The sequence below is a fragment of the Anabrus simplex genome, chromosome 3 (genome assembly GCF_040414725.1).
Source record: "Anabrus simplex isolate iqAnaSimp1 chromosome 3, ASM4041472v1, whole genome shotgun sequence".
NCBI classification, from domain to species: Eukaryota; Metazoa; Arthropoda; class Insecta; order Orthoptera; family Tettigoniidae; genus Anabrus; species Anabrus simplex.
In genome coordinates this window covers 458,418,844-458,490,533 of record NC_090267.1, presented here as the reverse complement: position 1 = coordinate 458,490,533, position 71,690 = coordinate 458,418,844, and the positions used below count along the sequence as shown (strand labels likewise).

Genomic DNA, 71,690 nt, shown 5'->3' with positions numbered 1-71,690 from the left:
ATCCCTTTACGTACTTTTCCCCATATGTCTTTTAAGCTCTTACTCCTGACTTTACTCATAAGTTTTTTACCTTCTTGTCTATCTCTCTCCTCTTGACCTTTCTTTTTCGCTACACCACTGCACCCTGCACTCACCTCTTCTTGCTGCTCACCCCCACTCTCCCCCTCACTATTTTGGACTTCTGAATCCATCTCCCTTTGTCCTTTCTTACTCACTGCACCACTACACTCTCCTCTCCCAGTTTCTTGCGGTCCACTCTCACCGTCCACTTCTCTATCTTGGTCTTCTGTCTCCCGGATGCACTGCCCATTCTCTTCCGAGATGCCCTGCTCTCCTGCCACGTCCCTCCTCCTCTTCTTTTCTTCTTTCTTCTTCCCATCTTGTCTTGACCTCTCACCACTCTCAGCCCTCTCGTTTTCGTCCATTTCCTTTAGCTTAGAAACTGAATGAACTCTGACCCATCGCCCGTTCGTCACCTCCAACCTCAGACCTCTTATTCGGGCCTTTAGCCCCTGGTTCCTCGCTCTCCAAAGGTGCCTATTCAAGATCTTCGCGTTTTCACTTCCTTCTCTTCCCATGTCTCCTTTCACCCCTCTTTTCCGCCCTTGTAAATTCTTGCTGTTTCTTAACACAGAATCTGCCATTAGGGTTGAGAACAATGTAACCCTAATTGGCCTCCGACCTTTGATTCTACCAACTCTCTCTACATCATCAATGTCTACCTCACTAAAGTTTACCTTCATAACATCCCGTATAGCTTCCACCACCTTAAATATCAGCTCAATCTTGCTCTCTCTCGCCCCTTCCTCAATTCCATATAAAAATATGGCTTTTTTCAATCTCTCCTGCCTGTACCCCTCCGCTTCTTTCTTCATCTTCATCACCTCGTCTTTCAGATGCTTCACTTCCCCTCTCAATAACTCAATTTCTTTCTCGTTATTGACCACTCTCCTGCTCGATTCCTCTGTCTTCGTTTCAAGCCATTTCTTCATGTTCCCTATCTCCCTTCTCTGCTCCTCCATCATGTCCTTTATTTCCTGCACCTTATCCCATTGACACTTTTCCTGCATCACTTCACTTACAACCACCCTGAGTGCGGCCAAATCCTCTGTGCTATATTTTCCACTGGTATTTGGGCCTGGGTTTACTTCCACCCCCCCAATAACCAGTAACACTGCTATCACTGTCACCACCAGCACCGCTTCACTCATTTTCAATCCGTCCGTCACCAATCCATTCCTGACCTCCTTCTTCTGCCTTGCCTGCCATTTCCCAATAGCGGCCCGGTACTGTTCAATGCCAACCATGTTAACAGCACGCACTTCGCTACGCAACCTCTCTCCTCGACTGCTCGAGCTAGACTGTGTATTGACTCTGTACCTCGACGTGTTTCTGCGTGCATCGCCGATCGCGGTGGTCCTACATCCTACTGAGTCGATGCCGTGCGCATTGTGTAACCTGCATATCGGTTTGAAATAAACATCAATTATTCGTCCGTGCCGTCTCTGTTTTTTCCCCAACTTTCATCCCTTTCGAACCACTCCTTCTTGGTGTTGCATTTGCTCTGTCAGTCAGTGTATTTCCAGTGACCTTACAACAGCCAAGCATTTATCAGATGATGGAGTCAACGTCACGACGCTGAGTAATGCAGCCATTAAAACTGCCAGTAATTTTTCAAAGATTTCAAGAATGATCTTAATTTCATTTCAAAAAGTTTCCCCAGGTGAGGCTCGAACTCACAACCCCGGCATTACTCAGTTACTGTCGTATAAGTACCGTGCGCTAACCAATTGCGCCACTGGGGAATACGGGCATTCTGCCACTAGTCCGTATGTCATAAATCTACTGTTATCGTGTTATCGTCAACTGTCGATAGCCATGTTACTGCAGGTCACATTGAGGGGAGCCTGTTTCTTCTGTTTCTTGTAAGCTCACTCGGCTAATTCATAGAATCTGAGATGGAAAACAGTAGAATTAGAACACCGTCCCATCACTTTGTATTGAACCAGGCTGTGGAATCTTGTAAATCTTACCTCGTATGACATGTGGAAGAGAAAGAGATGTTCGGTGCCTCTGCTGGGGACGCCACTCCTAGCATTAAACAGTTACCTACTTTTATGGTAAAATTTCCTGTGGTGCACATCGTTAACGGGACAACCACGTAGAATGAGCAAATATACTTTCCCAGTTCTAGCCGTTTCCCATTCTTCCGTCCCAGAAAACCTTCGATGTGTTAGACGCAGGGTCAGTCAAGTTGCATGAGCCCGTGCACTGCACGGCGCGAGGTGCAAGAGACGACTTCACTAGGTTGGCCAGAGTGCAAACCCCCATTCCTCTTTCTCTACACCTGTCTCACCAGTTCGGCCTGTCTCCGGCTTCTTCACCTTCCCCACTGATTTTTCCCTCATTGGGAAATGGTTATGTGGGGTGAGTTGAGACACTCAGTAGTATGGAAAATGTTGCCGGTGTTAAAATTCGTCTTTCAATATGGTTTGAGCGGACAATATATCTTCTCTAGCTTTTCTTCCTTTTTGTTTGCAATTATACCAATAATATCTGGAAGAAGAGATCGGCTGATAGCAGTTCTGAGAGCGTTCTTTATATTACAATCAGAAATACTCGCACGCAATCTAATTTTCGTACAAGTCGAAACAGAAGAAAATGAAGAAAACTTTGACTTATGCATGTGGAACCAAACAAAGAAATAAACTTGTCTGATTCTCTATGCAGCTTAGGAACATCTTCCTTCGACAAATTTTCGTAGAATTCGAGCAAAGCCTTTGTATTGGAAAATAGATCTTTTTGATGATCACGTAATTATTGTCCCACAGATTAAGCATTTGTCTTTATCGTCACGACTGAGAAGAAATTGGAAACTTCCCACCTCGATTGAAACAGGCTTTCGGAAGTTTTTGCTTCCTTTGAAACAGGTTGCTCCATGATTATGTTGTTGTCTTATTGTTATCTATTTCACTGATAAACAAGCCGTCTACCACCGAACGCTTCGTCGCTCTCAACACGCCACACCATCCGAGTCAAGCTGAGTTGAGCCGAGCCGGACCGATAGATTTTGGGAGTTATTTATTTCTTTATTTCTTTATTTCTTTATTTATTTATTTATTTATTTATTTATTTATTTATTTATTTATTTATTTATTTATTTATTTATTTATCAATTTTTTTGGCGTATGATGAAAAATGTCAACCTATAAACTATTTTCACAACCAGTGAAAGTTGAGTACAAAGTAATTACAAATTATATCTATACATTCAAAGAAAGCAATTTACAAATTTTGAAAGAGCAAGAAGAAAACACAATATATTTACATCACTGTCCACCTATCAACTCTGACAGTTCGTATATACACATTGAGTGCGGGTGATGTACGTCTCACTAAATGTGAATGTCCAAACCCGCCACCCACTTCACTGCTTCGGGTGTTGCTGAGTTGAGGTCTTCCATGGTGCCACTGAGAGCACGGAGTGGACATTCCTGCACTACATGTTTCATTGCTTGTCGAACCTCCCCACAGTCACAGTATGGAGAAACTCACCAGCCCCAGGTGTGTAAAGTAAATGCTGTTTGACCTACTCCACATCTCATGCGATTTGCTCTACTCCAAGTGCAGCGTGGCAGATCTAAGCCTTCCAGTTTTGTGGAAGGTTTATCAATATCCACTATTGCCCGATGTGGGGATAAAGACCACTCTGTTAACCATTTAGAGGTGGGGTTGAAGTCTCTGGATGTTATCTTCACGGCAGTTTTCCAAGCAGGCTGGCGAGATTTAAGGCGTGTACATTTCTGTCTGATATCCTCAATAACAAGTAGATGTTCATTCTTCAGCATTCTGGTCCATAGCTGAAAAAGGGCCTTCAGTCTCCTGATATGTGGAGGTAGTATATTGCTGAGAACCGGTAACCATTGGATCGGTGTAGCACGAAGTGTAGCAGTTATGATCCGCATGGCTTGACGAAATTGTGAATCTACTAGCTGTGTGTGAGCACTGTTAAGCCAGACACCAGAGCAGTATTTTGCTGAAGAAAAGACCAAGGCCAGAGACGGTGTCCTAATGTGTTTCCATCCGCTCCCCAAGAAGTTCCAGCCAGTCGTTGGAGAATGTTATTACGACTTTTTAGTTTGTTGGCGGTTTTCTGCAGGTGATTTTTGTACGGAAGAGACCTGTCCAGTGTTACTCCTAAGTAACTGGGATTGGCACAATATTGTAGTTCAACCTTGAAGAATACCTTTGGATGGTAGTTTGCTTCTGCGTTGTTCAGATGGAATGTAGATGTCACTGTTTTCTGTGGGTTAGGATGAAGATATCATCTTTGGAAGTAGTCATCAAACAATTCAATGCCTCGGTTTAGAACTTTTTCAGCTTCTGCGAAGTTGGGTCGTTGAATTGTAAGGCAAATATCGTCCGCATACATGAACTTTCGGGACACTGTTTCAGGCAGGTCGTGGATGTATAAGTTGAAGAGTGTAGGAGATAGAACCGACCCTTGAGGCAGAACATTATTGACTTTGTGGAAAATGTTTCTGTTGTGTTCTGAGTGAACTTGAAATAGTCGGTTGCTTAACATTCTGTCAATTAGTGTAGTAATTTTTAAGCAAGGAACAGCTTTAATCAGTTTTAGCATAAGACCTTCCCTCCAGACTGTGTCATATGCAGCTGTAAGATCCAAGAATGCAGAGACGCTTTTTAATTCCTCTCAAAACCAACCTCCAGATATGTGGTCAAGGAGAGTACTTGGTCGCTGCAGGCACGGCCGTGTCGAAATCCTGCTTGCTCAACTGGAAGGAATGCTTCGATGGCTGGTGCTATTCGGTTTAGCATCAGTCTTTCTAATAACTTGTAGGTGACGCAGAGTAGAGCTATAGGTCGATAACTTTGTGGGAGAGTTGGATCCTTTCCTAGTTTCAGAAGGGCAATAATTTTTGACTTCTTGAAGATTGGGGGAAGTCTTGCCGACTGAAGTATGGAGCTGAAGAACGCAGCGAGCCATCTTCTTGTAGCTGGACCACAGCTTTTTAGTAGTTCTGGGTAGATTCCATCTAGTCCTGCAGCTTTGCCATTTCGGAGTGATTTTAATCCTTCGTCAACCTCTTGTGATGTGAAAGGTTGTGAATAGGTCGCGTTCGGTTATGTTTCTCGTTTTGCCTGTTTAAACTCAGTTTTGATCCATTTCGTGGTCAGTTTATGCTATGTTGTTTTAAAGGTGGAAACGAGGTGATTTGCTATTGCTTCTACCTTGATTGGGGAATGTTGCTTTGGTGGTATGGACGTGGAATCTAATTTCCGAATAAGTACCATGCTTTCCTGCTAGAATGGGTGAAATTTGTGTCTTTTACAGTCCTTACCCATTTCTCTTTTCTAGCAAGATCAAGTAATTGTAGTAAATCTGTTGCTTTCTCGTAACTGCTATTTTCTTCGAATTCCTTACTCTGTCTGTTGGACTCTTCATTCCATATTTTGGGAGTTTGAGAGGCCCTGTAGTTAGAGCAACGTTAAATCAACACGTAGTTGGAAGTAGCAGAGCGGTGGCCATCGTGACCCTAGATTGCGGGTGGAAAACCGGCAGAGGGAGTTAGACTTTTGAAAGCCGGATAAAATTCAATTTGACACTCCATGCCATTCGCTATCGGTACATAAATGATCTCTGACAACACATTTACTGTTTTATTTATTTATTTATTTATTTATTTATTTACATAAGGCGACACTCCGGAGAAAAAAAAAACGATATTTTGGTTCTTTTGGTGACATTTTTCTTCTGACGGAATTTGAAAGGGTTGAGTCCCTTTTTCTTTGTCACGAAGTTATTCCGTTGAATTCAAACAATTTATCACTGTGGTTAGTGTGATTAGCTGCCACCCCCCGTGGCCTGGGTTTGATTCCCGACTCTGCCACGAAATTTGAAAGGTGGTACGAGGGCTGGACGGGGTACACTCAGCCTCGGGAGGTCAACTGAGTAGAGGTGGGTTCGATTCCCACCTCAACCAACCTAGAAGTGGTTTTCCATGGCTTCCCACTTCTCCTCCAGGAATGCCGGGATGGTACTTAATTTAAGGTCACGGCCGCTTTCTACCCTCTTCCTTGTCTACCCGTTCCAATCTTCCCATCCCCCTGCAAGGCCCCCTGTTCCGCACAGCAGGCGAGGTACTGGCCATCCTCCCCAGTTGTATCCCCCGACCCAATGTCTCACACTCCAGGACACTGCCAATGAGGCGATAGAGGTGGAATCCCTCGATGAGTCACAGGGAAAACGCCAACCCTGGAGGATACACAGATTAACATAGAAAGAAAGAACAACATGAAAGGATCCCAATCGACACAACATTGTACAAGTTGCAAAATACTGATAAATTGTACATATGATAGATAGGCCCTAATATAACAAAAACATAATAACGATTATTTTGTACAGCACCGGGTTAAACCATGGTTCTTTCTTTCTTTCTTTCTTTTTCTTTCTTTCTTTCTTAATCAATTTACCCTCCAGGGTTGCTTTTACCCTCGAACTCGGTGAGGGATCCCACCTCTACCACCTCAAGATCAGTGTCCTGGAGCATGAAACTTTGGGTCGGGGATAAAACTGGCAGGAGGACCAGTACCTCACCCAGGTGGCCGAAACTGTAATGTTGAGCAGGGGCCTTGTGGAACGATGGGAAGGGAAAGACAAGGCAGAGCGCAGGAAGCGGCCGCGGCCTTACGTTTGGTATCATCCCGGTTTTTGCCTGGAGGAGAAGTGGGATGACAAAGAGAACCACTTCGAGGATGGCTGAGGTGGGAATCGAAACCCTCTGCTCGATTGACGTCCCGTGGATGAGCGGATGCCGTTCCAGTCCTCGTGCCACTTCTCGAATTTCGTGGCAGAGGCGGGAATCTAACCCGAGCCTCCGGGGGTGCCAGCTAATCAAATTAAATACTACGCCACTCAGATGGACACAGATATAAGTTAAAGGAATAAATGACCTTTGACCCTGCTGATTCGAGACTTTGTAAAAGTTAATATATGTCTGTCAGGCCTCAATTATATAGGATTTAGTAGTCCTCAAATGGGTTTCAAGCAGCTTCCTCGTTGTATTTAAGAGATCATTATAGACATGCGCACTGGTGGGAAGATAACATAATATGAAAGCCTGTTTCTCTATTATTTCCAGTGACCTTACAACAGCCATGCATTTATCTGATGATGGAGTCAACGTCACAACGCTGAGGAATGTAGCCTTTGAAACTGCCAGTAATTTTTCAAAGATTTCAAGAATGATCTTAATTTCATTTCAAAAATTTCCCCAGGTGAGGCTCGAACTCACAACCCCGGCATCGCTCAGTTACTGTCGTATAAGTACCGTGCGCTAACCAATTGCGCCACTGGGGAATACGGACATTGTACCGCTACTCCGCATGTCCTAAATCTACTGTTATCGTGTTATCGTTGACTGTCAATAGCCATGTTACTGCAGGTCACATTGAGGGGAGCCTGTTTCTTCTGTTTGGGTAAGCTCACTCGCCTAATTCATAGAATCTGAGATGTAAAACAGTAGAATTAGAGCACCGTCCCATCACTTTGTATTGAAGCAGGCTGTGGGATCTTGTAAATCTTATCTCTTATGGCATGTGGAAGGGAAAGAGATTTTCGTTGCCTCTGCTGGGGACCCCACCCCGAAGTAGACTTTCTTCTTCTTTCTTAATCTGTTTGCCCTCCAGGGTTGGTTTTTTCCCTCGGACTCAGCGAGGGATCCCACCTCTACCGCCTCAAGGGCAGTGTCCTGGAGCTTCAGACTTTAGGTAGGGGCATACAACTGGGGAGGATGACGAGTACCTCGTCCAGGTGGCCTCACGTGCTATGCTGAACAGGGGCCTTTTGGGAGATGGGAAGATTGGAAGTGTTAGACAAGGAAGAGGGAAGGAAGCGGCCATGGCCTTAAGTTAGGTACCATCCTGGCATTTACCTGGAGGAGAAGTGGGAAACCAAGGAAAACCACTTCCAGGATGGCTGAGGTGGGAATCGGAACCACCTCTACTCAGTTGACCTCCCGAGGCTGAGTGGACCCCGTTCCAGCCCTCGTACCACTTTTCAAATTTCGTGGTAGAGCCGGGATTCTAACCCGGGCCTCCGGGGTGGCCGCCAATCACACTAACCACTACACCACAGTGGCGGAAACCCCAAAGTAGACATGTTTAAAAAATAATGTAGCAGTTCATTTGTCACAGTTACATTCCTGTCTCTGTTACAAATGTAACGAGGACAAGAAATAACAGGTTACCGAGTAACGACAACAGAATAACATACTAGTGGAAACAGTAACTGGGAAGTGGGAGCTTACAGACACACACTTTCAGCAGTGTAGTGATGCGTGTGCACATGCGAGTGAATTAATGGGAATTCGCAACACAGCTGTAAGGAGACCAGCCTGTCACCAATGAAAGGTGAGTGACGTTGGGCCTTATTTTTAACGGTTACTTTTCACAGTTACTTTATTGTAACAGTGACAGATATAGCAGTTACACAAAAATAACCGTTTGTCACACCTCTACCCCGAAGTCTCAAACAGTTACTCTACTTTTATGGTATATATAATATCGTGTGGCTATTTCTAGCCGAGTGCAGCCCTTGTAAGACAGACCCTCCGATGAGGGTGGGCGGCATCTGCCAAGTGTAGGTAACTGCGTGTTATTGTGGTGGAGGATAGTGTTATATGTGGTGTGTGAGTTGCAGGGTTGTTGGAGACAGCACAAACACCCAGCCCCAGGGCCATTGGAATTAACCAATGAAGGTTAAAATCTCCGACCCGGCCGGGAATCGAACCCGAGACCCTCTGACCCGAAGGCCAGTACGCCGACGAGTCGGACACTTTTATGGTAAAACTTCCTGTAGTGCACATCGTTCACGGGATAATCATACAGCATGAGCAAAGTTACTTTCCCAGTTCTAGACGTTTCCCATTCTTCAGTCGCAGAAAACTTACGATCTGTTAGAGCAACGTTAAACCGATACGTAGTTGGGCGTAGTGGCCTCCGTGTCCCTAGATTGCGAGTGGCAACGCGGCAGAGGGAGTCAGACTTTTGAAGGCCGGATAAAATTCAGTTTGACACTCCATGTCATTCGCTATCGGTATGTAAAAATACTCTGACAACACATTTCTTCTTTCTTTCTTAATCTGTTTAGTCTCCAGGGTTAGTTTTTCTCTCGAACTCAGCGAGGGATCCCACCTCTACCACCTCAAGGGCAGTGTCCTGGAGCGTGAGACATTGGGTCGGGGATAAAACTGCGGAAAATGACCAGTACCTCGCCCAGGCGGCCTCACTGTAACCGCTCAATATCCACTATTCTCAATAATCTAAAACTAGCTGATATTCCCCAACCAATCGTCATCAACCCAGTAACCAACTCAAAGTACCAAAGTCCTACCACCTCTGTCAAAACTCAAACTAACACCACTTACTCCAGAGAAAAATCAATCCAGATCGTATCACCCAAACTACTGAGCAAAGAAGTCCAAACTATCTCCACTGAACTACCATCCCTATCCTCCACCACTCCTGATCCTCTCCCCTCCACCTCTTCTGCTTCAATGCCTGGTATGTCTACAGCTAACACCTCAAACCATCCTGTGCTGACCAAGGATAATCTCAAATCCAAAAGCAAACACAGTAAACTCAAACCTGCGCCTATGACCCCCCCCCCCCCCTCTCAGGTCAGCACCACAGCGTCGAACCCACGCACCGTTGAGCCCATCACTAGTGATTCAGTGTTACAACTGTCTTAAATTAAATCACATTGCTGCCACCTGCAAGGATGCTGCTCGATGTAACAGATGTGGAGATCCACACCGCCTCGCCGACTGTAAGGTTCCCAGAGAACAGCCCAAGTGCGCTAACTGCAACGCTAGCCACGCTGCCTCGTTCCCCGACTGTCCTTACATCAAGAAAGCAATCAAAACCCACTACAAGCACTTCAAGCACATCAAATCCGATAAACCACCACCTCCACTCACAAACCGTAAACTACCCCCTCCCCCTGGACTAAACCTGCCCTCCAGCCCGCTCCAGAACATAAATCTAGACACCTCCACCCTCCTGCAATGAATACTACAATTAATTGCTCTTCAAGCAACCCCTGTAACTCGTACCATGCCTGCCAAGCAATTAATTATAAACTAACCCCCACCATGCATGTCTCCAAGCTATCTCCCGGCCAACCCCTAAACCAAGTAAATCAACCCCGCCATGAACCCCTCTTGCCGGCTCCTCCCTTACTTACACCCCAACTCCGCTAGCATACTTCTACATAATATTCTGACAGTTAAGCAACATTGGGAGTGGTCATCCACTGAATGGGTGACCACCATCCCCCACTCTACATCCACTGGCCGTGTGCCACTATGAATCACTATCCACTCCCTCCTATGGGAAATGATGAAACCCCTGGACACTATATAGATCAGATTCTCATTCTAGGAAACCACCATCCCCACAATAGTTCTGTTCCTACCCACAAAATGTCGAAAGCAGCACTCAAGACCTTCGGGGCGAAGGGCTAAAATGGCACAAACGGATCCGGGCTCCGCCCGCGAATCCCTTGTGACGCGTGGTCTGCCTGTGCTGCTATGTTGAGCTGGGGCCTTGCGGGGGAGGGGAAGATTAGGAGCGATGTACAATGAAGAGGGAAGGAAGCGGCATTTGCCTGGAGGAGAAGTGGGAAACCACGGAAAACCACTTCCAGGATGGCTAAGTTGAGAATCGAACCCACCTCTACTCAGTTGACTTCCCGAGGCTGTGTGGACCCCGTTCCAGACCTCGTACCACTTTTCAAATTTCGTGGCAGAAACGAGAATCGAACCCGGGCCTCCGGGGGGTGGCAGCTAATCACACTAAACACTACACCACAGAGGCGCACACAACACATTTACTGTTTTATTTATTTATTAGTTATTTAAGGCGACACTCCGGAGAAAAAAATCGATATTTTGGTCCTGTTGGTGAAGTTTATTTTCTGACTGAAATTGAAAAGACTGAGTTACTTTTTCTTTGTCACGAAGTTATTCCGCTGAATTCAAACAATTTATCACTGTAATAATGCTTTGTTTGCCAATTGTAATTTTACATTTAAATCCCACGTTTCTCCCATAATATTCTGCCAAATGTAACAAAATTTGTATGGCATATGTATCACAGCCATATTAAGAAACCTGCGTATGGAATGTTTTACTGCAGAATTTTTTCAACTAATAGGGACTTTTAAGCCCAAAATATTAGAACTTAAAAATTACACGTCAGCCTCTGTGGTGTACTGATTAGTGTGATTAGCTGCCATCCCCGGAGGTCCGGGTTCGGTTCCCGGCTCCGCCACGAAATTTAAAAAGTGGTACGAGGGCTGGAACGGGGTCCACTCAGCCTCGGGAGGTCAACTGAGTAGAGGTGGGTTCGATTCCCACCTCAGCCAATCTGGAAGTCGTTTTCCGTGCTTTCCCTCCAGGCAAATGCCGGGATGGTACCTAACTTAAGGCCACGGCCGCTTCCTTCCCTCTTCCTTGCCTATCCCTTCCAATCTCCCCATCCCCCCGCAAGGCCCCTGTTTAGTATAGCAGGTGAGGTCGCCATGGCTAGGTACTGGTCATCCTCCCCAGTTGTATCCCCCAACACAGAATCTGCACCTCCAGGACACTGCCCTTGAGGCGTTAGAGGTGGGATCCCTTGCTGAGTCCGAGGGAAAAAGCCGACCCTGGAGGGTAAACAGTTAAAGCGAAAGAGGAATAAAAAATTACACAAATCAGCTGCTATCCCCAGAGGCCGGGTTCGATTCCCGGCTCCGCCTCGAAATTCGAAAAGTGGTACGAGGGCTGGAGCGGGGTCTACTCAGCCTCGGAAAGTCAGCTGAGTAGAGGTAGGTTCGATTCCCACCTCGGCCATCCTCGGCCGCTTCCCACCTTCTTCCTTGTCTATCCCTTCCAATCTTCCAATCCATCCCCCACCAAGGCACCTGTTCAGCATAGCAGGTGAGGCAGCCTGGGCGAGGTACTGGTCATTCTCCCTGCTTGTATCCCGCGACCCAATGTCTCACGCTCAGGCGGTAGAGGTGGGATCCCTCGCTGAGTCAGAGGGAAAAACCAACCCTGGAAGGTAAGCAGATTAAGAAGAAGAAAAAGAAGAAAACATTACACACATTTTAGTACTGTACCCGTCCAAATGATTCCTTATAAGTATAAATTGGTTTGTCTTATTTCGCATAAATTTAACTTACGTATGGACCAGGTATCAGCTGATAGACAGGCCGTCCCGTTGCGAGCCAAATATCGGAACTGGGTCAAGCGGTCAAGGATACCTGAGTTACGTCACACCGGAGACTCGTAATGCAGCGGAAAGTTGGAGAAGGGGCGAGATAATTCTGGAATAATCTGTATCCTTACAAGAGAGGACGAATCACCTTCTAGTATTTTTCCAACCAATAGAAATCTTAATCCGTAGATTACGTCACCTTTTTACTGGTTCGTTGGTCAAGAGATCGAACAAAAGATTTCCTTGTGGATTTCAGTGGAGAACGTCGAAGGGAGAAGTCGAGTAGAATTCTTACATTATATTACCTCTACTGTCGCAGGTCTTCTTATTGCAGGCATTGAGCCACTATTTCTGACGGCGATAGCAAAAGCTGAACTCACTTTTTTGAAGAATAACAAAGTATCACCAATGCCCATTCGGAATACCATTTTAGAGCAACCTTATCATTTTCTACAGTCTGATCATCCAAGTCTCTTCAAAAACTTCATTTATTAAAAGTGTTCAATTAACCATGCCTGCTTTATTTGCACAGATGGATCTCGCATACCAAGTACAGATGAACAGGACAAAGTTGGATGTGCTTTCGTTGTTCATGAAAACGATTCTGAGGTGTTCTCATCCCAGTACAAACTCTCTTCCATTTGCTCTATTTTCCAGGCTGAACTGTGGGGGATCCAAATTGTGATCGAATGGTGCAAATCTAACAACAAGAAATCTCGGTTATTAAGTGATTCGCAAGCTGCGTTGAATGCGATAAATAACAAATATAATATAAATCCAATAGCTGTAGCTATTAGAACCACAGTTCAACAAAGTCCACACATCTGTTTTGACTGGATTCACGGTCATTGTGGAATATCTGGAAACGAGAAAGCTATGTTCTGGCAAAAGCAGCGGCTACAACTAATTAGGAAATTACTTATGACAAGACGTCACCTAGCTACGCTAAAAACATCATAAAGAAGCACGTAATCCATCAATGGAACAACAGTTGGACTTCTTCCACTAGAAGCCAAGTCACCAAAGAAATATTCTTTCCTGAGGTTTTCAACCGCCTGCAAAATAACGTGTTGGTGCCAAGCTTTGAAATAACTCAATATTTGGCTGGTCATGGCAAATTTGGTTATTATTTTCATCGATTTGGAATCATTCGTCCTGATGGCTACATGGGTGTCTGTGGATCCTCACAAACAGTGGACCACCTACTGTTTGAATGTGCTGCATTTGAAGGAAGAAGGCATGACTTGAACTCTCATTTAAATTATTGCGACATTGCATTATCAAAACCCCTGTATCATTTGTTTAAGAATCCATGCTGTTACTAATATTTTATTAACTTCATCCACTTCATTTTCCGCCGATTAGATACATGAATTCATTTCCATTGCAAAATCGAATATGCATTTCAACTATAACCCTAGTATACTATGTAAAATAGGGTTCCAAACTGCTTTGGATATTCAATAATAATACATTATGTAGTACAGGTCAGTCAGCGAAACATCGAAGACATAAGTCGAGACGAACATTATATTATTCACTGGACGAACGTCGAAAGAAGTTGAGTTGAGTTAGAAGAGTGAGAGAACACAGTATTCTTGCTGGATCCCGACTGCTGCGTATTCTAGTACGTTCTGAAGAAATGTCAAGATATGAACGTGATCGAAGTGATAGGTCTGGAAACTTCGAATGTCCTCTACCTCATTTTGTGAACTTCACTTGAGATATTCTTAATAAGTTTGTATTTGGTTTTTGAATTCGAGAATTATTCCATGATTTCAGAGGAACTATTTCATTACGGAGATATTTTGAATAGTTTAAGCCGTGGAGAAGAGAATATTTCATTCGTTCGTTCGTTCTCTCTTTACCCTCCAGGGTCGGTTTTTCCCTCGGACTCAGCGAGGAATCCCACCTCTACCGCCTCAAGGGCAGTCTTATGGAGCTTCAGACTCTGGGTCGGGGTATACAACTGAGGAGGATGACCAGTACCTCGCCCAGGCGGCCTCACTTGCTATACTGAACAGGGGCCTTGCGTAGGATGGGTAGGAAGCGGCCGTGGCCTTTAGTTAGGTACCATCCATCCCGGCATTAGCCTGGAGGAGAGGTGGGAAACCACGGAAAATCTCGTACCACTATTCAAATTTCGTGGCAGAGCCGGGAATCGAACCCGGGCCTCCGGGAGTGGCAGCTAATCACACTACACAACGGTGGCGGACAGAGAATATTTCTTCGAGTGAAAGTGTAACAACGTATGATAGAGATTACAACAGGGTGTGAGCGAGTAACATTTCGAGTAATTAACGAAGTGTTGAGCCACTGTGGAACACCTAACCTATGGATTAACAAGAAGTAGATACAACACATGTCTGCCTCTACCGCCTCAAGGGCAGTGTCCTGGAGCTTCAGACTCTTGGTCGGGGAATACAACTGGGGAGTATGACCAGTACCTCGCCCAGGCGGCCTCACCTGCTATGCTGAACAGGGGCCATGTGGAGGGATGGGAAGATTGGAAGGGATAGACAAGGAAGAGGGAAGGAAGCGGCCGTGGCCTTACGTTAGGTACCATCCCGGCATTCACCTGGAGGAGAAGTGGGAAACCACGGAAAACCACTTCCAGGATGGCTGAGCCTTCCGAGGCTGAGTGGACCCCGTTCCAGCCCTCGTACTACTTTTCAAATTTCGTGGCAGCCGGGAATCGAACCCGGGCCTCCGGGGGTGGCAGCTAATCACGCTAACCACTACACCACAGAGGCGGACACCATGTGTACTCATTTAACAATACTCTTTCTTTCGGTAGATTCTTCGTAAGATTGAATTTTTTGAGTAATTATTTTCTGCTATTAGTTTGAGCTGTATTTCTTTCTGAAGTCCGCAATAGTTCGGTTTTAAGAATTCATCATTATCATCATCATCATCTGTTTACCCTCGGACACAGCGAGGGATCACACCTCTACCGCCTCAAGGGCAGTGTCCTGGAGTTTCAGACTCTTGGTCGGGGATACAACTGGGGAGAATGAACAGTACCTCGCCCACGCGGCCTCACCTGCTATGCTGAACAGGGGCCTTGTGGAGGGATGGGAAGATTGGAAGGGATAGACAAGGAAGAGGGAAGGAAGCGGCCGTGGCCGTAAGTTAGGTATCATCCCGGCATTCGCCTGGAGGAGAAGTGGGAAACAACGGAAAACCACTTCCAGGATGGCTGAGGTGGGAATCGAACCCACCTCTACTCAGTTGACCTCCCGAGGCTGAGTGGACCCCGTTCCAGCCCTCATACCACTTTTCAAATCTCGTGGCAGAGCCGGGAATCGAACCCGGGCCTCCGGGGGTGGCAGCTAATCACGCTAACCACTACACCACAGAGGCGGACCGGTTTTAAGAATTCTCAAACGAAATGTGATGTATTCATAATAATTCCTTGCACAAGGGCGCCTTCAAATCAGCTGCGTTGTCCGAAAGGTTAAGCAGTTGGACTTGAAATCCAATGGGTTCTACCCGCACAGGATTAAGAATTGTCTGCAGCGGTTTTATTTCTTGAAAAAATCTCAAACTTTATGCTACGTTTTCAATATACTGTAATAACTCACACACAGTGGTCCTCAAGCACCTGCGGTGTCGGACAGCTTAAGATTTTTTGACTAGAAGTTCAATGGGTTGTACCCGTAGAGGTTCGAATCCTGTCCGCAGCGGATGGTTTTTAGGACTTCTCAAACATCGTGCTAGGCATGGATGATAAATCCTTACATGTTGTCGTTTCGAAGCAGCTGCGGTGTCCGAGTGGTTAAGGAGTTGGACTCGAAATCCAATGGGTACTACCCGCACAGGTTCGAATCCTGTTCGCAGCAGATGATTTTTAGGACTTCTCAAACGACGTGCTAGGCATGGATAATAAATCCTTACATGTTGCCGCTTCGAAGCAGCTGCGGTGTCCGAGTGGTTAAGGAGTTGGACTCGAAATCCAATGGGTACAACCCGCACAGGTTCGAATCCTGTCCGCAGCGGTTGGTTTTTAGGACTTCTCAAACGACGTGCTAGGCATGGATAATACATCCTTACATGTTGCTTTTTTTTGCAAGCAGCTGCAGTGTCCGAGCGGTTAAGCAGTTGGACTCGAAGTCTAAGGTGTACTACTCGCACAGGTTCGAATCCTATCCGCAGCGGATGGTTTTTAGGACTTCTCAAACGACGTGCTAGGCATGGATAATAAATCCTTACATGTTGCCGCTTCGAAGCAGCTGCGGTGTCCGAGTGGTTAAGGAGTCGGGCTCGAAATCCAATGGGTACAACCCGCACAGGTTCGAATCCTGTCAGCAGCGGTTGATTTTTAGGACTTCTCAAACGACGTGCTAGGCATGGATAATACATCCTTACATGTTGCCGTTTCGAAGCAGCTGCGGTGTCCGAGTGGTTAAGGAGTTGGACTCGAAATCCAATGGGTACAACCCGCACAGGTTCGAATCCTGTCCGCAGCGGTTGGTTTTTAGGACTTCTCAAACGACGTGCTAGGCATGGATAATACATCCTTACATGTTGCTTTTTTTTGCAAGCAGCTGCAGTGTCCGAGCGGTTAAGCAGTTGGACTCGAAATCCAATGGGTACAACCCGCACAGGTTCGAATCCTATCCGCAGCGGATGGTTTTTAGGACTTCTCAAACGACGTGCTAGGCATGGATAATAAATCCTTACATGTTGCCGTTTCGAAGCAGCTGCGGTGTCCGAGTGGTTAAGGAGTTGGACTCGAAATCCAATTGGTACAACCCGCACAGGTTCGAATCCCCCTCGTGTGTGCTTCTACAATTGTAGGGGGCTAACCTTGGTTACCCTCTTCAATTGAAGATCCTCTTCGCGGTGAGGGGGACTAGTAGCTCCTTTCTTGCGATGCCGAATGGAGCCCTATTGGGTAACCGTTCGGCATACAAGGAGGAGGAAGCTAAAGCACCGCCCAACCCTAAGGTGTAACGCGACCCGTGCCGATGGGGTGCATGGCACATGGGAGATGTGTCTTGAACGGAGCCTTCGAGATACTTGGCGCCTTCTCGAAGTAAGTAGCCTTACCCAGGTATGCGGGGCTCTGCCTGGGCGGACATATATTTCCCTAGCTACTCGTGGGACCTACATGAGTTCCGTAGCCACCCATAAACCGGAGAGCTCTTCTGGGGCCTCCGAGAGAAATACCAGCACAACAACAACCGAAGGGGACTCTTCGGAGATACCCTCGGACAGTTCGACTTCAACAGTTAGAGGGCTCACTCAAGAGGTGGGCAATCTGCAGGTGAAGAAGAGTAAGAAACAGCGCTCTGGCGCTGAAAAGAGGAGATACAAGAAGGCCTTAAAGGCCCGGGAGCAGGCCAAAGAAGGCCTAACTCCTGGGGCTGAGGGGACTTCTACTACCACAACAGCGACAACAGTGGAGGGATCCAATGGGCACAAGAGGCGGGACCCTGAAAAGGGCTCTGCTTCTAGGGCACAGAGGACCCCACCCACTAAGATGCCAGGGGGGAAACGACTTCTGTCGGGGGCAACCCCAGAAGAAGATCGGCAGACCCGCAAGAGACCCAAAGTGGAGTACGCCAGGATAGCTAAAGCTGGGATCAGGATGGCCATAGTACCTGTGGGATATCCTGACCAGCAGCTATCCGAGAAACAGGTGGAAGCTGTGGAAGAGGCTATCACCAATCTGATAGACGAGCTTCCGGAGCAGGGGCCCATTAAGCCTCAGTTCCTGGACTGCTATCTGTCAAGGGGTGTGGCCGTCATCATAGCGGAGAACAATGAAACTGTAGCATGGCTTTCTAGCCTTGTTACAGGTGTACAACCGTGGGAAGGAGCCAGGCTCACAATTGTGGGCATGGACAAACTCCTTTCCTACAAGAGAGTCATGGTCTGGATACCAGGACAACCAAAGGACAATAACGTCCTTTTGGGAAGAATGGCACGCCAGAACCATGGCTTAAATCCCGCCAGCTGGAGGGTCTACGACCGCAAGGAGGAGAAGAGAGGCGTCCGCCTTGTGGTCAGCATGGACTCCAGGGATGTGGAGAAAGTGGTGGGGAAGAAGATCTTCTGCGGGGTGCATGTGGCTACCTTCACATTAGTGGAGGGCAAGCGTGACAAGCAGAGGACCAACCCCACCACAGATAAAACCGAGACCAGCAGGGGGGAAGAGCTGGAGCCCGGACAGGAACCGGGGCCAGCCAAGCCCCAGGATCCATCGCGGGAGACGGAGCTGCAAGTTCCGGAGACCGCATAAGGTAAAGTATTCTATGAAAGTAAAGAATGATTACTTTCATACAAGCAAATATACAACATTGTATAGCGGCCTCTAGGGTACTTAATAGAAGTATCCAGAAAGGCGGGTTTTCGGTCGCCCTGATACAAGAACCCTGGCTTAGACAGGGACATATCATGGGACTAAATTGTGCAGGTTTCACTCTATTCAGTGGAATAGCAGAGGAGAAGCCTAGAGCATGTATATTAGTTAAGGATCATAACGCTTGGGCTATACCGGGTTTCATTACTAGAGACCTAGTAGCAGTCCTAATGAGATATGAAGAGGGCGGACAGCCAAGAGACTTGGTTGTCTGTTCTGCATATTTCCCAGGAGACTCTGAATCTCCACCCCCACCGGAGGAGTTCAAGAGACTGGTGATATACTGTAGGAAACAAGGATTAAACCTCGTAGTGATGTGATGCCAATGCTCATCATAGCATTTGGGGAAGTAAAAATACAAACCGAAGGGGAGAGCACCTCATAGAATTTCTATGTACAGCTGATCTTGAGATCATGAATATTGGTGATACCCCTACCTTCATTAATAATAGGAGCGAAGGGATCATAGATCTTACCCTGGGTTCCATGGGAATCATGCAGGAATTTAAAGACTGGAAGGTCTCTTTGGAGCCTTCCTTGTCAGATCATAGACACATTGTGTTTTATATAGAGGGCTCCATAGAGATCCCGTCTTACAGAAACCCTAGACGAACCGATTGGATATCTTTTAGGGAGGACGTGAGGAGGGGACTGGAGGGAGGACCCTCAAATATAATTAAAAACAAAGAGGAGCTGGAGCTCAGTGTGAGTTTTCTCACACGGACACTGGTTACCTCTTATGAATTAAACTGCCCTATTGTTAAGGCAAAACGAGTAACAGGAAGCTTCAAGTGGAATAGTTATCTTGAACACCTGAGGAGAAATACACGAAGGCTCTGGAATAAATACAGGGAACTTCAGGATCAAGAAAGCCTAGATTCTTACAAAGAATCACAAAGAAGGTACAAGTCAAAAGTCAAGAAGGCTTCTAGGAAATCTTGGAGACAATTTTGTGACTCCATTGAAAGTCAACATGAAGCGGCAAGGCTTCATAAAATTTTAACCTTGGATAGAAGGGCAAGGCTGGGCTCACTCGAGACTCCTTCTGGTGGATACACATCCACAGAGGGGGAGACCCTGAGCTTACTGCTTGATGCCCACTTTCCAGGTTCGGTAATCACGAATAGTGAGGTAGAATCGAGCGGATCCTTCAGACCCGATAAAAGTGGCTGGAGGGAAGCCGCAGAGATTGTTACCCCAAGAAGGGTTAAGTGGGCATTAGAATCCTTTGCCCCTTACAAAAGCCCAGGTGTGGATGGGATCTTCCCGGCGCTTCTTCAGGAGGCGGGGGGGGGGGGGGGTTCCTTATACCATACCTGGTCAGAATCTTTAGAGCCTGTCTCACTATGGGGTACGTGTACTCCTTGTGGCGTCAGGCGAAGGTGGTATTTATACCTAAACCCGGAAGGTCTTCATATACTAGACCTAAGGATTATAGACCCATTAGTCTAACGTCTTTTCTACTTAAGACCTTGGAAAGACTGGTGGATAGACATATCAGGGAGAAAGTATTAAGAGACTTTCCCCTGCATTCTCATCAACATGCATATCAACCAGGGAAGTCGGTTGAGACGGCACTACACCAGCTGGTTTCTAGGCTGGAGAGTGCCTTGGATCAGCAACAACTTGCTGAGCAGTATGCTCATAAAATGGATTATGGCCTCACTGCAGGGCCGTCAAGTTCTGTTTACTCTCAACGCTGTAATGTTGAGAGCTAATATAGACAGGGGGTGTCCACAGGGAGGAGTATTATCACCAACATTATGGTGTCTGGTAGTGGACGAACTACTTACCAGGTTAAATGTTGGAGGAATATACGCCCAAGGCTATGCAGACGACATAAGCCTGATGGCGGTAGGAAATTTCCCCAGTACGGTTTCCGAACTCGTACAGAGCTCTCTACGTAGGGTGGAAAGATGGTGTCACGAGACAGACTTGTCGGTTAATCCCGATAAGACGGAGCTCGTGGTATTTACCAGGAGGAGGAGGCTAGACGGACTGTCAGAGCCTTTCCTATTCGGAAAAAAAATTAGTTAAGACAACCTCGGTTAAGTACCTAGGGGTAATCCTTGAGGCAAGACTGAGTTGGAAGAAACATATAGATCATAAGGTGGATAAGGCTCGCAAGATTATGTGGGCCTGTCGCAGGGCCGTCGGGAAGACTTGGGGCCTAAGACCTAGGGTGGTCCAGTGGCTCTATATCTCCATTGTACGTCCCACGATCACCTATGCATCTATAGTCTGGTGGCCAGGCTCAGAGAGTAAAACTGTGAGCACCAAGTTAAACAGTGTCCAAAGACTTGCTTGTCTAGGAATAACAGGGGCACTGGATACTACACCATTATGTGCAATGGAGGCCATCCTAGTTTTTCCCCCCTTACATTTATATGTTAAGGTAATAGCGGGAATGAGTGCCTATCGCCTTTGGTCACTCGGAGGATGGTCCTTCAAAAACCCGAATAGAGGTCATGCCTCTATTCTTACAAGGCTTCACCAGACTTGCCCTATGGCAATGATGATCGGGGATCTGATGAAGCCTAGCTTTAATTTGAATTATAGATTCACAGTGGTGATACCCACAAGGGATGAGTGGGCCGCGGACGCTGGGGCCCGTCTTAAGTCTGGGGGCTGTACATGGTACACAGATGGCTCGCGGACGGAGGCGGGCACAGGCGCCGGGGTCTGGGGGCCTAAGACAAGGCTCTCCCTTCCTATGGGTAAATATGCTACTGTTTTCCAGGCTGAAGTATACGCAATACTAGCCTGTGCTTTAAATATATGGAAAATGCCTGGACACAGAAGACACATCACTATATGTAGTGATAGCCAGGCAGCGTTAAAAGCACTATGGCGCGGCTGTGAGCTTGCATCCGGGAGATAGTAGGTTCGAATCCCACTATCGGCAGCCCTGAAAATGGTTTTCCGTGGTTTCCCATTTTCACACCAGGCAAATGCTGGGGCTGTACCTTAATTAAGGCCACGGCCGCTTCCTTCCAACTCCTAGGCCTTTCCCATCCCATCGTCGCCATAAGACCTATCTGTGTCGGTGCGACGTAAAGCCCCTAGCAAAAAAAAAAAGCACTATGTGCAGTTAAAACAACATCAAAACTGGTATGGGAATGCCAAAGGATGTTAGATCAGCTGTGTGAGCTTAGCTCAGTTACCTTATTATGGGTTCCTGGGCACACAGGAATCAGTGGAAATGAAGAAGCTGACAAACTAGCGAAACAGGGCTCAATGGGTTCCTTTACAGGACCAGAGCCCTTCCTGGGAGTGTCACTCCGAAGTGTGAGACTGGCAATATCCCAATGGATAAACCAGTCTCACCTAGATATTTGGAAGAGGTTAACCATAGCAAGACAGGCACGTGAACTTATCAAAGGGCCTAGTCAAAGCTATAAAAAGGTCCTAACGAATTTGAATAGGACCAGAATGAGAATGGTAGTTGGATTGTTAACAGGCCACAATACCTTACAGAGACACCTACACATCATGAAAATCACCCACGATCCGATGTGTAGAAGATGCGGTAAGGAGGAGGAGACCTCCGCGCATGTGTTATGTCAGTGCGAGGCTTTTGCAAGCACTAGACATCGATACCTGGGCTCACACTTCGTGAGCCTGGAGGACATCAGGAACGCCAAAATCCGGACACTGGTATCCTTTATAGGAGCACTAGGGCTGGACTAGGCAAACCCGTTCAAGGGGCACAAAGGGTCTTCATAGACCTACGTGTGGAGCTCTGCGAAAACAGGGCTCACCCATTTCTTATCTATCTATCTATCTACAGGTTCGAATCCTGTCCGCAGCGGATGGTTTTTAGGACTTCTCAAACGACGTGCTAGGCATGGATAATACATCCTTACATGTTGCCGTTTCGAAGCAGCTGCGGTGTCCGAGTGGTTAAGGAGTTGGACTCGAAATCCAATGAGTACAACCCGCACAGGTTCGAATCCTGTCCGCAGCGGTTGGTTTTTAGGACTTCTCAAACGACGTGCTAGGCATGGATAATACATCCTTACATGTTGCTTTTTTTGCAAGCAGCTGCAGTGTCCGAGCGGTTAAGCAGTTGGACTCGAAATCCAATGGGTACAACCCGCACAGGTTCGAATCCTATCCGCAGCGGATGGTTTTTAGGACTTCTCAAACGACGTGCTAGGCATGGATAATAAATCCTTACATGTTGCCGTTTCGAAACAGCTGCGGTGTCCGAGTGGTTAAGGAGTTGGACTCGAAATCCAATTGGTACAACCCGCACAGGTTCGAATCCTGTCCGCAGCGAATGGTTTTTAGCACTTCTCAAACGACGTGCTAGGCATGGATAATACATCCTTACATGTTGCCGTTTCGAAGCAGCTGCGGTGTCCGAGTGGTTAAGGAGTTGGACTCGAAATCCAATGGGTACAACCCGCACAGGTTCGAATCCTGTCCGCAGCGGTTGGTTTTTAGGACTTCTCAAACGACGTGCTAGGCATGGATAATACATCCTTACATGCTGCTTTTTTTTACAAGCAGCTGCAGTGTCCGAGCGGTTAAGCAATAGACTCGAATTCGAAATACCTGCACAGGTTCGAATCCTGTCCGCAGCAGATGGTTTTTTAAGAATTCTTAAACTCAATATGCTAGGTATGCATAATAATTCTCTACAAAGACAAGTTCTACCACTGCTGCGGTGTTCGATTGGCTAGGGAGTTTAACTTGAAATCCAATTTGTTCAACCCGCTTAGGTTCGAGTCCTGTCTGCAGCGTTTGGTTTTTAAGAATTCTTAAACACTCTCTGCTTGGTATGCATAATAATAATTCCTTATACAGAGACGCGTTCAAGCAGCTACGCTGTCCGAGCGGTTAAGGAATTGGAACTGAAATCCAAAGGGATATACACGCACAGGTTCCAATCCCGTCGGCAGTGCTTCGTTCTAGAGAATTCTCAAACGAAATTCGAGGTATTCATAATTATTTCTTATACAAGGTGGCCTTCAAAACAGCTGCGTTGTCCGAAAGGTTACGTAGCTGAACTTCAAATCCAACGGGCTGTACTCTCACAGGTTCGAGTCCTGTCCGCAGCGGTTGGTTGAATTTAAAAGTTATCAAACTTTATGCTGTGCATTCAAAATATTACCTTACACACAGTGGGTTTCAACCAGCTGCGGTGTCCGAGTGGTTAAGTAGTTGGAATTGAAATCCAATGGGTGCAACCCGTTCACATTCGAGTCGTGTTCGGAGCGGTTGGTTTTTAAGCATTCTCAATCTATGTGCTAGGTATTCATAATAATTCCTTACAGAGTGATGTTCAAGCAGCTGCGGTTGCGGAGTTGCACAGGTTGCAGTCCTGCCCGCGGCGGTTCTTTTCCGAGAATTCTCAACCGATATGTGAGGTATTCGTAAGAATTCCTTGCAGAGGACGGTTTTCAAATCAGCTGTGGTGTCCGAGTGGGTAATGAGTTGAACTTGAAATCTAATGGTTTTTCCCCGCCAGAAGTTCAAATCCTATCCGCTGCGGTTTGTTGCTGAAGAATTCTTATTCCTTAAGCTAGGTAAGGTAAATCCGGGACAGATGCCGCTCCGGTAGAGATGTCGCATACACTGTAGCTAAAGGTTCCCATCCTTACAGCTAGATGGCAATATGTATGATTTTTCAGTTTCTAAGGAAGAACTACTGTCTGCGAGTGTGACGAAATTTGCTCGTATATTATGCCAATTATAGCCGATATCTTGAGGCGAGTACATGTTTCCTCCTGACAAAGTTTTTCCGTGTGTTAATTTATTATATATTAAGTTGGTTTCAAATGCTTAAATCAGACGTTTTTAGTACAGTAGAAGTCAGAAGCATAACTGTAGTTGAGAGTAAGCTAATTTTGGGCCATGATAGCCTTGAGGTATGACAACAGGAGGGTGCGGCGTCTCTCCCTGATAGTTGGGAGAGTTGCCGCACAACAATCCGGCTGAGATGCCTCATTGTTATCAGAATCGACAAGCGATCTGGAAACATTCAATACCATTCAGAGTGTACTGGTATTTTATTCGAATATTTTATCGTCCCACGATTCGTAATATACATAATCTATTTTTATTGCTTTCATTGGTAACATTATTTTATTATATAAAATAAATAGGAAAATTTAAGAGAGGCTGTTAAAAGACTGGAAGCGAAGGAAATACTGATCAGGGAGGCAGAATGATACTACAGAATTCCGGAACGAACACTGAAACTTAGAATGCAGTCAGGAAATCTGGAGAAAAGCTCTCTGGGTCCAGCAGGTATAGCTACTTCAATAATCACCGAAGTCAAAGTGATATTCAAAAAAGGATGACTGTATCCGGTGTTTGAGTTACAAACAGTGGCTGCATGATTTTTGCTCTACATATAATGACTGTTGCAGCAAAATTGCTAGAGAACAAAGTTTTAAGAAACAATCAGTAAAAACCTGTAAGAGGATAAACATCAGTTTTTGATTCAAGAATCCTGCCTTAGACATGCTTTCAAATTACTGTGTCAGGACAGAATTATTTTCATTATGATTTTGATGTTTCCTTTATATAACAGGACGGCCCCGTGGTGTAGGGGTAGCGTCCCTGCTTCTCGCCCGGAGGCCCCGGGTTCGATTCCCGGCCAGGTCAGGGTTTTTCTCTCGACCTGAGGGCTGGTTCGAGGTCCACTAAGCCTACGTGATTAGAACTGAGGAGCTATCTGACGGTGAGATGGCGGCCCCGGTCTCGGAAGCCCAGAATAACGGCCGAGAGGATACGTCGTGCTGACCACACGACGCCTCGTAATCTGCAGGCTTTCGGGCTGAGCAGCGGTCACTGGGCAGGCCAGAGCCCTTTCAAGGGCGTTAAGTGCCGTGGGGTTTTATATAACACAGTGAAGAATCCATTGCACATTCATAGTAAATCGAAATTAAAATATGATTAATGTTGTAATTTATCAGATAGATTCTTTTACCATTGAATGATTATATTATATGGATATAATTGTCTTGTAGTACGTTCTAGTGTTCGGTTATATTAAAGTTGAAGAAATTGGCTTAAATTTGATTTTGTCACTAATTATTTTACTTGCGGTATCTCTCCCGAGCAAAGTCGGCATCTATACCGGGTTCCAGGGAGAGACGCCGCTGATGCAACAATTCCTTTGTTACTTCCTTGCTACCATTTACTTTCAGTTGCCAATATTTTGTTCATCTCTGATCAAATGTAGATGTTTTCAAATTATGCTCGATGAATATGTAACAATTTTTAAAGTAAATATACCGAGATATAACAAAAGACATAAAAAGTGCGGCAACTCTACCGGAATTACCTTATGCATTTTAATTCTTTGCACAGAGTGGTTTCCAAGCAGGTGCGGTGTCCGATTGGTTAAAGAGTTTGACCCGAAATCTAATGGGTTTAACTCACACAGGTACAAATCCTGTCCGCAGCGGTTGGTTTTTCATCATCATCATCATCATCATCATCATCTGTTTACCCTCCAGGTTCGGTTTTTCCCTCGGACTCAGCGAGGGATACAACCTCTACCGCCTTCAAGGGCAGTGTCCTGGAGCTTCAGACTCTTGGTCGGGGGATACAGTTGGGGAGAATGACCAGTACCTCGCCCAGGCGGCCTCACCTGCTATGCTGAACAGGGGCCTTGCGGGGAATGGGAAGATTGGAAGGGATAGACAAGGACGAGGGTAGGAAGCGGCCATGGCCTTAAGTTAGGTACCATCCCGGCAGAGAAGTGGGAAACCACGGAAAACCACTTCGAGGATGGCTGAGGTGGGAATCGAACCCACCTCTACTCAGTTGACCTCCCCAGGCTGAGTGGACCCCGTTCCAGCCCTCGTACCACTTTTCAAATTTCGTGGCAGAGCCGGGAATCGAACCCGGACCTCCGGGGGTGGCAGCTAATCACGCTAACCACTACACCACAGAGGCGGACGGTTGGTTTTTAAGAAATCTTATACTCGATATGCTAGGTATTCATAGTATTAACTTACATACATGGATTTCCAAGGAGCTTCGGAATCCGGGTGGTTAAAAGGTTGGGCTTCAAATCCAACGGGATCTACCAGCACAGGGTCGAGTCCTGTCCGCAGCGGCTGGTTTAATGTAAGAGTTCTCAAACTTTATGCTATGTCATCATCATCATCATCATCATCATCTGTTTACCCTCCAGGGTCGGCTTTTCCCTCGGACACAGCGAGGGATCCCACCTCTACCGCCTCAAGGGCAGTGTCCTGGAGCTTCAGACTCTTGGTCGGGGATACAACTGGGGAGAATGACCAGTACCTCGCCCAGGCGGCCTCACCTGCTATGCTGAACAGGGGCCTTGTGGAGGGATGGGAAGATTGGAAGGGATAGGCAAGGAAGAGGGAAGGAAGCGGCCGTGGCCTTATGTTAGGTACCATCCCGGCATTCGCCTGGAGGAGAAGTGGGAAACCACGGAAAACCACTTCCAGGATGGCTGAGGTGGGAATCGAACCCACCTCTACTCAGTTGACCTCCCGAGGCTGAGTGGACCCCGTTCCAGCCCTAATACCACTTTTCAAATTTCGTGGCAGAGCCGGGAATCGAACCCGGGCCTCCGGGGGTGGCAGCTAATCACGCTAACCACTACACCATAGAGTTTATGCTATGTATCTATATAAATAAAGTTATAGTGGGTCCACTGTCTGTAATTTCTTTTGTTTTGCTAATTTTTAGATATTTATCCGTTTTAAGTCAACTCAAGACCGAATCGGTGGTTTTTTCGTTTCGTGTCTGTTTGTCTGTTTGTCTGTTCCACCATCACGTCGAAACGGTTGGATAGATCCCATCCGAATTTCTTATTTAGAGTGTACTCATCCCGGGGAAGGTTTCGATATGCATATCATTTTAAAATCTTTGAATAGACGGGTGTTTATAGGAAAGCCAGAACGGTTTTCCTCCATTTTCTCTTATACTATTAATTTTCTGTAAACTCCGTGGACCGTACGTGAAACATCCCTTCATTATAAATAACTTTCGTTCTGTTCATAATTGACCTTACTCTTCAAATGACGGAGAAATTTACCATTTTCTGCGGGTATCATGCTCTGCATTGAGTGACCGACAGACCGGAAAGGAGGTTCAACCTATTCAATACTCAAAAGAAAGAAACGTAGCAATCACATTTCTATTTAAATGGGACCGGTTTCGACCTTAGTCTAGGTCATCATCAGCCATAAAAAACATGTAAAATGTTTATGAATGTTGGAGGTCAGTTTCACACTCTGTTAGGCACAAAGACACGACACTACATTCTGTCCTGCACAAAGTCACAACACTACCAATCAACATGCGAAGATCAAAAAGGCTTGAATTCGCAGACGAACAGATCTGTAGTAGAAAGCCGCCAGCTCCCGGTGACCAGCGCGGCACACTCAAGGTCACGCGCTGCGGCCAAACACCAAAGTAGAGTGGAGAACGTTTCGAAGGTCCAGAACCTGTCACGGCTGCGGGAAGCCAAGTACGTATATAAAAATATACGACGCCAATTAGTACAACCGAATGAGCACCCGTACTCCAGTTAAGTTCTTGGTAAACAGTTGACTTGAAAAAACAATTGTAGAGAGAAGAAAAAAATGTAGTAAAAAGCGCAATATCGAAAAACAAATGAAAACTTATATGCACAGTGCGCTATTTTTAAAAAGAAAAAATTTTTAGGTTATGATTGAAGTAGTCGAAGTTGGCGCAAGACAAAAATTTCTAAAAGAGGAGAATAAATTAAACGAGGAAGAGTGATAGTGAAATAAGAGAAAGAATAAAAGAAATTGAAGTTAGATGGTAATGAGGAAAGATAAGATAGGGAAATGAAGGAGGGGTAGTTTAAGGTGGGTTAGGAGGGTGGGTTATTGGAGGTAGAAAATGTGGGTGGGAACTATGTAAGACATGGAAAATAGAATTGGGGTTTTGGAATTTGGAATTTTTGAGAAGAAGAATTAGGAAGTCAAAAAGGATATTGGGTTTTTCAGAAATGTCGTTTAAATTGAAATTAGGGTTGAAGTACTGGTCAAGGTGGATAAAGCAATTTTCAGTAATGTTTAAGAGGGGGCCTTTGTTAATGATTTTAAGTATGTTTATGTCATTGTCAATACTGGTGAAACTATGTTTGGAGTCTTGTATGTGCTGTCCTATGGCAGAGAATCTGTTGTATTTAATGGCGTTGACATGTTCAGAGTACCTGATATTGAAGTTGCGGCCAGTTTGTCCGACGTAGGAGGAACTGCAGTTGTTGCATTTAAATCTGTATACACCAGATTTAGAAAAAGCATTAGACTTATTTAGAGATTTAGAGTTGTGTAAGATATCAAGACTTCTATTGTTAGTTCTAAAAGAAATTTTCATATTATGTTTTTTAAAGATATTAGTTATTTTATAAGCATCCTGAGTAAAAGTGAAGGTGGAAAAAGCAGTTGGTTTTATTGTGTCTTTAGATAAAGTGGTTTTTGGACGGTGTTTGAATTTTTTGATGATGCGGTTAATGAAGGAGTTGTTAAAGCCATTAAATTTAGCAATGTTGCGGATGGTGTTTAATTCATTATTTAAATCTTTTTTGGACATAGGGGTGTTGAAGGCACGAAAAATTAAGCTGTTATAAGTACATGTTTATGAGCTTGGGGGTGCTAAGAATCTTGTCTTATTGTAGTTGCTGTTTGGGTTGGTTTTCTGAAAATTTTGTAAGATAAAGAAGAAGGATGTCTAGTAATAGTTAGGTCTAGAAAATTAAGAGTTTGGTTGTGTTCTGATTCGAGGGTGAATTTAATGTTAGAGTCTAAGTTGTTGAGATGAAGAAGTGTAGAGGCTGCGTTGGTTGATTCCTCATTTAATATTACCAATGTGTCGTCGACATATCTCGCCCAAAAGAGGATGTTGGAGAAATTATTATTATTATTAATTCTTGTGTTTTCTAAGAAGTCGAAGTAAATTTCAGCTCTGAAATCATTAAAATCATTAACAAAGGCCCCCTCTTAAACATTACTGAAAATTGCTTTATCCACCTTGACCAGTACTTCAACCCTAATTTCAATTTAAACGACATTTCTGAAAAACCCAATATCCTTTTTGACTTCCTAATTCTTCTTCTCAAAAATTCCAAATTCCAAAACCCCAATTCTATTTTCCATGTCTTACATAGTTCCCACCCACATTTTCTACCTCCAATAACCCACCCTCCTAACCCACCTTAAACTACCCCTCCTTCATTTCCCTATCTTATCTTTCCTCATTACCATCTAACTTCAATTTCTTTTATTCTTTCTCTTATTTCACTATCACTCTTCCTCGTTTAATTTATTCTCCTCTTTCAGAAATTTTTGTCTTGCGCCAACTTCGACTACTTCAATCATAACCTAAAAATTTTTTCTTTTTAAAAATAGCGCACTGTGCATATAAGTTTTCATTTGTTTTTCGATATTGCGCTTTTTACTACATTTTTTTCTTCTCTCTACAATTGTTTTTCAAGTCAACTGTTTACCAAGAACTTAACTGGAGTACGGGTGCTCATTCGGTTGTACTAATTGGCGTCGTATATTTTTATATACGTACTTGGCTTCCCGCAGCCGTGACAGGTTCTGGACCTTCGAAACGTTCTCCACTCTACTTTGGTGTTTGGCCGCAGCGCGTGACCTTGAGTGTGCCGCGCTGGTCACCGGGAGCTGGCGGCTTTCTACTACAGATCTGTTCGTCTGCGAATTCAAGCCTTTTTGATCTTCGCATGTTGATTGGTAGTGTTGTGACTTTGTGCAGGACAGAATGTAGTGTCGTGTCTTTGTGCCTAACAGAGTGTGAAACTGACCTCCAACATTCATAAACATTTTACATGTTTTTTATGGCTGATGATGACCTAGACTAAGGTCGAAACCGGTCCCATTTAAATAGAAATGTGATTGCTACGTTTCTTTCTTTTGAGTATTGAATAGGTTGAACCTCCTTTCCAGTTATTTAATTTTTAACATCAATAATTTCAATACGGAACAATGAAATTTTTATCTTTAAATGACCGACAGACCGACAACGAACCTACAGGTTACCATGGCAACGTCTCTGACTGCTTGCCAGCAGAGAAGTAACGTCTTCCCATTTTCCCCATCATGCTTTCTAAATTCGTGGTTGTTCCTAGGGTAGAAGGTAAGAGAGGCGTCAATCGGCCTATCTGCGGGATATTGGCGGAATATCGTTAGAGGTTATAACCGGCCTTGAATAGATTAAGTAATAACACCATTAGTCATCTTCTTATCTGTTTACCTAAGAATCACTGCGCCTACATTTCTCCTCTGTTACCACTTTATTAACTCACACCAGTATAATTTATTGAGGGGCATTTGATTTTCCAATACATTCACTTGGCATTTACATATTTGTCGCTTACCGGCTGCCCTCAGTTATAATCCATTTTCTATTAATTTCAGCTTTCTTAACTGTATTATTTTGTTCCTTAATTACTCCGTATGTGGCCGCCTCTGTGGTTTAGTGGTTAGCGTGATTGGCTGCCACCCCCGGAGGTCCGGGTTCGAATCCCGGCTCTGCCACGAAATTTGAAAAGTGGTACGAGGGCTGGAACGGGGTCCACTCAGCCTCGGGAGGTCAACTGAGTAGAGGTGGGTTCGATTCCCACCTCAGCCATCCTCGAAGTGGTTTTCCGTGGTTTCCCACTTCACCTCCAGGCGACTGCCGGAATGGTACCTAACTTAAGGCCACGGCCGCTTCCTTCCCTCATCCTTGCCTATCCCTTCCAATCTTCCAATCCCCCTACAAGGCCCCTGTTCACCATAGCAGACGAGGCCACCTGGGCGAGGTACTAGTCATACTCCCCAGTTGTATCCCCCGACCAATAGTCTGAAGCTCCAGGACACTGCCCTTGAGGCGGTAGAGGTGGGATCCCTCGCTGAGTCCGAGTTAAAAGCCGAACCTGGAGGGTAAACATGATGATGATGATGAATTACTCCGTATGTACGCGAGTGCTAGAATCTACCGGATATATTTCCACCAAACTTCATATTTAGAATCCACCTGTCCTTGGGTAGGTTTTAGGGCATATATTGTTTATAAATCCCTGAACTGACTGGGGGTTTATACGAAACCGAAACCGTGAATTTGCACTCCCACAAAATATACACAACCAAACTTAATGGAAATCTACCTGCCTTAATGGAAAATAATTTCTAAACCTTTTTTCTCATGTGCATCATTTCGATACGAGGATTAATAAGGGAGATATCATTAACGGACCGTTTTTCGGTACAAGTCCCATCGAACTTAACTCAAGAGCGGGAGCATGTAAAGCGTATTTCTTACAACTTGAAGACTACTGAAGATATTCGAACCAAACTTTGTATTTAGCATCCACCTGTCCAAAGGTAGGTTTTAGAGGTCAATAACATTTCATGTTCCCGGAATGGACTGGTGGTTTATAGGGAACCGAAATTGTGATTTTACTCTTACACAATATATACAGTACAAGACCAACCTGACTGGAAATCGACCAAACTTGATGGAATTCCATGTCTAAAACTTTTTTCATGTGCATTTTTTGTCAGGAGGATTAATAAGGGAGATATCATGAATGGTCAGTTTTTCAGGTTAAGTCCAGCGGACATAACCCAAAAGGTGTTGTACGTGGAGCAGATTCTTTATCTATTTATATAAATAAACTCGTAACGATTGTGTGCTTCTACATCGACTATTTTGGCGCATTTTCGCACAGCTACCCTTTAAGGGTTAATAATGACAATCTGCACATTTTTTGGTTTAATTGCCTGAAAGTCCTAATTTTTACCCTCCTCGCCTAAGATCCAAATTGCGGCATAATCTGCCAGACGAAAGAGAAAATTGAAATTTGACAAAATTATACGTTTTAGCCTGTAACGGACGGAAAATTTCCAAGATCTTTAAAATTTTCACTTTTTATCCCTGAAGAATATCGAAATATGGAGGCAATTTTAATGATGGTGCAGATCTTCGGGAAGTCCTATGACATAATGGATTGCACAATCTCCGTTCAATTTGGAATGGTCTACAACCTTGGTCTTATGACCTTTTGTCGTATCTGTATCCCTTTTACGTTTGCTTTTTTCCTATTAATCGATGTTTAGTAAATTTGGACTTTTCACATGCATAATTCATACTTTCAATCACTTATAGGAAATATAGAATCATCAAACTCCTCACGAAAATTGGCCCACCCAGTAGCCGTAGCTGTCACATAATTATCCGAAAAGTAATGTAATGTGAGATAATCTTACGAAAACTTTACCCTGTTAAACCTTTCTAACTCAATCTGACCCAAGAATAGATGAGACATCATAGGACCAGCCTTTTAGGCCACTAAATCCGGCGTCTTATGGTACAATCCTTTGTCGATATGACGTACGTTTGGCAGCAGTTAATCTGTAAATGAAGGTCTGCAATATTGTAAACACGCATGTACTTTCGTATGTTCATCTATATATATATTCAATGATGACGATTTGTAGCGATCGAGAAAGGGCGTGTCTGCTATTGTAATCAGTACTCCCCACACCGACTTTAACTGGCAGTAGGAATGGGGTTCTTCTCCAACTCCTGTGTAACTGGCATTAGTAAGGAAGGCCTACCATTGTAATGAATAGTTCACTTCTCGATTTGACTTGGAGAAGGCAAGGGAGCATGCAGTTTTGTTTAAAACTCCCCTACCCGATTGTGTTTGGTAGTAGCCAAGGGTGTGCGCAATTATAAAGAAATGTCCTCATGTAAAATGTGACTGGCATTAGGCATAGTGGCCTGCTATTTTGATGGAAACTCACCAACTCTGTGTGACTGGCTGGCAGTAGAAAAAGGGACCTGACATTATAATGATAGGTGCACAACTCAATTTCGACTGATAGTAGGGTAGTTGCCTGCCATTATAATAGAAACTCCTCAACTGTTATCTCTCTGGAAGTAGGAAAGGGGGGGGGTGTCATTGTAACGAAAACTCCCCAAATCGATTGTGACCGCGCAGCAGGCAATGGGGCCTGCAGTTATAATGTAAACTCGATTGTGAATGGCAGTAGGCAAGTGAGCCTGCTATTATATCACAAATCCGTAACAAACACTTTACATTGGAAACAGCGTATGGGGACCTCCCCATGCTGTTTCTCGGATAACGCTAAGAGACATGCAATTTTAAAACAATCTTATTTACTGCACATACAGTATTTACTTCGATTTTTGAATACAATGTAGAATACCGTAGCGAAGTACGGGTACATTTGCTAGTTCAAAATAATTCCTTACACACAGTAGTCTTCAAGCAGCTGCGGTGCCGGTTAGGTTAAGGAGTTGGACTTCAAATCCAACGGGATCTACCCGCACAGGTTCGAGTCCTGTCCGCAGCGGCTGGTTTAATTTAAAATTTCTCAAACTCTATGCTATATATTCAAAATAATACCTTACACACAGTAGTTTTCAAGCAGCTGCGGTGTCCGAGTTGTTATGGAGTTGGGCTTGAAATCCAATGGATCCTACCCACACAGGTTCAAATACTGTCCGTAGCGGTTGGTTTAAGAATTCTCAAATGATATCCTAGGTATTCTTAACTCCTTACACACAGTCGCTTCGTAGTAGCTGAGGTGTCCGAGTGGTTAGGGAGTTGAGCCTCAAATCTGAAAGGTTCTACCCGTCCAATGAGCCTCCGTGGTTCACTCGGCAGCGCGACGGCCACTCACCGCTGGATTCCATGGTTCAAATCCCGTTCACTCGATGTGAGATTTGTGCTGGACAAAGCGGAGGCGGGACAGATTTTTCTCCGGTTACTTCGGTTTTGGCTGTTATATTTCATTCGAGCAACACTCTCCAATATCATTTCATTTCATCTTTAATCATTGCCACAGGGGAGCGCGACAGGCTTTGGCAGCCGGCTCAATTTACATCATCACCGCTAGATGGGGGCTTCATTCATTCAATTTCTGACCCGGTCACTGACTGGAAACAGGCTGTGATTTTCATTTTCTACCCGACCACAAGTGCTTAGATTAATGACACACTGTGCAATACTTAACGCAGGCGCTCCCCTTCCACCACCACCCTCACCAAAATTTGGAGTGATGGTGCATGTACATATTCAACCCACTAAGAAGAAACGTTTTAGGTTGAAATTATACCTCTCCAAACCATTGACGAGGAAAAATCAATCAATCCGTTTTAAAAACGTTTTTTCTTTCTTTCTTAATCTGCTTACCTTCCAGGGTTGGTTTTTCCCTCGGACTCAGCGAGGGATTCCACCTCTACCTCCTCAAGAGCAGTGTCCTGGAGCTTCAAACTCTGGGTCGGGTGATACAACTGGGGAGGATGACCAGTACCTCTCCCAGGCGGCCTCACCTGCTATGCTATACAAGGGCCTTGGTGGGGGATGGGAAGATTAGGAGCGATATACAAGGAAGAGGGAAGGAAGCGGCATTTGCCTGGAGGAGAAGTGGGAAACCACGGAAAACCACTTCGAGGATGGCTGAGGAGGGAATCGAACCCACCTCTACTCAGTTGATCACCCGAGGCTGAGTGGACCCCGTTCCAGCCCTCGTACCACTTTTCAAATTTCGTGAAAGAGCCGGAAATCGAACCTGGGCCTCCGGGGGTGGCAGCTAATCACACTAACCACTACACCACAGAGGCGGACATGTATCATAACTTCATTACAATATCCGAACGAAACAAAATTCTAGTAATACACCTCTTATGTCCGCGTCTGTGGTGTAGTAAATTGTGTAATTAAGTGCCCGGGATCGATTCCCGGCTCTGTCACGAAATTTTAAAAATGGTACGAGGACTCAAACGGGTTCTACTCAGCCTCGGCAAGTCAAGTGAATAGAGAGGGTTCGATTCCCACGTCAACCATCCTCTGAGTGGTTTCCTGTGGTTTCCCAACCTTTCTCCAGGCAAGTGGCAGGATGGTACCTAACTTAAGGCCACGCCCGTTTCCTTCCCTTTTCCTTGACAGTTATCCCTTCCAATCTTCCCATCCTCCATAGCAGATGAGGCCCTCTACGCGAGGTTCTGGACCTCCTTCACTGTTGCATCCCCGACCAAATATGTCACGCTCCAGGACACAGATCTCGAGACGGCAGAAGTGGGTTCCGTCTCTGAGAGTAAACGGAGTAAGAAAGAAGGAAAGAAGAGATATCCTAATAATTATATTTATTTTCTTAACGTGTTTTTTATTCTTGCTTGCGCCCACCTTGCCCAGTCTATACAATTAAAGCCCGGGGTCTGGTTCTGCCCGCACACTTTTTAAATCCCATCTTCAGCGACTTATTTTTAAGAACTGTCAAATGACATGCTAGGTACTGGTAATTCCTTACAGTCTTACTTCGAAGCGGCGGTGATGTCCGGGTTGTTAAGGTGTTGAACTTGAAATCCAATGGGATCTGTCCGTTCCGGTTCGAATCCTGTGTGCAGCGATTACTTGTTTTGAAGTGTTAACTAATACGCCACCTACAGAATATATGCCTGCAGTGTACAAATCTCTGCTTTCTTCATAGGACTGAAGCCATCACTTCTAGAATAGCACAAATCCAACAACCATACATATGAGAAAATCAAATATTCTGTATATTTCTGGAACTATTTATACTGATATTCTGTATGGAGTTAACTAATGTATATACATACAACCTTTTTTCATAAAAGTGAAATACAAAATTCGTTGTTACTTCCTGATTTCGTTTATCTTCCAAGGTTGATTTTACCCTCGGGCTGAGCGAGGGATCCAACCAGTACCGCCTGAAGGGCAGTGTCCTGGAGCATGAGACTTCGGGTCTGGGAATACAACACGGGAGGAGGACCAGTTCCTCGCTGAAGAGGGGTCTTGTGGGAGGATGGCCGTGGCCTTAAGTTAGGTACTGTATCATCATTTGCCTGAAGGAGAAGTGTTAAACCATGGAAACCCATTTCGAGGATGGCAGAGCTGGGAATCGAATCTTTCTGTACACAGTTGACCTCTAGAGGCTGAGTGGACCCCGTTCTATCCCTCGTGCCACTTTTCAAATTTCGTGACAGAGCGGGAAATCGAATCCGGGCGTCTGAGGGTGGAAGCTAATCACACTAACCACTACACCACAGATGCTGGCGGGAAATAAAAATCAAGAGTTTAAATGTCCATTCTTATTTTCTTCTTCTTCTTAATCTGCTTACCCTCCAGCGTTAGTTTCTCCCTCGGACTCAGCGAGGGATCCCACCTATACCGCCTCAAGGGCAATGTCCTGGAGCGTGAGACATATTGTCGGGGGAAACAATTGGGGAGGATGACCAGTACCTCGCCCAGGCGGCCTCACCTGCTATGCTGAACAGGGGCCTAGGTGGGGGATGGGAAGATTGGAAGGGATAGACAAGGAAGAGGGAAGGAAGCGGCCGTGGTCTTAAGTTAGGTACCATCCCGGCATTTGCCTGGAGGAGAATTGGGAAACCACGGATGGCTGAGGTGGGAATTGAACCCACCTCTACTCAGTTGAACTCCCGAGTGGACCCGGTTCAAGCCCTCGTACCACTTTTCAAATTTCGTGGCTGAGCCGGGAATCGAACCCGGGCCTCCGGGGGTGGCAGCTAATCACACTAACCACTACACCACAGAGGCGGATTCATTCTTATTTTCAATTTAATTTATTTAGTCAGTTGACCGTCCAGGCTTGTTTTCTCTCCCGGACTCAGCGAGGGATCTCCCTTATATTATAACTATTCCTTTTTTTTTTTTTTTTTTACAACTTGCTTTACTTCTCACCGACACAGATAGTACCTACTCGACAATGGAATAGGAAAGGGCTACGAGTGGGAAAGAACTGGTCGTGGCCTTAATTGAAGCACAGTCCCAGCATTTGCCTGGTGTGAAAATGAGAAACCACGGAAAACCACCTTCAAGGCGGCCGACAGTGGGGTTGGAACTCGCTGTCTCCCGGATGCAAGCACACAGCTGCGCGCCCCTAACAGCACGGCCAACTCGCCTGGTATATTATTATTTAATCAGTTTATCCTCCAAGGTTGGTTTTTCCCTCGGACTCAGCAAAGGAACCCACCTCTACTGCCTCAAGGGCAGTATCCTGGTGCATGAGACATTCGGTCGAGGATACAACTGGTGAGGAGGACAATACCTTGCCCAGATTGCTTCATCTACTGTGCTGATCACAGTCCTTGTGGGGGATGGGGAGATTTGAACGGATAGAAAAAATTAAGAGAGAGGAAGCGGCCGTGGTCTTAAGTTAGGTACTATCCCGGAATTTGCCTGGAGGAGAATTTTGAAACCACGGAAAACCACTTCGAGGTAGGCTGAGGACGGAATTGAACACCTCTCTACTCACTTGACCTCCCGAGGCTCAGTGGACCCCGTACCAGCCTTCGAACCACTTTTCAAAATTTCGTGGCAGAGCCGGGAATCGAACTTGGATCTTAGGGCGTGGGGTGGCAGCTAATGATACCAACCACTACACCAGAGAGGCGGACTTTAGTGTTTAAAAATGTTTACATTCTTGTTTTTCTTTTTGGGGAGAGAGGCTCTTTTGGAATTTATTGTATTGTAGGTTGTACAAATTCGCAATAAGAAAGGCGGACTTAAGTGTTTTAAAATGTTTAAATTCTTATTTTTGGCGGGCTCTTTTGGAAGTCATTGTATTATAGGTTGTGCAACTTCGCAATAAGAGAGCCCAAATTAAGTTATCAAGGCAAGCCTAAATACAGTATTTCTTCTGGATTAAATGTATTTACAATATTGTGAATAGTACATCGTCTTTTTACTTTCCTAACCAGTATTTATCTCCTTCTGTTTCCCGTATTTCTGCAACAGGTATTCAATGTATCGGTGATGATGCGCATCAATGGATGCTGCATAATTTGCAATGTCTATTGCCTTAGGAGCCTTTATTGGTATGCAATCTTCGTAAGCACATTTAAGCAACCGATGATCAGGAATCCGCTTTTGTCGGAAGTGAAATCTAGGGCTATCTGTGATCAGACCATTTGAAGTATTGCAGTGGCCTTTGCTTGCGAATACATGGCGGATGTAGTCCTAATGTCCACTCGTCAACAAAGAGTGTAAATATTTTACCACGGTGTCGTTGCGGTTCTGAGTTGTACAGGTATCTGTTTGAACATGTAAAACCAAATCAAACCCCATGGCACTACAGCCCTTGAAGGGCCTTGGCCTACCAAGCGACCGCTGCTCATCCCGAAGGCCTACAGATTGTTAGGTGTCGTGTGGTCAGCACGACGAATCCTCTCGGCCGTTATTCTTGGCTTTCGAGACCGGGGCCGCTATCTCACCGTCAGATAGCTCCTCAATTCTAATCACGTAGGCTGAGTGGACCTCGAACCAGCCCTCAGGTCCAGGTAAAATTCCCTGACCTGGCTGGGAATCGAACCCGGGGTCTCCGGGTAAGAGGCAGGCACGCTACCCCTACACCACGGGGCCGGCGTTTGAACATGTGCCGTTTTGAAACTCAACCGCATAAAATGCATCACCTCTACCGATCATCCGAAGAGCAGTAGTTCATGGATCTGTGCTGTTCTGAATATTGAATCCATGACCTTTGGCCTAAGGGTTCAATATCATTGCTTCAATAAAATATCCCTTCGTTGAGAATATTTAAGGCTGCTCTTACATCTTGGTTCTATCCTATATTTGTTACCTCATGCATGTCCATGCACATAGAATCTAAATTAACTACCACTCCAACTTCCTAGTGTGCGCTAAGTACTCCATCAACGTTCCATAGTCTATTCTACCGACTTCCAGCACCAGCAAATTAGCCCCAGGGGGGAGCGCGGATTGGCGTCCGTGAGCCTCTTAGCTAAGTCACGGTATTGCTTCCACTTACGAGTACTAGTGCCAGGCTCCTCACTTTCATCTATCCTGTTCGACCTCCCTTGGTCAATTCTTATCTTTTCCAACAATATTTTCATTTTTCGAAGTGTCGGGTCCCTTCCATCTTTGCTCTCTGATTAGTGTTGTATAGAGGATGGTTGCCAGTTGTACTTCTCGTTAAAACAATAATCACCACCACCTCATACCTCTGCCACAAGCTTTAGTGGAGCTCTTTGGTGATCCAACCAGCGGTGCTGGTGCGACGTACAGCAAATTTTAAAGTTCACACTAATTATTGCGTGTAGAACATCAGATAGTCCACCTCTGTGGTGTAGTGATTAGTTTGATTAGCTGCCAACCCCGGAGGCCCGGGTTCGATTCCCGGCTCTGCCACGAAATTTGAAAAGTGGTACGAGGGCTGGAACGGGGTGCACTCAGCCTCGGGAGGTCAACTGAGTAGAGGTGGGTTCTATTCCCACCTCAGACATCCTGGAAGTGGTTTCCCATGGTTTCCAACTTCTCCTCCAGTCAAATGGTACCTAACTTAAGGCCACGGCCACTTCCTTCCCTGTTCCTTGTCTATCCCTTCCAATCTTCCCACCCCCACCAAGGCCCCTGTTCAGCATAGCAGGTCAGGCCGCCTGGGGGAGGTACTGGTCATTCTCCCCAGTTGTATCCCCCGACCCAATGTCTCACGCTTCAGGACACTGCCCTTGAAGCGGTAGAGGTGGGATCCCCCGTCGAGTCGAGGGAAAACCGACCCTGGAGGGTAAGCAGATTAAGAAGAAGGAACTTCAGATAAAGAGGACATCAGCTAGACCACATTCCTGTACTATTCATAGTATATTTCAATTCAAAAGCATAGAGCAGTGAAAAAATAGTACTGAAGGAAAGTTGAAGCGTGTGCCAACTTTCTGATTTAAAATCTATTGAAAATTAGCCTATAATACAAACAGTGTACTCACTCATCATGAGAGCCTTACACATGAGAATGTCTCATAAAATGTCATTCCGCACTTATTTGAGGGAAACTTTTTGCGTTTTATCGCGGAGTAGAAAACCGAAAAGATGTACTTATCTGTCTTTAAAAATTCGAATACTCTTACAGCATTGACCATATATCACATTTATCGTGATTGCGAAAATCTACCAGCTTGAGACTTCTTTTTCAATCAAGTACACTCTTTAAGAGATGGGCACATAAGGTACGAAGTTGTGAAAAGAATGCTGAACAACGGTTGATGCCTTCATAATGGATTTCTACGCAAGCACTGAATTAGCCGTAGCAAATTCATTTCTCAAGCATAAAGCTATTCACCGTTGCAATGGGAAGAATAAAGTTACTACATTGATTATAGACTCTATCATAACGGACTTCATTTTCAAGAAACATGTACAGAAATTGTGAATTTTCTGGTCATTTTTCAACGTTACCGGCTTGTACCCGATGTGTTAACGAACTGACTCGACCTTATATGCGGTAGACAAAAATGAAATGACTGTATGATACTAAAATTAAACATAACTATTATTTCATATTTTATTTATTCTTTCTTTCTTTCTTTCTTTCTTTCTTTCTTACAATCCTAATCAGTTTATCCTCCAGGGTTGGTTTTACCCTCGGACTCAGCGAGGAATCCACCCGCCCCCCTCTACCGCCTCAGGGGCAGTGTCCGGTAGCCTGAGACCTTGGGTCGGGGGAGGACCAGAACCTCGCCCAGACGACCTGCTATGCTGAACAGGGGCCTTGCAGGGGGATGGGAAGATTGGAAGGGATAGACAAGGAAGAGGGAAGGACGCGGCTGTGGCCTTAACATACAGTAGGTATCATCCCGGCATTTGCCTGGAGGTGAAGTGGGACAATATCTTAAGGAGTAGAGACATAACATTAACAACAAAGATCTTTTTTTTTTGTGCTAGGGGCTTTACGTCGCACCGACACAGATAGGTCTTACGGCGACGATGGGATAGGAACGGCCTAGGAGTTGGAAGGAAGCGGCCGTGGCCTTAATTAAGGTACAGCCCCAGCATTTGCCTGGTGTGAAAATGGGAAACCACGGAAAACCATTTTCAGGGCTGCCGATAGTGGGATTCGAACCTACTATCTCCCGGATGCAAGGTCACAGCCGCGCGCCTCTACGCGCACGGCCAACTCGCCCGGTACAAAGATCTTTATAGTAAGGTCAATGGTTTTTCCAATTGTAATGTACGGATGTGAGACCTGGACCATAAGAAAAGCTGAACGCCGTAGAATAGACTCCTTTGAAATGTGGTGTTGGAGGAAAATCCTTAAGAGTCCCATGGACTGCGAAGAAAACAAATAGGTCAGTTTTACAGCAAATAAAACCAGAGTGTTCTTTGAATGGTCTAATCCTGAAACAAAAACTAAGCTACTTTGGACACATCATGAGAAGACACAATTCATTAGAAAAGATCTTAATGCTGGAGAAGATCGAAGGCACAAGGAGAAGAGGGCGGCAAAGAATGAGATGGATTGATGGCATCACAGACGTACTAAATTCCAGCCTGGAAAATCTTCGGGAGGCAGTGCAGGACAGAAGAAATTGGTGTATTTTAGTTCATGGCGTCATGGAGAGTCGGAATCGACTAAACGAATAGAGAGAGAGAGAGAGAGAGAAGTGGGAAACCACGGAAAGCTACTTCGAGGTTGGATGAGTTGGGAATCGAACCCACCTCTACTCATTTGACCTCCCGAGGCTGAGTGGACCCCGTTCCAATATTCATACCACTTTTCAAATTTTGTGGCAGGGCCGGGAATCGAACCCGGGCCTCCGGCAGTGGCAGCTAATCACGCGGTGACGTGAACGCTACTGATCCACGAAATATCACTGTAATATTTGTCACAATGTGAAAGGTTATCATTGATTTACTCAAATAAAGTCTCAAATCCCAGGTAGATTAAGAAATACCGTCGTTACTAGCAAGAAATATGAATACGTACTTACGAGCTGTAAACAGGAGTCCATCATGTTGCATATCGCTGCTCGCGCCGTCTTGTGTTTGTTTCTTGAGGTCCAGGGCTGGCACCGATGAATGGAAGTGCCATGTCTGTGGATTCTCATTATCTTTGTACATTTGTCTAGCGCGGACAGTTCAAAAAGCAAAATGGAGGTGAACAACATTAAAGATGTTATCGCTTTTTTTGAGGACGAAAATCACCATGTAATAAGGAAATTACAAGACCTAAATCTCGTGCCGAAGCAACCGGAAAATAGCATGATCCCTGGACCAATAGATATATTACTTTATTAAAGGAACAGCACTATTAGACAATTGACAGTTGAAGTGACACGACACCAAAGCATTACCGTGAGCAAAGACATGACACACGAAAGTGTTGTGTTACACACAAACAAAACACGGAAGCCCTGCGACGCAGAAAAAATTGTATATAGCTGTAAGGCAGTAAAGTATGTATTCTGTAAAATTAAATATTTCCATTATTTCTTAATCTACCTGGGATTTTAGACTTTATTTGAGTAAATCAATGATTACCTTTCATATGTGACAAATATTACAGTGATATTTCGTGGATCAGTAGCGTTCACGTAACCAATCACGCTAACCACCACACCACAGAATATTTCACCTTGTGGCAACCTGAAGAAAGACATTCGTGGACGTCGGTTTCTTTCGGATAAGTACACTAAGTGCAAGTGTGGGTGCGCTTGTGGATCCGTCAGCAACCTACCTCTTTCTACAAAACTGGAATTGACCGTCTCGTCTCCCAGTGGGATAAATGTTGGGTTTTTCCCTATTTGCTTTACGTCGCTCCGGCACAGATAGGTATTATAGCGACGATGGGATAGAAAAAGCCTAGGAATGGGAAGGAAGCGCCCGTGGCCTTAATTATGGCCCTTAGCAAAAATTATGGTACAGCATTTGCCTGGTGTGAAAATGGGAAACCACGGAAAACCATATTCAGGGCTGCCGACAGTAGGATTCGGACCCACTATCTTCCGGATGCAAGCTTACAGCTGCGCGCCCCTAACAGCACGGCCAACTCGCCCGGTGATAAACGTATTAACGCTTTTGGTAATTACTTTTGAATAAAAGCATTCCATAGTCACGCTGTAGCGGTTGTTCGGTTTTCATTTGAGTGTCCCTTATAGATATCTTCTTGTCAAGAACCTAATTGAAATTGGTAAAACATACTCATTGCCATTAACAATTAGAGTAAATAACCTTGAAAGATAACACTCACTTTGGAGATAGCACACTGTTGAATGTGGAGTCAGTTCTCGTATTCCCCAGTGGCGCAATTGGTTAGCGCACGGTACTTATACGACAGTAACTGAGCGATGCCGGGGTTGTGAGTTCGAGCCTCACCTGGGGAAATTTTTGAAAATAGATAATAGTTGTTCTGGAGGATTCCGGTCAATTGCACTCGATAGCCATGAATAATACATTCATCTTTAATATCTACTGTACCAGGAGCTACAACTCAACGCCGCACATTCGAAAGAAGCGCCTCTATGAACTCCTCTACACCTCAACCCCGCACATTCGAAAGAAGCGCCTCTATGAACTCCTCTATCGATCAAAACGTGAAATTGCCACTACAGGAATTTGGGACATTAATCTGAAGATGTCATCATCATCATCATCATCTGTTTACCCTCCAGGGTCGGCTTTTCCCTTGGACTCGGCGAGGGATCCCACCTCTACCGCCTCAAGGGCAGTGTCCTGGAGCTTCAGACTCATAGTCGGGGGATACAACTGGGGAGAATGACCAGTATCTCGCCCAGGAGGCCTCACCTGCTATACTGAACAGGGGCCTTGTGGAGGGATGGGAAGATTGGAAGGGATAGACATGGAAGAGGGAAGGAAGTGGCTGTGGCCTTAGGTAGCATCTCGGCATTCGCCTGGAGGAGAAGTGGGAAACCACGGAAAACCACTTCCAGGATGGCTAAGGTGGGAATCGAACCCACCTCTACTCAGTTGACCTCCCGAGGCTGAGTGGACCCCGTTCCAGCCCTAGTACCACTTTTCAAATTTCGTGTCAGAGCCGGGAATCGAACCCGGGCCTCCGGCGGTGAAAGCTAATCACACTAATCACTACACCACAGAGGCGGACAATCTGAAGATGTCACTAGTGAATAATTGAGAAGTTTATCATTTCTAAGTTTCCTGTACATTGAATTTATTTTGTTTTGTTTGGCTGTACATCAAGAAGTTTGGACATTTCTCCATATATGTCATTACAGAAACTGAGGTCATGCACTCTGGTGCAAGGTGGAAGAACTTGTAATTTAAAGAAGTCTTGTGTTTCTAGGTTTTCATAACTGAATCAATGTTCATTTATTTGAATTTGAAAGCGGTCAGTAGCAAAAATGCTTACCTCATTCCTACACGAACTGTCCATACACCACCAATCTTACAAGTGATGTTGAACTGACCAACACAACAAATGCCCCTTATCGGACAAATATCGAAGCTGATATGAGTTTATTGTCACTACGTGTCTCAGACAATGGCGTACAGAGCGCACTATAAACATGTCTGAGGTACCGTGACGTGTGAAATTGTAATATGCAAACATTTTGACATACATTATGTCTAATGGCTGGGGTTCAACGGAAAATTTGCGTCACGAAGTTAACGATACAACATGTGTAACGCGATGTTACCTAGCAACCGTGCAGCCTGTGATGTGAATAATTGATGGATGGCCATGGCTGAGAGACATATTATCAAGAGGGTAGTTAAGAGTACAGGTGGTCGATGTGATCTTGCAGGCTGTGATGTGAAGTGTTGATGGATGCTCATGACTGAGAGACATACAGAACAGTTTTGGGCAGACCGGAACAATCAGTTGTTCCGGAACATTAGGAGCTTGAGGTGGAGTGTTTCGGTACAGTATGCCGGCACACTGGACTGTAACTGCACAGTAGAGAGAACTTCGTGAGGCAACATGACATGCTCCGCTTCAGCGGGAAAGTGCTGCTATACCGGACGTGCTGTGTGTAGTTATGGCCAGCATAAAACTGCACGTAACGTGTAGTAACAGCCGGAACACTGAAATTCGTGCTAAATAATCACGTTTAAAAGCTGTTTTCAGGTTAAGATTTTTTCGTTCAATATGAAATACACATAACACGGTCACAATGGCAGCACATGTGTTTAAAAATAACTAATCCTAGGATATTTTCACCAGATGAATGTATCGGCCTGTATTGTGAGTAATTAGGGCCAGGATAAAACTTCACGGCACGTGAAAAAGCAGTTGGAACTCTGAAATACGCACCCAAGAAATCATGTCTAAATGTTGTTTTTAGGATAAGAATGTTGTTATTCGTTTTGAGATACACCTGTCACAATTACACTGGCAGTAGAATGTCACAATGTTTTTTCACCAATTAAAAATATACTCGCACAGTTGAAGAAACATTCGTCAGTATTCTATTTACGTACATACTATACCACCTGTGAAAATAAAGTTCGGTAAATAGTCCTGTACTATCAGCATAGATGAACAATGCATGACAGTGACCTTACTGTCCTTCGAAATAGTCACCGCCCATAACTATGCTCTGCTGAGATCGGCGATACATGTCCTGGAAACTTTGCAAGAAGTCACATTTCGTTGGATGTCAGAAATATCGTCAAATCTCTTTCCTTTCAAAGCGAGTTTGAGTCGTGGGAACAGGAAGAAGTCTGGAGGATTGAGATCTGGCAAGTATGGGAGGGTGTACAAGTTGCACCACCCCTGTTTTTGCCGTGAACTGTTCGACGATATTTGCTGTGTGTGGGCGAGCGTTGTCATGGACACAAAACCATGAAGCTTGTTGTGCGTACTGGGGTAGTACACTGCGTAGACGTTTCATGGAACGGGTCAAACTTTCAATGTACCGTGCAGCATTCAACGTCGTTCCCTCAGGTCGAAATTCCTTATGGATAATGCCTTGACTATCGAAGGTAATGAGCATCGTTTTGGTGCGTGACTTTTCGGCTCTGACATTTTTACGACGGCGGGATCCCAGAGAACGCCATTCCATGCTTTGCCGTTTCGTTTCCGGGTCGTACCTGAGACACCAGATTTCATCCTCAGTGACAATACAGTTCAGGAAATTTGGTGTCGCATCCGCCGTTTCGACAAGATTCTGTGAAGCCTCTAAACGTGCCTGCTTCTGATCGTCAATCAAGTGATGTGGCACAAGACGAGAACACATTTTCCTTTTCCCTAACTTCTGGGTAACGATTTGTCGCACGGATTCACGGTTAATGTGCAATTCATCCGCTATCATGCGCACAGTTAATTGCCGATCGTTCGTGATTAATGACCTCACCTTCTCAATGTTTTCGTCACTGGCGGCGGTCGCCGGTCTTCCGCTACGGGGGTTGTCAGAAACACTTTCCCGGCCTCATCGAAAACGGGCGAACCACTCGTACACACAGTTCAAGGACAGTGCTTGATCTTCATAAATACGTACCAGCATCGCATGTGTTTCTTTCGGTGTCTTGCTAAACTTGAAAAAAAATTGTACAGTGATCTTTTGGTCGTTCATGTTCCCGTGCGCCGTTCAGAACCAGCGCACTAAACACGCACTGTGTCAAAGAGGCCTTACAGGGCACACACACGATGCTCCACTGAACAACGTTGGGAGCAGGTGGTCAAGACCTGTTGTGTGTCGCCAGTGTTGCCGGATCGAGCGTTCTGACTTCATTCACCGAAATTTATTGTCACAGGTTGTACAAGCGGAACAGGAGGTTAAAAGTAAAACTATACAATCAGAACACGAAAATAAAAATTATGGGATGTTTAAGTTTGAAATGTCTTGTCATTGTGCCGGTTGAGATCCCTTTGCAGACAAAATAGAAGAACATAAATTGCATTTCACTCTGTCCAGTTTTATTCTATTAAAAGTCCTAAACAGGACTCCGATGCGACATTATGCGAAGTTTACCGTCTTTCGTACGGTTATATTATTAGGCTTCAATAAAAACCCTCTTACAAAACAGTTGAAAACAAAACAGAACACATTACGTTGTTCGCATGTACCGAAGGCCGTTGCCGGTGCAACGCAACTTACAGAACAAAGATGATGTGACAGTTGAAAACAAAACAGAACACATTACGTTGTTCGCATGTACCGAAGGCCGTTGCCGGTGCAACGCAACTTACAGAACAAAGATGATGTGACAGAACACGGAACACTCCAGAAAGTGGCGGCACACAGCCGGTATCGACAGTCAGCTAATAGGCGAAGGGCAGTGCATAGTGGCGCTTCTGACGGGATAACGAGTCACTGTCTCAGTCTCGCTTGAGAATGTTTTGGAACAATTGACAATCCGTGTTCCGGAACAGCGGAACATAACCATGCACCGGTACAGTGTGCCGAAACAGGGACTTAGTGCCCAACCCTAATATAGAAGACTCTTGTATCAAAGAGGGCTCATCTCATCATACTCCAGAACACTGATTATTTCGGTCGTGGTAGTTCCATAGGTCCTAATGCAGTTTCTCCATTTCGATGTATGAATCCTGCAATTGGCGAATCTAAACTCCATACAGGTCTCTCGAAATCGATTCTTCCATTGCAAATAATTTAATCCCAGAGGGAAATCTGACACAGTTTTTGAGTACTTTACTACTAAAGGCACATTCAGAATATTACGGCGCGTCAAAACTTAAAATCGAACTGGTTTAAGGTCCAACTAACACAAAGAAGGTTTCCGGCGACGCAAGGATTGAAAAGTGCTAGGATTCGCAAGTAAGCGGCCGTGGCATTAATTAAGGTATAGCCTGGTGCGAAAATAGGAAACCTCGATAAACCGTCTTTAGAGCTGCTGACACGACAGGAGACTGGACTATACGTGCTAGTGTCCCCAAGATGAGATTCAAGGGGAAAAAGGAATTCATTGATGTTGTGACAAAATAACTTGGATAGCAACCAAGAAGGCTTAATATCCTGTTCTAACGTTCATTTGTTTTTAAATGGACAAGATTTCCCGAAGTTTATTGCATATTCATAAATTTGTAAAAAAATTAAAGTAACTTACTTCCGGCTCTGTGGTGTAGTGATTAGTGTGATTAGCTGCAACCCCAGGAGGCCCGGTTTCCATTCCCAGCTCTGCCACGAAATTTTGAAAAATGGGCTGGAAATGGGTCCACTTAGCCTCGGGAACTCAAATGAATAGAGGGGTTCGATTCCTACTTCAGCCATCCTCGAAGTGGTTTGCCGTGGTTTCCCACCTCTTCTCCAGACAATTGCCGGTATGGTACCGAACCTAAGTCCATGGCCGCTTTCTTCCTCTTCCTTGCCTATCCCTTCCAAAATGTCCATCCCGTCAGAAGGTCCCTGTTCAGCACAACAGGCGAGACAGGCTTGCTGGGGTACTGGTTCTCCACCTCAGTTGTATCCACGACCCAAAATCTCACGCTCCAGGACACTGTCCTTGAGGCGATAGAGGTAGGATCCCTGGCTGAGTCAGAAGGAAAAACCAACCCTAGAGGATAAACGGATTAAGAAATAAAGAAAGAAATTCCTCACTTCAACCGACCCTTTTCCTGAGCCAAGCGTTTGCAAGGGTGCATTGCACCTATTCTGAGGAATATTCGTAGGATGCTCATATTTCGAACCTGTGACATTCAGAGGTCCGCCTCTGTGGTGTAGTGGTTAGTGTGATTAGCTGCCACCCCCGGAGGCCCAGGTTCGATTCCCGGCTCTGCCACGAAATTTGAAAAGTGGTACGAGGGCTGGACCACTCAGCCTCGAGAGGTCAACTGAGCAGAGGTGGGTTCGATTCCAACCACAGCCATCCTGGAAGTGGTTTTCCGTGGATTACCACTTCTCCTCCAGGCGAATTCCGGGATGGTATCTAACTTAAGGCCATGGCCGCTTCCTTCCCTGTTCCTTGTCTATCCCTTCCCAACTTCCCATACCTCATCAAGGCCTTGTTCCGCATAGCAGGTGAGGTCAACCGGGCGAGGTACTGGACATCCTCCGCAGTTGTATCCCCCGACCCACTTTCCAGGACACTGCCCTTGAGGCGGCAGAGGTGGGATCCCTCGCTGAGTCCGAGGGAAAAGCCAACCCTGGAGGGTAAGCAGATTAAGAAAGAAAGAAAGAATGACTTTCAGAACGGTTACATTGAACGAAAAATGTTCACGTTTAGGTTGGACACTGTTACTCTCTTGTTCTGTATTATGTAACTTATTCTAGCCATTGAGTTAAACTGGAAGTGGAAAACAAACTCATTCTCATTAACAAGAGTCCCCTTAACAGCAAAACAATTGGAGTAAACGACCTTGAAAGATAACACTGACGTTGCAGATAGTATGACACTAAGTAGGAGCGGTTGTTGTCTTCCCCAGTGGCGCAATTGGTTAGCGCACGGTACTTATACGACAGTAACTGAGCGATGCCGGGGTTGTGAGTTCGAGCCTCACCTGGGGAAATTTTTGAAAATAGACAATAGTTGTTCTGGAGGACTCCTGTGAGTTGCAGTCCATAACCGTGAATAATAAATTGGTTTTGATATCCATAATTTAATTTCCTCAGCGGGGAGCGATAGCTCGTTTATAATTCATTAACCGTGTACTGGAAAGGAAAGTACTCTCTGACTCTCGTGAATTAAGGGTGACCCAGTTTCGTCGAGAATACTTCATTATTATTTATTTTTAAAACTTTGCTATTAAGCTTCGTGTTCCTGTGTGTGTAAGAAATGTAGAAGATAACAGAAATACATTTCGGCTCCTGTTCGCTTATGCAGAAACTTGCTGGGAGAATGCGGGGTCATGTAGGTTTAGTGCATGTACCATGTACAGCTAGCCACCATGTTCGTTTAAAAATTGATTTAATGTATTTTTTTCCAGTCTGGTTTATGTCGCACCGTCACAGATAGGTGTTATGGTGACGATGGGATATAAAAGGGATAGGAAAGCGAAGAAAGTGGCCGTGACCTTAATTAAGGTAGGCCTAAAACCCCAGATTTTGCCTGGTGTGAAAATGGGAAAACAAGGGTTGGAGACAGTGTGGTTTGAACCCACTGTCTCTCGAATTCAAGTTCACAGCGGCGCGAATCTGACCGCACGCCAACTCGTTCGGTATTAAAAATATTCATATTATCCATGTTACATCAATGTTAGTTACAAAACAATGATGACTATTTATCTCACCACTTATCTCTCAATCCCTGTTGTCACACCAGGCAAATAACTTAATGTCCGACTCTGTGGTGTAGTGGTTAATGTGATTAGCTGCCACCCCCGGAGGCCCGGGTTGAATTCCTGGCTCTGTCATGAAATTTGAAAAATGGTAAGAGCGCTGGAACGGGGTCCAGTCAGCCACGGGAAGTAAACTGAGTAGAGGGGAGTTCGATTCCTACCTCAGCCATTCTCAAAGTGATTTTCCGTGGTGTCCCACTTCTCCTGCAGGCAAATGCCGAGATGGTACCTGACTTAAGGCCACGGCCACTTCCTTCCCTCTTCCTTGCCTATCCATTCCAATCTTCCCATCCCTCCACAAGGCTCCTAGATGAAAGAAAAATGAATAGTGACTTCCATTTATTAGTATACTAGCTGAAGAACCCGTCGTTGGCAGGATCGTTTTTTGGTATGTGCAGGATTATGTTCATAAAATACAGAACACCTTGAAAGACTAGATATAGGAAGTTCATATTCACAGGATACATTCATTACTATGTTCTACAGAAACGATTGGCATAATAGTCACCTAGGTTCAGCATGTGACCTGTTGCCTAGTAGGCACGGGTTTCTCATTGGGCACTGACAGCTTGTTCCATGGCTGATGGTATCGACGCGTATAAGGCGCGAATGGCGTCCTGTGGTATAGCCATCCTAGCTGCATTCATCTGGTTCCACAGTTCATCTTTGGTGGTTGGCATTGGGTCAGAGCACCGCACCCATCGTTTCACCATATCCCACACATTTTCGATTGGCCACAAGTCCGGTGATCGGGCGGGCCAGGGCACAGTCTGACATCCTGAGGCAACAAGAAGGCGCGCATTCGTGCAGCAACATGTGGTTGCGCATTGTTTTGTTGAATGTGGCGTCTGGGGTGTCGTACAGGAAGGGTAGCACCCCACACCATTAGGCCTTGATTTGGCGCTGTATGTCTTGTGCGAATGCAGTCAATGTGATGCCTCTTCCCCTGTCAGCGGCGAAACAAAATGCGGCCATCATTTTCAAACAAACATAACCTGGATTCGTCCGAAAAGACTGTCTCTTGCCATTCCTGTACCCAGTGACGTCGTTCCATACACCATTGCAGTCTAGCATGTTTATGCACATTAATCAAGGGTAGGCGGAGAAGTGGACGACGCACAGGTAACCCAGACCGTAATAAACGGCGACGGACTGTCACTCCTTATAGTGTACGATGTGTTACACTGTTCCACTGTTGCGCCAGAACCGAGGAGGACGCAGATCTGTCCTGTCCTGCAATGGATGTGGTGTCGATTTCTCTGGGTGTGGTCTGGGTGGTGGCACCAGACGGCTTTCTGTGAACGGGTACACATCCGTTGCACTGTCGATACACTTCGACGTACACGGGCAGCAATTTCCCGGATGGATGCATCACGTTCTCTCATGCCAATAATGCCCTTCTTTCAAACTCACTCATATGACAGTATGGTCCTTGCATACATCTGCGAGGCATGCTGCACACCTGCTCAAGTCACACTTATCCATTACCTTCGTTTTATAGCGACAACGAGAGCAGCAGGCACATTTTACCAGTCGGTGGTGGTGCGCCGAGATATCAATGTGGAGCTTCAACCTGAGGGCCAACATGGTTCAAATGCTAATTATTTCTTCAGAACATTCTAGTGAACATGTCCTGTGAATATGAACTTCCAGTCTCTAGTCTTTCAAGGTGTTTTGGTTTTCATGAACATGAGTGTATTTTTTTGTCCACCCCTCATGTTGTTCCCCAGATTCTGCGGCGCATAAGTGGACATGCCTCTCCCGGTCAGCCGCTCGTCATGACGTACCTACTCGCTTTCTTGCTCACTGTGGCCCTTTCAGTTTTAGGCTATATTGTTTTTATTGATGATCTTGATTTCATCCCTTCCTTCCGGTATAAAAGAAAGCCAAGTGTCGTGTTCTGAAATTATAGGTCTTCACGTCCAGTGTAAAGGGAATCCTTCTCCCTTTACGATCTTTTCTCATTTCGATAGTCATCTTTACAATTTTTGTTGCCGATATGCGCTGATGAGAACGCGCCTTTTCACCTTAAGACAATCATGATATACTGGTCATCCTCACCAGTTGTATACCCCGACCCAGAGTCTGAAGCTCCAGGGCACTGCCCTTGAGGCGGTAGAGGTGGGATCCCTCGCTGAGTCCGAGGGAAAAACCGAACTTGGAGGGAAAACAGATAAAGAAGAAGAAGACAATCGTAACATAAGCACCACCATTGCCAGTTAACACGACCGAACAATAGTTCCATGTTAGCAATACTCAACAGTCTAAATTATGAAAATGTCTGTTACTACAGTTGGTACGGTAAAACTGTATAATACATAAATAATCGGGAAATTACATTTTCTATAATTTTCGTTATGTGGTATTTATCGATAGGATCTCTAATAACAACAACGATATTCGAAAATTAAATTTTAGGCCTTCCCCTAAACTACCATTGCACCAAGTGTGAATAAAATTATTTATAGCCTAGACTGCATTGCCTTATTCGTCGAACTTAGATGTCGATTTTCATTAAATTCTTTTCAACTGTTTTCTCGTGGCCAGGCGTTGATATGGACTAGAGATCAAAAATTTGAATTCATGAATATCTCTGTTCTCATAGCCGGTACGGTAAAATTGTATAAGACCTAAGTGATCGTATATTGTATTAAATATAACTTTTGTTATGTACTGTAGTGTTCATCGATAGGATCAATAATAACATAGATATTTGAGAATAAATGTTTGCCCTTCCTCTAAACTGCCATTTTTCCCATCCTGAATAAAATTAATTATACCATAGTTTGTAGTGCCTTATTACCCGATGGTACATACCTACTTTCATTAAATTCTGTTTATCTATTCTCTCGTGATGCGTGTACATTTTTACATACATACATAACATAACATACATACTGCACCCGCCCCCTCCCTAAATGGCACCGGCATGGAATCTACAGGGTCGCACATGGGTCAAGAAAAATTTAAAAATAAATAGGCGCTGAACTAAAGTAATCTTAAAGGCGTACAGGGGGGGGGGGAGAAACGGGGCATACTTAACTAAAATGAGAACACATTCGAATTCAAATTTTAACTCATAAACCGGTTTATTCAACCTTGATGATGATGATGATGGGAAATGGCGCATTAAAATACACTAATGAATTACATTAAAATTTATAAATGTTTGTTGTGAATTATTATGTGGACATCTGTCCAATATGCTTGACAGAAATGAGTACGTTTATCGAGAAGCGATGTATCGTGACATGAAACGAATGGAAAATCTTACCATAACACTGAGGCTATATTATCACTAACACATAAAACTAACATGCACCGACAACGTGTCTGAGCAATCCCTACTCTAATGAAAACCTAGATTTCCCAATGAAATGACGTAAAAGAAAAAATGCACTCATATGAAACAACATCTGGGTTCGAACCGACCCTCGCTAATATAGACATTGCCAGGCTGATGGACAGAACCACCACTGACCTTATTTACAACAACACATGACACAGAACACATAAAATCATACATGATATGCAGCAAAATATGTAAGGCACTTTGATCTTCCTTCAGACGCCGTAAACCTCCAATGTCTACGTTGAGCATCGAACTGACAACCTCTTGCGATGAAGACGGGGTCCTGTAATCCCTATCTATATTATACTCGAACAATTAACAATTATTCACTGGCAAACATTAGCATTATCGACCGGGCCACTTGTTAATAAATACACTACTCTGGCGTTTTGATTAAATCACATATTTAGTCGTCAAACAGGTCTCTTTCTCTTCACTTTGAAAGCCCTTCCTTTACATTGGGACAGACACAAAAAACACGACCGGTGGCAGGGGCAGACGAAATGCTCCCTCCTCCACATGCGGTCAACAGCCCTGCCATTAACAGGCGTAACGTTCTCTTTCATAAGGACACAAGACAACTCCACTCGAAAGTACGTCTACAATAAACTGAGGTCTCAAACACTCGCGCAAATCACCTCGAATTCAACACATATTGTCCCAACAGTATCACATCACTTTCACAACGCGGCTCCGGTATTACAATGCTAATATTTGCCCGATTATTATTATTATTATTATTATTATTATTATTATTGTTATTATTATTATTATTATTATTATTCCTGCCGTTCTACATGACTTACCCGCTGCATTAATCATACATGGTCCTCGTGCGGAATCTATTCAGCAATTACAACACAATTTACGTTCTCGCACGGCAATTAACATCTGATTACTGACTGATAATTAATCGATGATCAGCACTTGGTTACCTTACCGTCACACGGCAATACCTTAATTAATTAATTAATATTCACACGGATTGATATTTGACACTCGCACTATGATCACATCCTGGTAAGCTTAATCACATAATCAATTAAAATCACAACGCTCCCTATCTAAGTATTTCAAAGGGGGGGGGGGGGTGTTTGGCTGTCAGTTCGGCCGCTGAGCCTCGTAGTTGCGTGCCTTACACAATATAGTACTTACCGTCTTTACTTGCCATACACTTATCAAAATAATAATTACTCTAATTAATTACTACTCTCACTGCACTCCCCTAAACTCATTACTCCTGGTCTTCTGTCGCAAATAATCAAACAAAATCTCCCAAGAAAGAAATAATTGAATAAATCTCTACCACGTGCAACACTAAAGTATATATTCCCTAAATTATTCACAATCAATTACTCAGACCTGTCGTCGGTTTCTTAAACTAAGAATTAACAACTACGCGCCCATTTCGGCGCTCTATTTCAACTGGACTACATCTTTAAACTTTTATAGCGTCAGCTTACGATAAACATTTCCCATCCCCTCTAGGCATGCCAGATATTAAAAATTAGTACTCATCTCTATCACATGATGACACTTTCGTCAGCTCAGGAGGTCCATCCTGGGCTTACTCCTGGTCCATGGGCACCGCGGTGATTACTTCCATTTCCATACCACCTTGAAGTTGAGGGTCCATGGTTCGTTGCTGGTGCAGCCGCTGGCAGTTAATCCTGTACACACACAACGTCACTGTTTAATTCCACACTCCGGTTAACAGCGTTCAATGTGAACGTCCGGTCACGATCTCGGATACGACTACGTAGTCCGCGGTTAAGTACCGAATCCCGTCTATCTCTCATCCACTATTCAGTCTGCTGCTACGTAAGATTATTATGCTATAGTAATGATAATAATATTACTTTACACATCACAGTTTATAAAAAGTTAACACTGATGTCACGGAGACCAAAACTATACATTGTTTATGCGAATCCTATTATTTCACTCGAAATGGGAGTTAACTTCACTTGAACAAAGAACTAACGAGGGCTTAACCAAGCATAGCTTCGCCGTCGATGAGCCGCGAGTCCCGAGTGACGCTTGTCCCTTACTGCAATGGTTTTTACAAGGGAGCGATACCCCTTCCACTAATTTGCGTATTGCCTATTCACGGCATACTCGAGGTGTAATAGTACGGCTAATCGGTGACCAGTATTTAGTTGATGCGATTGAGACATATCCACTCAATTATCCTTCGGTGGATCTCCTCCAATTAATTAAAATCTGTCCGGCTTCCCCTACCACGCGGGGTGAAGTCCCTCCGTCGAGGACGTGTCATGAGAATAAACAGATGGCCCCAGTACTTTTCCACACAGAAACAACACAATATTCTTTCTTCTTCTGAAAGTTATCCAGAAAGGGGACATTAGACACTCGTAAATAAATGTTCCAGTGACATCTATCCCTTTTAAATCGGGAGACGACTCCATAATTCGAGTTTCATTAATTTTCCAGATCGTAGGTAATTAAGTTGGCCAGTCCGAATCCAAGATGGCTCCTATATTTCGTTTCGAAAAAGTTGGTTTCTCCTCATTCTGTGAGTCTTGCGGAGGGATGTCTTCTCTCGAGTGATGTCACGGGGAATCCCCATTCATAACCCCTCCCGGGACTAGATGAGCTTGCGTTCCGCTGCGGGGCCCCCGCTACACAAAGGATAATATGGCGCAGTAGGTCGCAAACAAAGAAATCTCGTAAAATAACTTTCAAAGACTCAATTTATCTATCTCAATGATATGAATATTAATTAGTCTCGGTGTCACCTGTACTAATGTTATGAATATTAATCAATTTCAGCATTGTTTTCCTTAAATAGCATTGCGTGCGTAATTACGAAGATCAATAGCAACCAAAGGTCCTTGGATCGTGCCCCTGTCGGGTTCAATACATACATACATACATACATACATACATACATACATACATACATACATACATACATACATACATACATACATACATACATACATACATACATACATACAGATGAGTTGACGGAAAATTTAAAATAGCATTTCCTTCTTGCTGTGGACATGACCGATATAGACATAGCATTTTTAAAAATATTCTGAGCTATGTACAGATAAAATAAAACTATTTTATATGTATACATAAAAGTTGTTCCCAAACATGTGCCAAGCTGTTATCAATTACTTCCCTTACCAAGTCAGAAGGTTGAAACTCCTAAACTGTAAACCGTATGACATATATTCATGGGAACTTCTTATGTTGTTTTGGGGTGTGCAATCCACTCCACCCCATCCCTGATTACTTTCTACATGTTTGCGGACACCCTTTATAGTCAAATACAGGGTCTTTATTTATGCTTTGAAGGGACTTTCTCGCTCGACCTTGGCCGCCAGTGACGGTTCAGTTGCCGGCTACCGCGCATGCGTATGTACGGCAGAATACGGTGCACAAAATCATTATCATGCATTATATCACCATTTTTACAGTTTATGCTGAAAATGTTCCCCATGCGCTGCCAAAATAATCGGCATCTCCTAATGAAGTTTCCAGATAATCTACCAACTACTTCAGCACTGATGGATCCAATTTCAACTCATATATTGTATTTACGTTCATCTGGTGTGTGAGGGTTGTTCCCATAAACTACATTTTTTAACATTCCCCACAAATAAAAATCACATGCCGTTAAATCTGGGCTACGAGGGGGCCACAGAATTTTACTTATGATCCTCGTACCAAACACGCTTCTGTAAGGAGATAACGACCTTTACGTCTATTTTTATTGTTTACTGATCCTGTAGGTTTGAATCTCTTGGCCAGTTGTTTTATTGTCCGATTGACAGGAATGGGTCTCCCTGGAAATTTCACTCGAAACTTTTGTCTTGTCCTAGCGCACGATTTTCTGCACTTAATGAAAGTATTATGCAGATATACACGTTCACGTAACGAATATTTCACGTACATTACAGCACTATACACAATCACAATAAAACGCTATACAATACGACATACAGTACGCAGTAGCTTCATTGAACACCCTACTATCTCGGGGTTCAGCTCCCAACAACTGCAGAGTGCCGGAAACCACGCGCGCCAGCGGCCGGTAGCAACCTGTCATCGGCCAGCGATAAAGTCCCTTCCAAGCATAAATAAAGACGCTGTATATGGAGGGGCCGTCCATCTTCACGCTACATCACGATAGTTTTGTGTGCGAAGTCAAACCGCTACCAGTTTAACCCTGTAAGACCGTATGTCTGGAATGTTCCGACATAATGTTTATCCAATAATGAAGTGTATTAACGGAAGATTTTAAGTAGCCAGCGATTCTCGGGCAATACCTAGTATTTAGAGAATGCATGGCCTTCGTAATATTCTTCTTCTTGCGTTCCGGCCTTCTGAGGACCACGTTACAATTTCAGTTCTTCCTCCTTAATTGTTCTTTCCTTTTCCTCCAGTATTATTTCTTTGTTTCACTATGCTTCTTTTCTCTGTCTTCAGTCCACTTTGTGCCTGTTTTCCTTCCTCCCTTGGAATCCTTCCATTTGTAAGACTTTCTTCCTAAACATCTTTCTTTCCAATAATTCTTCTTCTCGTATGTTGTTCCTTTCCAGGTCTTTCTTGACTTCTTGCCTTCTTAATATTATTCTTAGCATGGTTTGGACAGGCAGTCCGCGGACTGTGTTTACAGTTGGAAGACGCATTATTGTATCACGTACATAGAGTGTGCTGAGCATTACTGTATTTCGGAAATGTGCTAGGTTCCAGCTTGAGTTTTGTAAAATAAACGGTTTGAATCTATGAACAGACAGAGATATAGCCATACGTGCCCAGAAAAATAAATACCAGTTGAGGAGTGTGACCAGCTAAACAAATTCGAGTACTGAGGGTTAATGTTCTTATCAGACGATGACCTGTAAAAAAAAAGGCATCGTCATTGACAATTGACGGGTTTCCGACTTTCCAACTTCGTAAAGAAAGTATTAGCAACAGATTGCTGAGAATTGAAAAATCATTTTATTTCTGCATCGGTCGTGCCCACAGTAGGAAGGAAATATAATGTTTAATTTTCCTTCATCTTAATATGTATGTATTGAACCCATCCATCATTCACAGTCATCCAAACCTAAACATACTAGCCACTATAGCTAAGATATATGTTGTTGGGAAAGGAGCATTGTCATCTTTTTATCATGCAAGGCCTTCCAGTTGAGAAGCACGTGTGCTTTACGTAGGTTCATTATAATATTCAGTTCGATTGTTTTGCGAGAGTCGCGACGAGACCTATCCTTGACCCTGCGATCCCTCATCAAGAAGTTAATCTGCTAGTCAATGAACCACACTGAAGCACCCACACAAAACTAGTGTCCAAAGCAGAGAGGCTTAATTTAGAAAGAGACAATTAGCTTCCGAACCCCGCTTCGGCAGTGACACACAATTGGTAGGCTACAAGATCATCATCATCATTATAATTATCATTATCATCATCATCATCACATAAGCCTCCATAGCGTATTGGTTGTCGTTATTATTTGCCGTTTTCTGTAGCCCGGGATCGATTCAGAAATTTAAAATTGTTAGGAGGGATTGTATGAGGCTAAAATGGTAAAAGCAGCGCACCTGTACTGATGATTTTGCTTTGAAAAACTGCATCACCTCGGGACAAGAACACGAATGTACTTTCTTTCCATCATCAAAAAGTTATTCCTTGATGCTGCTTGTTGTTTAAGGGGCCTAATATCTAGACCATCGGTCCAAAACTTATTTCTTGTCACTGCAACTATTATTTTCCTTTTTCTGCTGTCCTCCAGTACATCTTCCATCATATGTTTATGTGGTCTCCCTTTTTCTCCCTTGCATACAATTTTGCCTTCAAACATGTTGATTATGAACTTCACGTCTTTTTTTTAAACTTCTTTATTGATTTCTCTTTCTGTCCAGTTAGGTTTTATAATTTTTCCCCACAACCACGTTTCCATTGCCTCTGAACGTTTGATGTCTTCTGTCAAGAGAGTCAAATACCTTTGCTGGTAAGACCTACAGTAGTGTTTACACTGCACTATGTCTACTGGTATGGGTAGAGCAAATTTGTTACTTTCATTGACCTTTCTCAGTCTCATCCTTGGCTTTGACAATATGAAAGTGACAGGTATGAGCGATGCTAGTAATGCCATTCCTTATGCAGCCAGTCCCTGCTATGAATGGTGTGAAAATGTTGCTCATAGGGTCGGTTGGTGTATGCATTTCAGTGGGCTTGGCAGACTGATATGTAATAACAACTTATTGTTCACTGAGGAAAGCAACGAGAAACTGCCTCACTCCTCATTCAGGGACACCAGGGCCACCTATGACGGCTGCGGGCGGAGTTGTTGAGGTTCAAACCAGCCTCGGGGCTGAGCACTCAACATACATACAAGAGTCCAGCTTTCACAATCATATAGACACACATTCCAAATGAATATCTTTACAAACTGCTACATTATTTCCTTGTTGAGGCAGTTATTTACTAACACATTTCTTCTCACTGTGAAAGCTTGTTGTAATATTGTAACTCTTCTCCTATTTTCCACAGAGGATCTGCTGACTTTCGCAATTAAATTGCCTAGATAACAAATTCTGTTAACTTCCTGTATTGTTTTTCTTCCAAATTTGATGCTGGGTGTTCTATTTGTTTTAATCTGCTAACAGCCATACTTTTAGTTTTATTGATAGTGATATTTAACTCAAATGGTTAAGAAATATACGAGAATTTCTGCATTATTTATGAATCTGCACAATGGACCATGTCGTTGGCAATTTACGCTTCCTTAGGCTTGACACGGCTCTGGAGACAATTTCACTATACCCGTAATACTAAAAGAAGCACTTTGACAGACAGTGCTGAAAGGAGAAGAATTGCAACAGCAATTGCATGGTTTTACCACATTCCTGCATTCCTTTCTGCTTCCCTTCGCCTCTGGTTGACTTGTTTGTTCGTTAGGACCGCTGGGTTCTGCCGTACGTAACTCAGACTCCAAGAAACAAGAGCTGGCTAGCAGGCTTATCTCCATGGCAACCACAGTGGATCCGCCGACGTTTCCATACTCCCTTCTCCCCACTCAGGCAGGCAGTAAACAGATCTTCCTCTAAGAACTGTCAGAACGCATCTTTCAATATCACTACCATAGTTGTTGTCGGGCAGAACTTAATTTTTAAAATGGTTTTCGTGATTCAATGTTCTTTATCAGACATAGAGTTCATAAACCTGTCAGCTACTGGGAGTTCTCGAAACAGTATTGACGCTTCCTCCTCCTTTTTGATATGAACATGTTTTTGTTACTTTAAAAAATTCTAATTGAATCTCAATGGATTACGTGTTAACGAGCAATTTTTCAGCGTTTAGATCTTATTCGTCTGCCACCCTTGACAACCTTACAGTATTCCTTGAGCAGTATTATGGACTGTGATTCCACTTTAAAACCCTGATAACTTTTTTATTTCCCAGTATATTGCAATGCAGTTGAGGTATTCGAATGAGATACAGGAGCAGTGAGAAATGTCACAGGTAATATGGCTTATTATTGAAAGAGTAAAGCTACGAAAATAACTCTTTGCTTGGGTTTTGAACCAGCGCTCTGTACGCAACCACGTACTTTCAACCGCTCTACCAACTGAGCTAACATAAATAGTATTAATGGTAACTAGTAATGCAGTAAATCAACGTATCTTTGATGTTGGGGTTCTTTCTTTTACAAGTTGGTTTAACGTCACACGGACACGGATAGGTCTTACGGCGACGATGGGATAGGAAAGGCCTAGGAGTGGGAAGGAAGCGACTGTGGTCTTAATTACGGTACAACATCAGAATTTTCCTGGTGTGAAAATGGGTAACCACGGAAAAACATCTTGCAGGGATGACGACAGTGGAGTTCGAACCCACTATCTCTCGGATGCAAGCTCACAGCTGCGCGCCCCTAACTGCACGGCCAACTCGCCAGGTATGTTGGAGTTCTGGATTACAAGTAATTGTACGTATTTCTTTAAGAACTACATGGACCTTTATTTAGCGGGGTCGGTGGTTGCAGAGCAGGCTGCGTGGCCTACAAATGGCCAGAGTTTGTCCGCGGTCCGACAGCTCTGTACTCCGATCGACCAACCGAGCAGGAGAGGGGTGGGCACGGTTCTACCGTGGCTCTACGCCACCGTCGACTCTCCTGAGAATAGTTTTCCGTGATTTTCCATTTTCCTGCACTAAGGTAAATGCCGCGACAGTTTCCAGTATAGGCCACGGCCACCAACCCCCTCAGTTTCTGAGAGACAGCGTCACCGTCTGAGAGGCCCACCTCCCTATTCAGGGGAGGAATAAAAACAATTTGGCAGTAGTAGTCATCTAGCGTATGTTTTCTGGTGCCGGGAGTGTCCGAAGATACACTGCCTGAGAAAAAAGTTCAGCGCCCAGAAGGAGTGGTTCACAGTGAATGAAACTACATATGCTGAAAGACCATGTGCCTTTATTCAACTGATTACAATACAGGATGAAAGGGACAAGCCGTTGGCAGTTACAGGTGGAATGCTGGCGTCAGGTCTGTAGAGTGTCGCACCCCACCTGGCTGCAATGCGTGCTCTTGTGCGATTCGAAATGGTGTCAAACAGCCTATGGATCCTCTCCTGAGACAAGTTCGTCCACAGTTGTTGCAGCTGTCTCTCCAGATGCCGCAGATTGGTATTGGGACGGATTTCCCTTCCACGCACGTGTTCAATGATGGAGAGGTCCGGGGGTCTTGCTAGCCACGGGAGGACCTCAACATGCTCTAGGCAGCCCATAGACACACGTGTGACATCTCGCTGTGCCGTCAAAGTCTGCCGAAGCACTATTAGAGGTGACCTAAACACATATCCTATGGTTCCCTACACCATGATGCCAGGGATTACGCCTGTGTGTCTTTCCACAATATGGGCAGGATCTGCCCTCTGCCCTCGATACCACCAAACAAGCACACCAAGGCGTCTGCTCGGGCTTGGTCAGCGGGTAGCCTGTGACAACTCATGTTTATGACGGTTATAAAAATTTCCCCAGGTGAGGCTCGAACTCACAACCCCGGCATCGCTCTGTTACTGTCCTATAAGTACCGTGCGCTAACCAATTGCGCCACTGGGGAACTGTAAGCTGATGATTCTAGTATGTGTATATATACTATTAAAAGTAACACCTCAATGATTATAATACACTTGTCTACAGCTCATTGAAAGCAAATGTGCTCCCATTACGAGGATATCAGGTTTCTTTTGTTCTACAGCTCGCTTATTTCTTCTTCTTCGTCTTAATCTGCTAACCCTCCAGGGTTGCTTTTTCCCTCGGACTCAGCGGGGGATCACACCTGTATCGCCTCAAGGGCAGTGTCCTGGAGCGTGAGACAATGGGTCGGGGGGATACAACTGGGGAGGATGATCAGTACCTCACCCAGACGGCCTCACCTGCTATGCAGAACAGGGGTCTTGTTGGGGGATGGGAGAATTGGAAGGGATAGACAAGGAAGAAGAAAGGAAGTTGTAGTGGCCTTAAGTTAGGTACTATCCAGGCATGTGCCTGGAGGAGAAGTGGGAAACCACGGAAAACCACTTCCAGGGATGGCTGAGGCCCGGGTTCGATTTCCGGCTCTGCCACGAAATTTGAAAAGTAGTACGAGGTCTGGAACGGTTTCGCTCAACCTACGGAGGTCAGCTGAGTAAAGAGAGGTGGGGGTTCCATTGCCCGATTTCCGTGGTTTCCCACTTCTTCCCCAGGCAGATGCCGGGATGGTAGCTAACTTTAGGCCAAGACCACTTCCTTCCCTCTTTTTCTTACCCATCCCTTCCAATCTTCTCATCCCCCACAAGGACCCTGTTCAGCGCAGCAGGTGAGGTCACCTATGAATGGACTGGAACTCACCCCGACCAAATATCTCACGCTCCAGGACACTGCCCTTGAGCGGTGGAGGTGGGATCCCTCACTGGGTTTCGGAGAAGAAACCAACCTGGAAGGTAAAGTGACAAAATAAAAGCCAAGTAATAACTTTTTAGGTGCTTCGGTTACCATTTATTGCAAAATAAACGATAGACTCTATAGGCGCTAACAAATGACTTTTCTCCTCATAATTTGATCTAAAGCAAATTTGTTACTTCACTCTGCATGTTATATTAAAAATTACTCATTTTACGTCCCACTTTTACTGCTTTCGGAGTCGCCGAGGTGCCAGATTTTGGTCCCTCAAGATTTTATTTACGTGCCGGTAATTCTACCGAAACGAGGCTGACGTAATTGAGCAACTTCCATTACCACCAGACTAAGCCGGGATCGAACTCGCACTCTGCAAATTTACCAGTTACAGGAAAGAATAGTCCGCCTCTGTGGTGTAGTGGTTAACGTGATTAGCTGCCACCCCCGGAGGCCCGGGTTCGATTCCCGGCTCTGCCACGAAATTTGTAAAGAGGTACGAGGGCTGAAACGGAGTCCACTCAGCCTCGGGAGGTCAACTGAGTAGAGGTGGGTTCGATTCCCACCTCAGCCATCCTGGAAGTGGTTTTCCGTGGTTTCCCACTTCTCCTCCAGGCGAATACCGGGATGGTACCTAACTTAAAGCCACGGCCGCTTCCTTCCCTCTTCCTTGCCTATCCCTTCCAATCTTCCTATCCCTCCACAAGGCCCTTGTTCAGCATAGCAGGTGAGGCCGCCTGGGCGAGGTACTGGTCATACTCCCCAGTTGTATCCCCCGACCAAGAGTCTGAAGCTCCAGGACACTGCCCTGGAGGCGGTAGAGGTGGGATCCCTCGCTAAGTCCGAGGGAAAAACCGAACCTGGAGGGTAAACAGATGATGATGACAGGAAAGAATATGTATTTACGGAAATATCCTAAACTTATTACAAAATTTAATAAGGTCTGTGAACTCGCTCCGTCTTGGAGAATATTGTTGATTCTAATCCAGAATTCATTGCGTAAGCATTGTTGATCAGCACGTTTTCTTTTTGTTTTTGCACGTTGCTATACGTCGCACCGACACAGATATGTCTTATGGAGACGATGGTATAGGAAAGGACTGGGAACTGGAAAGGAGCGGCCGTGGCCTAAATTTGCCTGGTGTGAAAATGGGTAACCACGAAAATCTATCTTCAGGGCTGCCGACAGTGGAGTTCGAACCCACTATCTCCCGAATACTGGATACTGGTCGCACTTAAGCGACTGCAGCTATCGAGCTTGGTGGCCCATGTTTCAGAAGAATATAAAACCTTAGATGACCTCTAGAAGTTCCATCATCTTCTTCTTAATCACCTTACCCTTCAGAGTTGTTTTTTCTCTCGGACTCAGCGAGGGATCCCACCTCTACCGCCTCATGGGCAATGTCCTGGGTCGGGGGATACAACTGGCAAGAATGACCAGTACCTCGCCAAGGCGACCTCACCTACTATGCTGAACAGGGTCTTGGTGGAGGATGGGAAAATTGAAAGGGATAGGCAGGGAAGAGGGAAGGAAGCGGCCCTGGCCTTAAGTTAGGTACCATCCCGGCATTTGTCTGGAGAAGTGGGAAACCACGGAAAACCACTTCCAGGATGGCTGAGGTAGGACTTGAACCCACCTCTTCTCAGTTGACCTCCCGAGGCTGAGTGGACCCCGTTTCAGCCCTCGTACCACTTTTCAAATTTCGTGGCAGAGCCGGGAATCGAACCCCGGCCTCCGGGGGTGGCAGCTACTCACACTAATCACTACATCATAGAGGCGGCTAGAAGTCCCCATACAAATTCATTACTGTTAACAGGAAATCGAAATCTCTATGAATTGACACGTTGAGTGGTCAAAGTCTTAACTTTTGGTCATCGGCATCTTGAGTTCGATCACAGCCAGGTCTTAGCTCTGGGGCTGGATGGTTGTGCTGTCCCCAGCATAACTCTAACACACTAACACGCAGTTCCTCCTCATACTATTTCAAAAACTTTCCCCAGGTGAGGCTCGAACTCACAACCCCGGCATCGCTCAGTTACTGTCGTATAAGTACCGTGCGCTAACCAATTGCGCCACTGGGGAAGGTCAGCGTGCGTTGGCGAGGTGGCGATCCCATGTAATAACATTGAACGATATCTGTCAAGGTTAAGTATATTTTCTAGTAATTTATTGATGTTTATGAATGTGTTTACGTTACAGAGATCACTGGATAATTCTAAGCTTTGACACCATGGGCCTACTGCCCACGGAACGCGAAATGAACAATTTGTTATACTAAAGCCGGCCTCGCGGTGCAGGAGTAGCAGAAACCCCACAGGTTCAATTCCCGGCAAGGTTACGGACTTTTTTAGCTTCGTCTGTGGGCTGGTTTGAGATAGCGGCCCCGGTCTAGAAAGCCAAGAATAACGGTCGACAGGATTCGTCGTGCCGACCACACGACACCTCGTAATCTGCAGGCCTTTGGGCTGAACAGCGGCCGCTTGGTAGGCCATGGTCCTTGAGGGCTGTTGCAACATGGTGTTTTGTGTGGTTAGAATATCTTCATACACAGTTTATTGCCTGGATGGCCGTGGGTAAAAAGGGGCAACTATGTTAAAGTCCGCCTCTGTGGTGTAGTGGTTAGTGTAATTAGCTGCCACCACTGGAGGCCCGGGTTCGAGCCGCGGTTCTCTCACGAAATTTGAAAAGTGGTACGAGGACTGGAACGGGGTCCACTCAGCCTCAGGAGGCCAACTGAGTAGATGAGGTTTTGATTCTCACTTCAGCCATCCTCGAAGTGGTTTTCCGTGGTTTCCCCACTTCTCCTCCAGGCAAATGCCGGCATGGTACATAACTTAAGGCCACGGCTGCTTCCTTTCTCTTCCTTGTCTATCCCTTCCAATCTTCCTATCCCCGCAAAAGGCCCCTGTTCAGCATAGCAGGTGAGGTCGCCTGGGAGAGGTAATGGTCCTCCTCTCAAGTTGTATCCCCTGACTCAAAGTCTCACTCTCCAGAACATTGCCCTTTAGGCGGTACGTGTGGGATCCCTCGCTGAGTCCGAGGGATAAACCAAACCTGGACGGTAACAGTTTAAGAAAGAAGGAAAGAAACAATCTTAAATCCGTCCGTCTGCATAGCTTAGTGGTCAAAGTCGTAACTTTTCGTCATCGGCATCTTGAGTTCGATCACAGCCAGGTCTTAGCTCAGGGGCTGGGTGGTTGTGTTGTCCCCAGCATAACTCTATAACACACTAACACGCAGTTCCTCCTCATACGGAAGATGCCACGCACCCTCTTGAATTTTTCTCCTTCTTTCCTTCTTTTTTGGAGGCTGCTTCGCCGAGGCGTTAAGGGGGTGCTCGGTTCATCCGGAAGGATGTGGGTTCGATTCCACGTCAGGAGGTCGAAAAGTTAAGAAACGAGATTCCCATTACCGGAGGTGCACATGGCCCGGAAGTTCACTCAGCCTACACCAAAAATGAGTACCAAGATAATTTCTGGGGGAAAAGGCGGTCGGGCGTAGAGGTAACCACCCTACCCCACCAAGTGCCGAGGATACGGATGGTGGAAGCCTCTTGGGGTCCTCACGGACTGTACGGAGATTGCTTTGATTTGCTTCCTTCTTCTTTAATATTCTGTATTTCTCTCTCTCTCTCTCTCTCTCTATCTATCTATATATCTGTCTCTCTCTCTCTCTCTTCTTTCTCTTAACTTCACAATATTTACCACGTCTTAGTTCAGCTACAACAATTTCGTGATATCCTTAGTTCCAACTCTCTCGTCTACCGAATGCACAGGTGATATGACGCTGTTGATGGTGATTCGGTTGGATGGAGACGATAAGCCCGAGCAGACGCCTTGGTGTGCGGGTTTGGTGTTATCGAGGGCAGAGGGCAGATCCTGCCCATATTGTGGAAAGACACACAGGCGTAACCCTGGCATCATGGTGTAGGGAACCGTAGGATATGAGTTTAGGTCACCTCCAATAGTGCTTCGGCAGACCTTGACGGCACAGCGAGATGTCTCAGACATTCTGCGTCCACACGTACTACCTCTTACGGCACAGCACCTTGAGACAGTGTTCCAACAAGATAATGCACATCCACACACAGCACGTGTGTCTATGGACTGCATAGAGCATGTTGAGGTCCTCCCGTGGCTAGCAAGACCCCCGGATCTCTCCATCATTGAACACGTGCGTGGAAGGGAAATCCGTCCCAATACCAATCTGCGCCATCTGGAGTGACAGCTGCAACAACTGTGGACGAGCATCATCATCATCATCATCATCATCATCATCATCAAACTAAAGGGAACGGGGAGTTTACAGGGGCTATCAGAGGTAAACTACGGTACATTAAAAAACTCAGCATTGAAGTGGAAGGGAAAACGGGGAAAGAAAATAGAAAAATAATATTTTTTTACGCACTCCAGGGGTGAGGGATGCATTTAATACATTTCCCAGGCAACGCGGGTTACTGTTCTGTCGTATCGCTCACCAGAATAATAGTAAAAATTAAATGTGGTCGTAGAAAAGGGGTAAAATTAAAATGCACTTTATAAATAACAGCTAAAAATCAAAACCAAGCACAAATGAAACACACGGCAATCTCTTTTATCAATAAAATGTATACCATGGCGCGTCGCTGCACACTACAACACCAAAATCTTCAGTAACAAGTTCTGTGTCCGCCTCTGTGGTGTAGTGGTTAGTGTGATTACCTGACACCACGGGAGGCCCGGGTTCGATTCCCGGCTCTGCCACAAAATTTGAAAAGTGGTACGAGGGCTGGAGCGGGGTGCACTCAGCCTCGGGAGGTCAACTGAGTAGAGGTGGTACCTAACTTAAGGCCACTGCCGCTTCCTTCCCTCTTCCTTGTCTATCCCTTCCAATCTTCCCATCCCCCACCAAGGCCCCTATTCAGCATAGCAAGTGAGGCCACCTGGGCGTGGTACTGGTCATCCTCCCCAGTTGTATCCCCGACCCATTGTCTCACGCTCCAGGACACTGCCCTTGAGGCGATACAGAGGGAAAAAGCAACCCTGGAGGGTTAGCAGATTAAGAAGGAAAAGAAGAAGAAGAAATTTTTTTTTTTGCTAGGGGCTTTACGTCGCACCGACACAGATAGGTCTTATGGCGACGATGGGATAGGAAAGGACAAGGAGTTGGAAGGAAGCGGCCGTGGCCTTAATTAAGGTACAGCCCCAGCATTTGCCTGGTGTGAAAATGGGAAACCACGGAAAACCATTTTCAGGGCTGCCGATAGTGGGATTCGAACCTACTATCTCCCGGATGCAAGGTCACAGCCGCGCGCCTCTACGCGCACGGCCAACTCGCCTGGTAGAAGAAGAAATAAGCGAGCTATAGAACAAAAGAAACCTGATGTCCTCGTAATGGGAGCACATTTGCTTTCAATGAGCTGTAGACAAGTGTATTATAATCATTATAATCATATACACATACTAGAATCACCAGCTCACAGTTCCCCAGTGGCGCAATTGGTTAGCGCACGGTACTTATAGGACAGTAACTGAGCAATGCCGGGGTTGTGAGTTCGAGCCTCACCTGGGGAAATTTTATAACCGTCATAAACATGAGTTGTCACAGCCTACCCACTGACCAACAATCCAGCAACACGCTCTAGAGACTTGCTTATTAGCCACTGCTAACTGCCAGACATTTAGAATTTTGTGGAACAGGAACTTTCTCTTGATTTTCATTGCAATCCTTTCAGCATTAGAGGCATCCTCGTCTATCGATGTTATGAAACATGTCAGCTGTCTTCTCAGTAGATGAAAGCAACATTGGTACCCTTATGCATTCTTCACAGTCTCGCTAACTGGAGTAGCTAATTTTATTCTTTCTTAATCCGTTTACTCACTGGGTACCATCCCGTCATTTGCCTGGAGGAGAGGTGGAAAACCACGGAAAACCAATTCGAGAAAGCCTGAGGTAGGAATCGAACCTCCCCACCCCCCTCTCTCTAAGTTTTCAACCAGCGTATCTCCGTGATCGCACGAAGGTCCTCTCCACAGACAATAACAAAAATACCCGATCCTGCAGCACCATGTGTTTATCCCGTCCTGTACACAGAACAGCAATCTACACGAAATTATTCACCGTTACCGCAGCCCGACAATGGAATCTCTTACCAGTGGACGTCAGAAGCATGTCCAGCAGCTTAGCTTTTAAACATGCCTGTGTCGAAATACTAGGTAAACATGCATGAATCATCAAATTATGACCTGAAAACACCTACTCCTACCGCATCTTCATTATCATTTCCTTCTTCCTTTCACAGATCTTCTTCTTCTTCTCCTTCTTACTAATCCTTCTCTTCACCTCTCAAATGAAGGCGATATTTCGGTGTATTGTAGAAATGTATATATTTTCTAAACTTTTTCTTAAGTAGTAGTTATAATACTCATTATTCATAATTATATTCTTAATGTACTCTACGTACGATTTATATTATATAGATGATTTGATTCTTTAAAAGTGTGGTTACTTTTGTTAATGTTATTACTGTTATTATTGTTCATATTATCATATTATTGTCATCAGTAGTTATTATTAAGTGTTATAGGTTAAGACTGGTTAAGTGTAAGAAAGGGAGTACATCCCAAACTTTGCCAGGATAAATAAAACATTATTATTATTATTATTATTATTATTATTATTATTATTATTATTATTATTAATCAGTTGACCACCCGAGTCTGAGTGGACCCCGTTCCAGCCCTCATACCACATTTCATATTTCGTGGTAGAGCCGGGCGAACGCTAGTGGCAGCTAATCACACTAACTACTACACCACAGAGGCCCGTCTTCTTGTTCTTGTTGTTGTTCTTCTTCTCCTTCTTTATCCGTTTACCCTCCAGGGTCGGTTTTCCCCTCGGACTCAGCGGGAGATCCTACCTCTACCGCCTTAATGGCAGTGTCCTGGAACTTCAGACACTGGGTGGGGGTTACAACTGGGGAGGGTGACCAGTACCACGCCCAGGAGGCCTCACCTATGCGGAGCTGGGACCTTGCGGGGGAAAGAGAAGATTGGAAGGGATAAACAAGGAAGAGGGAAGGAAGCGGCCGTGGCCTTAAGTTAGGTACCATCCCGGCATTTGCCTGTTGGAGAAGTGGGAAACCACGGAAAACCACTTCCAGGATGGCTGAGGTGGAAATCGAACCCACCTCCACTCAGTTGACCTCCCGAGGCTGAGTGGACCCCTTTCCAGCTCTAGTACCACTTTTCAAATTTCGTGGTGGACGATTAAGCAAATAATACGTTTATTATTTGAACAAATTCTAAAAGGTGATGAACACTTAAATATAGGCGCCTACGTAGTGTTGTGGTTAGTGTGATTAGCTGCAACCCCCGGAGGCCTGGGTTTGAATCCCAGCTCTGCCAAGAAATTTGAAAAGCGATACGAGGGCTGGAACGGGGTAAACTCAGCCTCGGGAGGTCAACTGAGTAGAGGGAGATTCGATTACCACCTCAGCCACCTCGAAGTGGTATTCCGTGGTTTCCCAATTCTCCTTCAGCAAATGGTGTGATGAAACCTAACTTAAGGCCACGGCCATTTCTTTCCCTCTTCCTTGTCCATCCCTTCCAATCTTCCCGTACCCCACAAGACCCCTATTCAGCATAGCAGGTGAGGTCACCTGGGCGAGGTACTGGTCCTCCTTTCCACTGGTATCCCCCGTCCCAAATTCTCACTCTCCAGGACACTGCCCTTGAGGCGGTAGAGGTGTGATCCCGCGCTGTATCCGAGGGGAAAACCGACGCTGGAGGGCAAAC

General features: G+C 45.0%; 14 non-coding genes across 14 annotated transcripts; 10 read left to right on the top strand and 4 right to left on the bottom strand.

The window, feature by feature from the left end:
• Positions 1–1,715: 1,715 nt before the first annotated feature.
• TRNAI-UAU (transfer RNA isoleucine (anticodon UAU)) lies at positions 1,716–1,805 on the bottom strand. Its single transcript is given in 2 exon segments — positions 1,716–1,751; positions 1,768–1,805. It is a non-coding gene; the product is annotated as a tRNA-Ile (tRNA).
• A 5,489-nt stretch (positions 1,806–7,294) lies between these two features.
• On the bottom strand, positions 7,295–7,384 carry TRNAI-UAU (transfer RNA isoleucine (anticodon UAU)). Its single transcript is given in 2 exon segments — positions 7,295–7,330; positions 7,347–7,384. It is a non-coding gene; the product is annotated as a tRNA-Ile (tRNA).
• Positions 7,385–16,045: 8,661 nt separating this feature from the next.
• TRNAS-CGA (transfer RNA serine (anticodon CGA)) lies at positions 16,046–16,127 on the top strand. Its single transcript has one exon. It is a non-coding gene; the product is annotated as a tRNA-Ser (tRNA).
• A 74-nt stretch (positions 16,128–16,201) lies between these two features.
• Positions 16,202–16,283, top strand: TRNAS-CGA (transfer RNA serine (anticodon CGA)). Its single transcript has one exon. It is a non-coding gene; the product is annotated as a tRNA-Ser (tRNA).
• A 233-nt stretch (positions 16,284–16,516) lies between these two features.
• TRNAS-CGA (transfer RNA serine (anticodon CGA)) lies at positions 16,517–16,598 on the top strand. The gene has a single exon. It is a non-coding gene; the product is annotated as a tRNA-Ser (tRNA).
• A 74-nt stretch (positions 16,599–16,672) lies between these two features.
• Positions 16,673–16,754, top strand: TRNAS-CGA (transfer RNA serine (anticodon CGA)). The gene has a single exon. It is a non-coding gene; the product is annotated as a tRNA-Ser (tRNA).
• Positions 16,755–22,537: 5,783 nt separating this feature from the next.
• On the top strand, positions 22,538–22,619 carry TRNAS-CGA (transfer RNA serine (anticodon CGA)). Its single transcript has one exon. It is a non-coding gene; the product is annotated as a tRNA-Ser (tRNA).
• A 232-nt stretch (positions 22,620–22,851) lies between these two features.
• Positions 22,852–22,933, top strand: TRNAS-CGA (transfer RNA serine (anticodon CGA)). Its single transcript has one exon. It is a non-coding gene; the product is annotated as a tRNA-Ser (tRNA).
• Positions 22,934–23,007: 74 nt separating this feature from the next.
• Positions 23,008–23,089, top strand: TRNAS-CGA (transfer RNA serine (anticodon CGA)). Its single transcript has one exon. It is a non-coding gene; the product is annotated as a tRNA-Ser (tRNA).
• Positions 23,090–43,723: 20,634 nt separating this feature from the next.
• On the top strand, positions 43,724–43,813 carry TRNAI-UAU (transfer RNA isoleucine (anticodon UAU)). Its single transcript is given in 2 exon segments — positions 43,724–43,761; positions 43,778–43,813. It is a non-coding gene; the product is annotated as a tRNA-Ile (tRNA).
• Positions 43,814–49,787: 5,974 nt separating this feature from the next.
• Positions 49,788–49,877, top strand: TRNAI-UAU (transfer RNA isoleucine (anticodon UAU)). The gene is given in 2 exon segments: positions 49,788–49,825; positions 49,842–49,877. It is a non-coding gene; the product is annotated as a tRNA-Ile (tRNA).
• Positions 49,878–63,009: 13,132 nt separating this feature from the next.
• On the bottom strand, positions 63,010–63,099 carry TRNAI-UAU (transfer RNA isoleucine (anticodon UAU)). The gene is given in 2 exon segments: positions 63,010–63,045; positions 63,062–63,099. It is a non-coding gene; the product is annotated as a tRNA-Ile (tRNA).
• A 2,808-nt stretch (positions 63,100–65,907) lies between these two features.
• Positions 65,908–65,997, bottom strand: TRNAI-UAU (transfer RNA isoleucine (anticodon UAU)). Its single transcript is given in 2 exon segments — positions 65,908–65,943; positions 65,960–65,997. It is a non-coding gene; the product is annotated as a tRNA-Ile (tRNA).
• A 3,380-nt stretch (positions 65,998–69,377) lies between these two features.
• TRNAI-UAU (transfer RNA isoleucine (anticodon UAU)) lies at positions 69,378–69,467 on the top strand. Its single transcript is given in 2 exon segments — positions 69,378–69,415; positions 69,432–69,467. It is a non-coding gene; the product is annotated as a tRNA-Ile (tRNA).
• The last annotated feature ends 2,223 nt before the right edge of the window (positions 69,468–71,690 follow it).